At 36.4% G+C, this 58,716-nt stretch overlaps 3 protein-coding genes across 6 annotated transcripts in view; 2 read left to right on the plus strand and 1 right to left on the minus strand.

Moving 5' to 3' along the window:
* The window catches only part of gfpt2 (glutamine-fructose-6-phosphate transaminase 2), a 19,247-nt gene extending 16,844 nt beyond the window's left edge, over positions 1-2,403 (plus strand). Inside the window, exons 16-19 of the mRNA XM_051093688.1 lie at positions 1-34; positions 121-288; positions 712-873; positions 1,734-2,403. The exon at positions 1-34 is cut by the window's left edge and continues 94 nt beyond it. Coding sequence (XP_050949645.1) covers positions 1-34; positions 121-288; positions 712-873; positions 1,734-1,778 — 409 coding nt within the window. The 3' untranslated portion in view covers positions 1,779-2,403. The remainder of the gene's footprint in view (positions 35-120; positions 289-711; positions 874-1,733) is intronic.
* Positions 2,404-13,011: 10,608 nt separating this feature from the next.
* mapk9 (mitogen-activated protein kinase 9) lies at positions 13,012-37,019 on the plus strand. Its single transcript, XM_051092736.1, has 12 exons — positions 13,012-13,301; positions 21,858-22,009; positions 22,788-22,917; positions 25,094-25,152; positions 25,585-25,723; positions 29,633-29,798; positions 29,890-29,961; positions 30,081-30,263; positions 30,396-30,520; positions 30,654-30,717; positions 30,994-31,065; positions 34,084-37,019. The coding sequence occupies exons 2-12, from the start codon at positions 21,894-21,896 to the stop codon at positions 34,221-34,223; spliced, it is 1,266 nt and encodes a 421-aa protein (XP_050948693.1). The 5' UTR covers positions 13,012-13,301; positions 21,858-21,893; the 3' UTR covers positions 34,224-37,019.
* On the minus strand, positions 36,960-53,482 carry si:ch211-247j9.1 (rho GTPase-activating protein 24). 4 transcript variants are annotated; one of them, XM_051092735.1, is made up of 8 exons: positions 53,361-53,482; positions 49,273-49,389; positions 44,544-44,751; positions 43,457-43,589; positions 43,279-43,352; positions 41,172-41,293; positions 39,855-40,857; positions 36,960-38,133 (listed from the first exon to the last, which is right to left on the minus strand). In XM_051092735.1, the coding sequence occupies exons 1-8, from the start codon at positions 53,410-53,412 to the stop codon at positions 37,896-37,898; spliced, it is 1,947 nt and encodes a 648-aa protein (XP_050948692.1). In that variant the 5' UTR covers positions 53,413-53,482; the 3' UTR covers positions 36,960-37,895. The 4 variants fall into 4 exon arrangements, with proteins under 4 accessions (XP_050948692.1, XP_050948689.1, XP_050948690.1 ...); XM_051092732.1 differs by lacking the exons at positions 49,273-49,389; positions 53,361-53,482 and adding exons at positions 45,051-45,511; positions 45,583-46,238; XM_051092733.1 differs by lacking the exons at positions 49,273-49,389; positions 53,361-53,482 and adding an exon at positions 45,051-46,239 and having other exon boundaries at positions 43,457-43,586.
* Positions 53,483-58,716: the final 5,234 nt, after the last annotated feature.

The following is a 58,716-nucleotide window of genomic DNA, read 5'->3' on the forward strand; positions in this document are numbered from 1 at the left end:
CTACAACTACGCCACCTGCCTAGAGGGGGCGCTGGTGAGTATAATGCAATATATAGTATAACTGAGCATTTAATCAGGAGCATGGTGTAATCATACTTTGTTGGTCTTTGTGCCCTGTAGAAAATTAAAGAGATCACATACATGCACTCAGAGGGCATTCTGGCTGGAGAGTTGAAGCATGGCCCATTGGCGTTGATTGACAAGCATATGCCAGTCATCATGATCATCATGAGAGACGCCTGCTACACAAAGTGCCACAACGCCTTGCAACAGGTCACAGCTAGACAGGTAACAATCATCAGATTACTCTGTGTAATGAGATAAAGTCCACCAATAATAAATGCAACTGTTAAAAAGTTTGGGTCCTGAGATTTTTTTATATGTTTAATCGAATTTAATCGAAAATCAGTTAAATATTGTGACATATTATTACCACTTAAAATAGCTGTTCTCTATTTTAATATATTTCTAAAAAGGTATTTATTCCCGTCATGATAAAGCTGAATTTTCAACATCATTACTCAGTCTGTAGTGTCACATGATTGTTTACAAATCATCCTAATATGCTGATTTGAAGAGCTTAAGAAACATTCCATTTCAAGCATACATATATTGTATATATATATATATATATGTATATATATGTTCTGAAATATAGCAGTATATCATTGAACACTATATGATGACTAATATCTTGTCTATATTTTTTAGGGCCGCCCCATCATCCTGTGTTGCCAGGATGACCCAGAGATCAGTAAAATGGCTTATAAGACCATTGAACTGCCTCAGACAGTGGACTGTCTGCAGGGCATCCTCAGTGTCATTCCACTGCAGCTCATGTCCTTCCATCTGGCTGTTCTCAGAGGATATGATGTATGTTTACCTTTCTATTATTCATTTATTAAAAGGTTTATATTAAAAAGTTGCTTAAGGCAGTGTCCCACTAATTGGCAACTTGCAACTTGATTTTGGGAAGAATATGGGAAGTATGCAAAGTACAATCAGCATATTTCCTTAAAGTCCAGAAGCTGTCTAAAGTCGACCTGATGATGCATTTTATGTCATCCAATGGACTTTTGCTAAAAAAAAATACATAGAAATATCTTGTTGCAGAAGAACTACATATTGTGAAACCTTTTGAATTTGAATATCAGGATAAATGTAACTTATTTTGTCTTCTGGGAAACATGTAAGTATCTTCTGTAGCTTCTAAAGGGCAATACTAAATGGAAAAAAATATAATATTTAGGCAAAACAAGAAAAATGTACACATCTTCTTTCTGTTCAAAAGTTTTCACCCCCCACTTAATGCATTGTGTTTCCTTCTGGAGCATAGTGAGTGTTTAAACCTTCTGTAATAGTTGCATATGAGTGCCTCAGTTGTCCTCACCATTTTGTGTGATCCTTTTTATTTTGGTAAAAATAATTAACATTTTGCAGATTCTGCAAGTGTGTGTGTATATATATATATATATATATATATATATATATATATATATATATATATATATGGAATGGAAATTTGGAAAAATATGCTTTAAATTGGTGCATCTTCAGGCCATCCAGTATGTGGATGAGTTTGTTTCTTTAGCAGAACAGATTTGGAGTAACATTTAAAATAAACTACTGTAGGCAAAGTGATCATGGCAAAACAGCAGTGCTTTTTGCAGAATCTTTAATGTTCATTTTTGTGTATTTTTATTACATATCATCATTTGTTTGATTCCCATCAGGTGGACTGCCCAAGAAACCTGGCCAAATCTGTGACCGTGGAGTAACTTCCTTCCTGGAAATGTGAACTAATCGAACTGCAAAAGGAGAAAACTGGCCACCAAAGTGCAATTACCAGTGTGTGTGTTTACGTGTGTTTTCGTCTGTGAGAATGTGGGACTGTGGGTATTTATGAATTATGATCAAATCCCTAAAGGCCATAACACCTGAATGGAACCAGTGGTGGGGGGGGTATTTTAGTAAGATAAACGTTTGCTCCATAAGTGCCTTAATATCCAAGTGCAAATGAAGGGAACCCTAAACTGTGCCTTTCAACCTTTTCCCTAAGCTCTTAACTGAGCCTGAAGGACCACAACTAAGTCGAATGTTTACCTCTGACAAAACCAAAGTGCAATACATTAATCTGCACAATTAATCTGCGTGTCCAAGAAACGTGCCACCAATCACAGGGACCAAAGATCTTAGTTATGCTGAGTGGGTAAGGAAGTGATATGTGGATGTGGAAGTATGTACATGAATGTGCAAGTATGAACTGTTTTTAAAATGAAGTTCTATTATCTATTATTTTGCAATGCTTGGAAACACTATGTCATTATTGTTATTACATTGCACACATATGTCTGTACTACAGAAGATTATGTCAAAAATTCAGCTGGAGCAAACAAGTGTTAATCACATGAATTTATACCGCATTCAGTTATCTTAGCAAAACTATAATATAAACCACCGGGTTCCACTGGAAATTTTACTGTACTGTTAGAGTTTACTTTGACTGTGAAGCACTCATTATTGGAACAATCATTGTGTAGACATGCTTTTCTTTTTTTTTTTTTTAATGAATGATTTCAGTGATTTTTGCAATCTATATATTTTGTGCCGAAATGAGATTTTAAACCCTCATCATAACTTTTTTTTCTTACCATAGCAAAATTCTTTGTAATTGTTTCTAGTTGGTTCAAAACAATTTGCCTGATTTACAGGGTATACATTTACATGGTACATTTGTCATATACATCCGTTTTAAATCATTTTGATATTTTTAAAGTTATGGGTTGAGGGTTGTAGCATGAGCAGCTATGAATAAAAACTGGCTTTATATTTCTTGAAAGTTGCTAGTAAATAAAACAATAAAATAAAATGAAGTACAACCAGCAACAGTGTCAGTAACTTTAATCATTCCTTATGATTTTATTGTCATTTACCCATTCATTTCCCTACAGATGGTATTGTAATTTTACGCTTTTGGGCTTGAAAGATTTATTCCATAAATACTATGGGATAAAACTGACAAGAGCCAGTAAAAACAAGGATATTTTTTTCAGAGCTGTTTTATCCACCTTATTTTTCATTGCGAAAGTAAGCTGTTTTCTGGTAATGTGTTAGACGTCCGGTTCATAATCTGCCATAGGGAAATAATGAGAAAAATATTAAAGTGCAGTAAACGGTAAAACAGTTTGCACTACAAACCACTGTGTTCATAATTAAGATAATACATTAAAATAATATGGTAAGACACATCAGTTTGCACTATCAAGCAACAAAACGAGCATTTTGTGCAGCTAAAAATAGCTGGAAGTGGATGAGACCGGAAGCCAAACACAAAAAAAATGTACAAATGGCTGCACCCACTCATATGGGAAAAATAAGGTGGATAGACTGCATATAGTCACTTAAAATTACAGAAACATCATGGGTATGTTTTCCATTTTGAACAGACCACTGATTTTCACACCAGTGTTTTTGGCTTACATCAATACTAAGGCTGTCAGTCGATTACAATTTTGAATCTAATTAATACATGATGTTTCAATTAATTAATCGAATTAATCGCAAAAATTAATTTGACCATGAAAATACCCAAAACATCATTTAAAGCTATAACTGTGAAAGTATCAAGCAGACATGGAAAATTGTAGCTTTAGAAAGAAATATTTGATTTGATTCAAAACAAAATTTATCACACATAGGCTGCAATGGCCTAAAGTAAACTATGGAACATAAAAGATCATTTGAGAAACATCTCAGTATTTTTTGTTTATACAACGAAAGTCATTGGTAACCAAAAACAGCTTTGTTACCAACAGTCTTCAAAATAAATTCCTTCTTTTATGTCCCACAAAAGAAAGGTTTGAAAGGGTGAGGGTGATGACAGAGTGTATTTTTGGGTGAACTATCCTTTTAATGTTTTTATTTCTATTTTTATTTTTATTATTTTAATGAAATGATACTCTAAATAAGAAACTAAATCTGCCAGCAGGTGGCGGTAAATGTCGAGTCATTCATTCGATTCGTTCAAACGGCTGATTCATTTAGGAATGAAGTAAATGGCTCTCTTTATGAATGAACCTTTGAATCATTGGTTCAAAAGGAAGATTCATTCATAAACTCAACACGGTTGTGTAGCTCGGAGACGCGCAACAATTCTGCTGTGGCTTCAAAGGTAATATGTTCTCAGCAAAATTGAGCAAAAACACATATTGTGTTTAAAATATAACACAACATCAACATCTTATTTACTGAACTGTTGTATAAAATGACATTTTAAGCTTGTAATAGATCGGGACAAAATCAGCACTCCTGTCATCTTGCTCTTGCTTGCCGTGTGATGTCGTGTGCTATGTGATATATATAAATATATGAGACAAAACACATACAGGGGCAAATTTTTTGCACCAATATCTTGAATTTTAGGGCATAACTGCATTTATGGAGTTGTTGCCCTACATCATATAGGTCTGGGGGCGGGGCCAGCGTGTTAACTGCATTAAAATATGTTAATCACGTTATTTATTTATTTTTTCATAACTATTAAGTACGTTAACGCCTTAAACTGACAGCCCCAATTAATACATATAATAACTTTTCTGTGATCATGTTTTTCTACCCTTGCCTGTCTCTAGTCTAGTGAATTTTATTTTTTTTTTTAATTAATGTGTACAATTTACAATTCAAATACAAACTTTAGCGGCACATTTCAATAACTGAACACATTGTTAGTGTTGATACAACAAATTGAAAAAATACAGAAAGAAAAAAAAATACAATAAAACAGGAAAATAAAACAAAACAAAAAAGCAGAAGGGTGAGGGACTCATTCTAAAAACAAAAACGAGTTCAAATTATCTAAGAGTTTCTGGGCGTTTTTGTCCGTCATGTAATCAAGAGACTTCGCAATTATCTTCGGTTCATTCATGAAGTGGGGTTTAACCTTTAAATACTTACATCGATGAATAAAGTGTTTGCACAAAATAATTCAAATCAAATCAAAAAGTCTAGGTTCTTATCTTTCACCAATACTCCAACTTTAATTGAGACCACAGTCAAAGGGTATATTGGTATATGTTTGGAATGAAGCCAGTTCTAAAATTCAAGCCAGAAATGATGCACAGGTTCATAATGGAAAAACAAATGTTACCGTTTCAATGTCTTTCTCACAGAACCCACATAGATTGTTCTTCCAATTAAATCTTTCATGCAAAAAGTAATTGGATGGATAAATGTCATTTAAAATTTTAAGTGTCACTTCTCTGGCCTTAGGAAGAATCGTATATACTAAATACCTCTTCCTTATTGTTAGATCGCTGTCTCCATGCCTAGACAATTGGGATCCAGCCCCGGATGCCAGATCCCGTCAGAAAATATCAGTTTGTCCGGTAACAGAACAACTCGTCAGCAGAGTAGTCTAATACCCAAACCCTGTTAAGAGGAGGTCTTGTCTGGTACCCAAAAATACCCAGAACACTATTAACAGTCTTCGGTCAGAAGAAGTTGACTGAGGAAAAAGCCAATGAAAGTGAAGAGCAGAAGCAGGAGATGAAGTAATGATGATAAAAAGGAGCAGAGTTTATTGAATAGTCTTAGTTGCGAATGTCTCAATGCTCAGACACAAATACAACAAGTATTGTTATACCAAACTGATTCACAACAGCATCCCATAAACCTTGAGTTTCTATAAACATTCCCTTGTATCTCTTGTTCATGAAGACAAACAGCCCTTGAAGCCACACAGTCATAAGACTAAACAACAATGGAAAATATATATATAAAAAAACAACTATAATATAATATAATATAAATGACTAATCAATTAATGAATCAATAAAATGAATATATAAATGGCTATAATGATTATTATAAATGATTATATGATTAAATGGAATAATAAAATTATGAAATGATTAATGATTATAAATGAATGAAGAATAAATGAAGAATATATAAAAAGAAAGCAAAACACAACACAAATGTATGGTTGCTCTGAGGCAAAACACACAGTTTGCATTTGAGGATCGTCAGATCCTTCATTATTTTCTTTGCCTCTTCACTAAATTCTTGAAGAACATATTTTCGTTTCAGTTGACTGGGAAAGTATTGTTTAGTTAATAGCTTTCTAATAAACTTGTTTGTAAATTGTTTGCTCTTTAAATGTATGCCTTCAATACAAAGTGGTCTCATTTCTGGTACAGTATTAGAGTACAATACAAACTGCTGAATCATTGTTTGTAGGGATACTAGGATGGCCTTTATTACTTTGTTGTATTCTCTAGCTGAGCACTGAAGATTAAATTTATCACACAAATCATTATAATATAAAAAATTACCATAATTATCCATCAAATGTGATATCGCCCATATTCCTTTTTCCATCCAATACCCTTCAAACAAAGATTTTCGATTACTAAGAATACATCTATTGTTCCACAGGGGTGTATTATGTGGAGTAAAATTGTGTTTAAATATTAAGTTCCAGTATCGAAGAACCTGCTGGTGGAAATCTGACAATTTCACAGGCAGTCTTTGTAAATCATAATCACAACACAACAAAAAATCAATTCCACCCAGTTTTCCAAAAATTGCATTAGGTATGTTAAACCAGAAGGAGTCCTTATGACTAACAAATGAATTCAACCACTTCAACTTTAGTACATCATTCATCACAATAAAATCTATCACATTCATGCCACCTTCCTCAATACTCTTAATCATGTCAGCTTTCCTAATGTAATGGCATTTTTCCTTCCAAATAAAGTTGAAGTTCATTTTGTTCAATAAATTATGTACATATTAATCAATCTTTACTTAAGGTAATCTATTTTTTGTTTGATGAAGATGTTATTGTTGTTATTATTTTGCTGTGTTATTTAATTTATTCACAGTTCCAGAATACCACTTCAGTAGATGAACATTATCTGAAATGCCTAATGAATAAGCTGGGTATTTTGGACAGAAAAACCCTACCAAATATAGTTATATCCCTTTGTAGCCACAAGTTCAGCATCTTTTTACATTTATCAATATTTCTAAGAATATTTTATTTTTCTCTTATTTCTTTATTTCACACTTATTAATATTTAACATAACACCTGATGCTTTAGAAAACTGATTAATTGAATCTAGAGCTGTAACAATTTGGTTTTCACTTTTTAAGAACAAAGTTGTATTGTCTGCAGATTGTGTTATTATGATGTGTTTCCCCAAGATATTAAAGCCTTCCGCTCCACTGTTCTTTATCATAATGGAAAATAATTCAGCAACTATTATAAAAAGTAAAGGAGAGCTGTTACACCTTTGCCTAATGCCCCTCTTAACTAAAAGCCTTGAGCAAGTGCCATGTTCTAAAGACACATAACTATTAATATCCTTATAAACGTATACTAATTAGATTTGTGAACTTCTGACCAAAACCAAAATGTTTCAAAGCTTCTAAAATAAACAAATGTTCTACTGAGTCAAAGGCTTTATAGAAGTCTTGGAATACTATATAGCCCTTCTCTACAAATAAATCATTGTAATCAATCAAATCTAGAACCAATCATATGTTGTTATGAATGGATCTTCCACCCAGGAAGCCAGATTGAGTTTCACTTATTATAGGCCTTTTTTCATTCTAGCTACTATAATTCCTGATAATAATTTGTAGTCTGTGTTTAAAAGTGTAATGGGTCTCAAATTATCAAGTAATCTGTTTAGGAATTAGTATTATTAAGCGTTGCTTCATACTTGTTATTAATTCCATCTTTTCTATGCATTCTTGTATCACTTTGAATAACATATCTAATGTCTTTCCAGAAAAACCTATAAAATTCAGCCGTGAGCCCATCAGAGCCAGGAGATTTATTTAAAGACAGTTTCAAGCTCATCTCATCCAATTCTTCTATTCTTAAATCAGACTCACAAAATTCTTTAAATGCATCATCAGTTTTGGTTATGAAGTCCTTGATTGTATTCAAAAAGTTGGAAGAATCGGAGTGAGAATACATAGATGTGTATAAGTTTTTATAGAAAGTGAAAACCTCTTTTTCAATTATTTTAACATCCTTACACTCTACTATTTTTATTAGTAAACTTGATACAGCCTTATTTTCCTGTCTTCTTTTCTCTAAACTACTGAAAGTCTAGTGAAGTACACACTGGCTTATCAACTGCTGTCTGACTCAACGTCATACTGCCATCTGCTTGTTAAAATGAGCTCAGATGATTCTTTCTGGAGTTTTACTGGTTGGAAGACCGTTATTTGCCAATGTGTTTAATTTGGCAGTATGGAGGACCAAATCAGGCAAAATGACTTAATCAGTTAATTAACTGGAAATAATTTCATTTTGTATAAATGTAAACACTAGGCATGTGAGGTGTTGTCCCTGTGAACTGCTGTATCATTTGTGTGAAAGAATTATGAGTGACAAAGTCACACTGTGATAATCATTAGTCTAATGAGGTACAGTAATCTAGCCTAGCATGAGTTAATATATAACACTCAATCATTGATGATAATCAAATTCATACCCAATAACATTAAATGGCACAAGTAATAAACTTTTACACATTACTGTTAAATGACTTCGCTCAGCCCAGCTCTTGTGGTGGGATTTTTCACTTTCACTTTTTCACTAAAGGAGTAAAACTCCAGTCAGCTCTCAAGACCAACAAACTGTTGCAACCCTGTGAGACATACAGTACTGTATGTCATGTAAACAGTACATGTGTTCATTTACCAGTGTGATATATGGATAGCCTATACATAAGGCACATGCAATTACATGGATATTTCTCTTAGTTTTCCTGGTTTCAACTATGATTCAAGAGCACTTGGAAGAGCTCAGTCTATTTAAAAGGATTATAACCACCGGAGGGAAACTGCATCACTGGGGATGCGGTTAAGCTTCCCAGTCTCCCTTATCACTCCATACAGAGAGCCACTTACACATCCAATTCAACAGTGTGTTTATTATCGTCACTCGGAAGGTTAGTGAGCAATGAAAGGTCATTTGGCAGTCTAGCGGTGTTCCCTCTTTTTAAGCGGTTGAAGTAAATCTATGCTTCTCAGTCGAGGTCAGTGCTTGCTGAGGGCAACATCTGCATCATAAACAGTGATGTTATGGACCCAAAGCCAACACTTGGCGTCTCCATCTTTTGCACTCAGACACCATAAAATACACAAAATCAAAAGTTATTACGGACTTTATGTTTAATAATATTCTTAGTTATACAGTAAATAATAGTTTTAGTCTGAGCACCATTTTTTAAATATATTACATACAATTCAAATAAGGTTTAATTGTTTATGGACATTTATGCATATTGTTAAAGGAGAAGTCCACTTCCAGAACAAAAATGTACATGTAATGTACTCACCCCCTTGTCATCCAAGATGTTCACATCTTTCTTTCTAATGTCGTAAAGAAATTATGTTTTTTGAGGAAAACATTTCAGGATTTTTCTCCATATATATATATATATTATATATATATATATATATATATATATACACAGAGAAAATAAATATATATATATATATATATATATGGTGCCCCGAGGTTGAACTTCCAAAATGTTGTTTAAATGCGGCTTCAAACTATCCCAAATGCATTGTAAACAATCCCAGCTGAGGAAGAAGGGTCTTATCTAGCAAAACAATTGGCTATTTTCATAAAAAAAAAATACAATTTCTTTTTCTCAAATGCTCGTCTTGTCTTGGTCTGCCTGAACTCTGTGTATTCTGGTTCAAGACAGTTAGGGTATATCGAAAAACTCCATTCGTATTTTCTCCCTCAACTTCACAAATCATTTCAAAATCATCCTACATCGCTGCAGAAGTACCGACTCAGTCTTTGGAAAGTGAACATGCAAAGAAGATCAAACACCCTTAACAAAAATGGTAAAACAGCGCTGTAGGACGATTTTGAAGTTGAGGCAGAAGAAAAATGAGTTTTTTGACATACTCTAACTGTCATGAACCAGAAAAAACAGGCAGAGCAAAACAAGATGAACGTTTGACATTAAAAAGTATATAAATTGTATTATTCTTATGAAAATAACCAATCGGTTTGCTAGATTAGACCCTTAGACCCTCGGCTGGGATCATTTACAACCACATTTGGGATCGTTTGAAGCCGCATTTAAACTGCATTTTGGAAGTTCAAACTCGGGGCCCCATAGCAGTCCATTATATGGAGAAAAATCCTGAAATGTTTTCCTCAAAAAAACATAATTTCTTTATGACTGAAGAAAGAAAGACATGAACATCTTGGATGACAATGCGATGAGTACATTAACTGCAAACTTTTGTTCTGGAAGTGGACTTCTCCTTTAATGTAATAGTAATTAAAGAAGTATTTTTTTCTGTCTTTTTTTCCATAGAGGCCTCATCTCCTTTCTTCCCCTTCACATTCCGTCATATTTTGTTCATTTTCCATTGGGACTGAGTCAGAACTGTTCTTCTGATGAGACAATCAGGGTGTGGGATGAATGGATGGATCCCCACAAATTGCCTCATTCATGAAGCTGTACCACTTCAATGATGAAATATCAAAACCAGTGAGTTCACCTGACTCAATCTCAACCTCAGTGGGTGGCTTTGCTCTCTTAAAAATGATTCTTACTCATATGATCATGTAACTTTACATTAGACTGTGATATCCTGGTGTTTATCCTGTTTATCCTGCAATATCCTGTAGTTTTTACATTTTACATTTTTTGTTTTATTGTTGTGATCATTGTTTTTATGATTGTTCTACTTCCTTTTTTGTGATTATTGTTTTTATTATTGTTTTTATATAATATTGTTTTTTATGATTATTCTACTTCCTTTTATGTAAAGCACTTTGAATTACCTTTGTGTATGAAATGTGCTATATAAATAAACTTGCCTTGCCTTGCCTTGTTGCACAATGCCAATAGGAAGTAATCATTTTGTAAGTTTTGGAAAGGTTTATATGAAAATTCTTACAAAAAGTATTCTTGTAGATTCATAAACTTACGGTAGAACCACTGATGTCACATGGACTGTTTTAACAATGTCCTTACTACCTTTCTGGGTCTTTAACGTGTCAGTTGTGCTGTCTATGCAGGGTCAGAAAGCTCTCTGATTTTATCAAAAATATACTAACTTGTGTTTCGAAGATGAATAAAGGTCTTATTAGTTTGGAACAACTTGACTTTTTATTTTTGGGTGAACTGTCCATTTAAGTGTAATTTACTTTCAGTGTTTTACATTGTGCAATTTGGCAACTTCTGTTGAAGTTTAAGCTAGCGGTAATGCGAATAATCGATACGACTGGAGAAAGATTAAAATCTTAAAATCAGAATGTGATTAAATTACACAAATGTGACCCTGGGCAACAAAACCATAAGGGTAATTGTTTTTAAATCAATATTTATACATATGAAAGCTGAATAAATAAACTTTCCATTGATTTATGTTATGTTAGAATAGGAAAATATTTGGACGAAATACAACTATTTGAAAATCTGTAATCTGAGGGTGCAAAAAAATAAATAAATATTGAAAAAAAATCGCATTTAAAATTGTCCAAATGAAGTTCTTAGCAATGCATATTACTAATCAAAAATTAAGTTTTGATATATTTACGGTAGGAAGTTTCCCAAAACATCTTCATGGAACATGATCTTTACTTAATATTCTAATGATTTTTGGCATAAAAGAAAAATCTGTAATTTTGACCCATACTACGTAATATTGGCTATTGCTACAAATATACCCATGCTTACGACTGGTTTTGTGATCCAAGGTCACAAATATTCCATTAACAACATTATAATTTATTGTATTTTAATATGAGCCATCAAATAATTCAAATACATATTACACATACGTATCAGCTACCTAAGTTCAGTTGAGAAACTTTTTTTTTTTGCCTTATTATATAGAAAAAATAGATATATCAATTTGTAAATAAACATTATGAAGCACTTTCAACAAATAGGCTATAAAATAATGTCTGTCAGTGAAAGGACCTTCAGAAATTTATGACTGTCAACCTCAAAAGGTGAAATTTAGTTTTATATCATATAATATTGTATTTTACATAATATACATTTTATGTTTTCTGTTTATGGGTTTTACCATTTTTGAAACCCTGTATACGTATAAAATAATACAAAAATGTCAAAAAGCACAAACTAAACATGTTAACACTCTAAATAAGGATGGTCTTTTAAAGGTTCTTTACACACAGTAAAAGTTCTATTTAGAACCAGCATAACATCTTGAAGAATCCTTTTATGCTAGCTAAAAAAATAAAATAAATCAGTCTTGCTGTCATTTTTTTAAATGTAAAACCTATAAGACCAGACATATAAAGGGATGAAATTTATATATATATATATATATATATATATATATATATGTATATATTATTTTATATATTATTTTTAAGAAGTTTTTATTTTGAATGCTAGGTCAAACTGGGTCAAAATCAGGGCAGAATGTTACGAAATTGTTACGAAATTGTTAACAAACAAATCTAGTAAGTCTTTCAAAGTGTATGGTATTCATGGAATGCACCATGAAAGCTATTACACAATGCTTTCCAGCAAACTTTCATTCTCTTTTTCCAATGAAAAGACCTATACTTAAGATTTTAATGTTTTTACAGAGGTGTTTTACTCTGAACAAGGGATAGAGTGGGCTCATGCATACAAAACTCAGTGAAATAGACCCTGCTTAAAGCCAGATGACTGTCCATGAATAAAGAGAAGAAAGTCGTTAAAAATTAAAAGAAGGATAAAAAATACAATGCTCTGTTTGACATCAAATCTATCATACTACAGAGGCTGAGGCCTGAGTGTGCACTGAGCTACATGGCCTAGTTTGGAGGACATTTATGCACAGCGATTTAGCTAATTTGTCTTAGAGACACAACCTCAATTCCATTGGACATATTGCACTTTAATCCATCTGCACTTCCTGCAACTTTTCAGGCTGCATCAAAAGTTACAACTTGACCTGACGAGTGCGCCATTACGTCATCCCTGCCCAGCGCGCGAGAGCGAGCGTGAGCGAGAGAGAGGGAGAGAGAGACGTCGAAAAATTACTGTCCCACCAACCTCCGCCCCTGCAGTCATGCCACATTCTGGATTTCATTGTCAAGCCTCTTAAAAGAGAAGAAAATCTGGCTTGACCATCATCAAGGCCGGCGGTGTTTAATGTGGAAGCGATAAACGCCGACACTTCCGCGGTTCAGAGGATCTGTTTGCTGGCGTGCCTGCGTGTGTATGTATGTATGGGAGTGAACTGGAGAAAGCGAGGAGAAGAAGAAGAAGAAGAGGAGGTAAGCACGCAGCGAGCTAGCGAAAATTCATCCACCGCAGACAGTCCTTTATTTTTGTTAGCGACCATGAACACGTGCTTTCATGTCTTTAGGAACGAAAGACTCGAAAGCGCGTGTTTGTGCGCTCATGTTGTCGTACAGCGGCAGTTTGCCGGGAGTTTGACATGGAGACACATCTGCAGCAGAGTTCTGGCCTCTCTCTGGATCAGGCCGAAACAAGTGTGACTCACAGCCATGCTAAAGAGCATGGGACTAGCGTTTATAACAGAAAATATATTTGTTTATATCCTAGCTGGTGTCTCTTTCGCTTAGATGTAGCTAGCTGCTATTGGAGGACTAACTAGCTTTCTGTGATGGAGCGAGACCAACCTGGCAGCAACCTGACGACTTGAAAACGTGGTATTGCACATTAAAACTACACATGGCATTCACTGGATTTGATTTTAGTGTTCATAAAGTGCCATGCAATTCAGTATATATCAGTTAAGAAGAGGGCAGGTATCTGAAAGAGGTCAGTAGCAGTGTTGTGATGGAGGAAAGGATGTGTTGACATACTGCAGATCAAGAGTAGCACAATAATTTAACCTCACAAATTCATATGTGGTGTCCATTAAGTGGTCTTTTCACCTGCCAGGAAGTTTGACCTAATCACAATAAGTTTGTTGTTTTTATAGGGAAAATGTTTGTGAGTTCCACTAGTTAACATAGGCAGGTTTTCATTTTTTTGCTATTTAGAGCATATATAATGGCATATGTTAAATATTATGTTAAGGTCTACATTTAGCAAGTTAATGAAGCAAGTTGACATTTAGCAGATGCTTTTTTATTTATAGTGTTTTTCTTGCTTACTATAGTGACAAAATGAGTATTATTATTAAGTTGTGGTTAAATCTGGTTTTAACAGTTAAATGTATTGATTTAATAATATCACTATAAACTCTTTAGGGGCAACAATATGCAAAATTATTAAAGTCAGTATGAAGTAAGACTTTACACAATCTATTTTATAAGTGCATTTTATCTTGTTGTAACCGATTTGTCCATGTATGTTAATTTAAATTTTTTAATCTAAATGTCATACCCAATCTCCCAGTGAAAATGTCAGATGAACTTCTCCAATATAGTTTGTGATCTCACATTAATGACGTCTACATCTCAAAATCCAATCAACAACTGATGGATAGAACCAAGTCCCTGTGCTACATTTTATGTTCTTGTTTGATAGTCTGTTACACTTGGATGTCACAGTAAAGAAGAAAATATTTGTTGTAGCTTCTGTTACATTGCAACTTTAACATAACTGGCTGAATAGAATAAAACTGGCAAATTTGAAAAAGGTTTATTCATTTTTTGTACCTTTCTTTTATCTGTAGATTTGTTAATTGTTCAAGATGAGGGCAAGTCACACAACCTGTGCATGTTGTTATCCACCTAATTTGACTAGATTCAATCAACTGACAGATACATTTGTGCCAAAAGACTGTCGAGTTTAATGTAGAAAAGATATCCTCATCCATTTTAAACACTGATTATACTTTTAATAATGCACATATATAGAGCTTTTTTTATTTGTATTGTGTTGTTTGTGGCCTTTTCATAATAGACCCATGTGACCTATATTTTGAGTCAGTATACATAAGAATATGCATTTTTACTGTCATCTAATGCGACTGATGCATTTGATATATTGTAACCATACAATGAAGTTCATTCAGAGAACCTGGCAGCTTTGCTCTACTGTTCATGCATTTTAACTGCAACATATGTTAGAGAATTAGTTATATTAGTTACAATACACTGATCAACATTCAAACCATTTTGTCTAGATCATATCTCCACAGCTATCCTCCCATTTTTCATGAATGTCAGGATGTAGTTCAGTCGTAATGGTCAGGGATGTATTGAAAAATGCTCTTTTCTCCTGTATGAGAAAACATGGCCCTGAAACAGCTCTTGGGCAGAGATAAAATTCAGGCTAGTGGTCCTGTCGGCTGCAGCTTGCTAAAACAGGCCAGGCCGTTTTGACTGTGATTTAGCACAGCATGGCCTAGCAGCATGACTGTAATTCAGGCTGGGCACAAGCTGACTCATGTACCACTGAGAGCCGGACGGCCGTGGAGAGAGTGTGTTCTAGCATCATGTTGCTCAAGCTTTTTCATGTCATGTAGCATCACAAGAACTGCCGAATACATCAGCCGGAGCATAGATGTTTGTGGATGTGTGTAGAAGAGTTGTTACATTTTTTTAACTGGGTGTTAATTCTAGAGACTGGAGGCGTTTTGTTCTTGCTTTCATAAGGCTGTTTTTTTATATTTTATTTTTAAATAATTGTTATTGTTATTGTTATAACAACACTTCTCCAAACTGGGATTTGCATGCAGAAACATGAATTGTGGGCTCACTAAAAATATCAGGAACATCCAGTTTATCACCAAGTAAGCTACTATTTTCTCATTCACCAGCTTGTAACACTTTTGACACCTCATTTTGCAAGTTTTTCCAAATAACTTATATGTGCAGTGATACTATCAGTCAAATCTTTTTGATTTGTGCTGCCAAAACCAAGCAAGAAATGTATTAAAGGAGAAGTCCACTTCCAGAACAACAATTCACAAATAATTTACTCACCCCCTTGTCATCCAAGGTGTTCATGTCTTTCTGTCTTCAGTCGTGAAGAAATTATGGTTTTTAAGGAAAGCATTGCGGGATTTTTCTCCATATAATGGACTTCATTGGTGCTCCGGTTTTGAACTTCCAAAATGTAGTTTAAATGCAGCTTCAAAGGGCTCTAAATGATCCCAGCTGAGGAAGAAGGGTCTTATCTAGTGAAACGATCTATGTTTTTTTATTTCGGAAAATACATTTTTTTTTTTTTTTTTCTTTTTAAGCACAAAAGCTTTCACGATGCTACGTACTATTGAATCAAGTCGAAAGGTCATGCAGAACGTAGGCGGAACTACAGCCCCAGTGTTTACAAAGCGAACGCACGAAGACTAAGAAAGTGCAAATAAGTTTGTAAGTGCTGTTTACAAACAAAAAGGTACATTGATGTCCTCCTCTCAAGTTGTAGGAGAAAATAAGATGGAGTTTTTTGCCATACTCAGTACACAGACGATGAACTTACACGTGATTCATAGTAGTGATGGGAAGTTCGGATCATTTTACCGAATCGGACCTTTGAGTCTCGTTCAGCAAAATTAACGAATCTTTTTTCAAGTCATTTCGTTTATTTTAGCAAAATATGATTAAAATGATTTGTATTACTTCCCTAACACATCTAAGGCTTACACAAATGTTGATCACACTACGAACAAGACAAAGCTATAATGCTATAAGAAACAGAAAAGATTAATTCAATGTTTACCTGGGTCTTTAGTCTATGATTAGCTCACCTCATTTCTTATCTGACAAGTTTTCGGGTTTGAGTCGTTCGTTCATCACGCGACAGCCCCATAAGATGCACGAACGACTCGGAAAACCTGAAGACTCGAAACAGGTGAACTAATTCCAGTACAGAGCCTAATAGGATGTTGCGCATGCGCGACTGAACGAATCACTCCCCGAGACGACCCGTTCTTCCCGAGTCACATTGAAGATTCGTTCAAAATGAAAGAATTGTTCAAGAACGACCCATTACTAATTCGTAGGTCGCACATCCCAGAGCCTGTGCTACATGAGCTTTTGTGCTTAAAAAGTATACAAATATTTATTTTTTGAAAAAAAAAAAAAAAAAAAAAAAAAAAAAAATGACTGATCGTTTCGCTAGATAAGACTCTTCTTCCTTGGCTGGGATCATTTAGAGCCCTTTGAAGCTGCATTTAAACTGCATTTTGGAAGCAAAATCGGGGCATAAATGAAGTCCGTTATATGGAGAAAAATCCTGAAATGCTTTCCTCAAAAAACAATTTCTTTACCACTGAAGACAGAAAGACATGAGTGGATGAGTAAATTATTTGTAAGCTGTTGTTCTGGAAGTGGACTTCTCCTTTAAGGTGACATGATCAAGCAAACTCCAATTCCTCTTTAGATAGCTAATCACATAGTCGCAGTTTGCATTTCTGGTTACTTTGCTTCTTTTAACAAGGTTGAAACTATAAACGCGCTTAGTGCATTACAGTGCAAGTGTAAACAGTATATAAGCACATAAGACATTTGAGAAGCCCTGATCTAATTTCTCGGGTGATTCCATCAAGACTAACAGAGGTGCTTCATTACATGTCAGTTACAGTTGGTATTTTTCATCCATGACTTCTTACTGTACAGTAATTAATTACATGAAGAGTCCTCCTGAGCAGGCGATTGCTGTACTAGTATATTTCTAGTTCTTGTGAACCCGTTGAATCTGTAACCTTTGTGATGGCAGTCGAAAGGTTGAACCATTAGGTCTGCTGTGTTACAGCCTGGTGAAGAATAAAACAACGTGAGCATTAATAATTGGGATTCACAATATATTGGTGATCATTTTTAGTGGCTTTTGTTTGTTTATTTGTTTGTTTAACAGTATCTGTTGACGTTAGATAATTATGTGTGGGTGCTTGTTTCTGCCTGTTTTTAGTTTTTATATTAATTTTCCCATCATCTAACACTAAATAGGAGATATTTAACTTTTAAAAGGCACTATTTATTGAAGAACGCTTTACCATCTTAGCCTTTTTAACCTTCTCATTAACTATTTATCTCAAAATGAATACCTATGTGTGTGTTTGTGTTTCATACAGTACATGGTTGTCTTAATTTAAATTTGCTGTAGATAGAGAATTTGGAAAATACAAAAGTAAAAATACTTGTGCCTTGTGGATCCTTTTTTTTTTAATCAGTTTATCAGTTTTTGATTGTCATTAAGTGTAATTATTCATTTTGGATGCACTGGTGCGATTCACTGGCTAAAAAAGTAAATATGAATTTGACTGATAGCATTTTTTTTTTTTTTTTTTTTAAATCTGTAAATATCATACGATGATGTAATGATGTTATTAGAATACCTTTGGCCACAATAATATTGTAGAGAAAAATCTGATATAGTGACATCTCTAATAGTGGTGTAGTTTTACATGTTGTATCTCATAATGGGGAACATATTGTATAGGTTCCAACTGTGAACATGCATCAAATTGTGATGTTTCAGTGATTGATTCCTGTGTCAGGTACTGCAGGTTGAATTTTCATGCCAAACACTGTGATGCTGCATCTCTGCTCCATTACAATATTGGATTATTGGGCCCGCTTTAAAGAGATAATGTTTAGCCATGGTGAAATTGGATCTGATGGCTTTAAGGAATCATCTTAACAATTTTAAAGTCCCTGCTCGTTGAAGCTTTTCTTTACTATATCAGTGCCAGGTTGTCTATTATTGATGTGAAAGTGGTCTTTTCACAGCACCTTAGCTTGGTTTTGTTTATTAATGAGTCACCAAGGGATGTTGCTTTGCCTTCTTGAGCATTTCATAATCCAAGTTTTTTTTTTTTTTTTTATATATATATATATATATATATATATATATATATATATATTAAAAAATGGCACAAAAAGCAGGAGGATCTATCAGAAAGACTTAATCCCACAGGAGAACCTGTTTACAGGGTAACATGGTATTTCTGATATTCAAAGGCATCTCTAAAAAGACAAAGTTCAGTGCTTGCTGTGATGTAGTTTCTGCTTGTGCTTTCAAAAGAGAAAAAAAGAGGACATGAAAGGAAAGCAAAAGATTCAAAACCCCACCGTGAGTTTGTGAAATTATGTTGTTTGCATCAGTGCAAACAATTGAGGGAAACCTTGGTGAAATATTGAGAGGAAGTGAAGAGTAAGAGTAACTAGATCCATACAGTTTCTCAGAATATTATTGTGCTGTGTCTAGCCCAGCCACATTGATGCACCACAACAGCTTGAGCCAATCTTCACTGGATGCGTAAAAGGGAACTTTTCAAATCCATTTGTCCTGTTGTCAGAAATAGTGCAAGCATATCAGAAATAAAATGGGGCATTTATTTATTGTCAATGATTCGGCATTATGAAACGCAATACATTCATTGTAGATAGCATTTGAAATGATTAATTTTAGTTTTATTTTTTATTTTTATTTACGTTATTATAACTTTATTATCAACCATTTATTGGCCAAAATTTTAGTATATGTGTAACTTATCTGATCATTTTGAAAATTAATACTTTGTTAAAGTATTAGTGTAGTGTAGCGTCAGTGTAGTTTTTCCAGTGTGTTTCCGTCTGTGTCTTTTTGGCCGTTTGAGGTTGTTGAATAGGTTGGGAAGACTGTTTGTGAGTAAGAGATAACTCTGACTGGCTGTTTACCTTGGCAAACTAGTGCAAGAGAGGAAAAGTGACAGAAGCATGCAAATGTTGAAGAGGACAGATGGTAAGATGCTTTGTTTATGGTTTGTATATCCACAGTTTGGTTTCTCTTTTTGAAATCTGAATACAGACTACTCCCACCTGCTGGTATGGAGAGTAATTTCCTCTCACACAGGCACATTCCAGTTGGCCGCTGGCTGTTGTCTTTGCAGTGTTTTTTTTTTTTTTTCTTTTGTTGGAGCTAGTTTTTTGATGTCTGCTTGGTGTTTCATGACCTTAACCACACAAAATTTGCTGCATCATTCTTGTCTGTAGTGCAATCTGAGCAGGTCCCATTACAAGCTAGAAACATCTAATATACAGCGCTGTGTGCTGTTAAGGCCCTGAAACACCAAGCAGTTCCAAGTTGATCTGAATGTGAGATGTGCTATAAAGTGCCTTGCGAAAGTATTCATACCGCTTAATTTTTTTCACATTTTGTTACATTGCTGCCTTATATTAAACTGCTTTAAATTACTTTTTCCCACATCTACACTCCATACACCAGAATGACAAGGCAAAAACAGAATTATCACAACTTCATAAGTTTATTAAAAATAAAAAAAAACGGAAATAAGTATATTGCATAAGTAACTCAGTACTTAGCTGAAACCCCTTTACAGCAAGTCTTTTTGGTTATGATGCAACAAGCTTTGCACATCAGCATTTGGCAGTTATCTGCCATTCCTCTCCTCACCTCTCAAGCTCTGTCAGCTTGGATGGGGTCAGACGCACATTTTTAGGTTTCGCAGAAATGTTTGATTGGATTCAAGATCAGGCTCTTTCTGGGCCTCTCAAGGACATTCACAGAGTTGTCTATAAGCCACTCTTGCTGTGTGCTTAGGGTCATTGTGCTGTTGAAAAAAAAATGAACCTTCTTCCCAGTCTGAGGTTCTGAACGCTCTAGACTTTTTATTAAGGCTATCTGTATTTTGGTGCATTGAGCTTCTCTTCTTCTCTGACGAGTTCTTCAGTCCATTCAGTTGAATTTGCCACAGATTAACTCCATTCGAAGTGTGGAGTTCAACCTAAATTTCAACTGTCCCAGATAAGGGTTTGAATACTTATGCAAGCAAGTCTCCATTGTACTTCACAAACTTTAAAGGTATAGTTCACTCATAATGAAAATTCTGTCATTAATTACTCACCCTCATGTCATTTTAAACCCATAAGACCCGCAAGGCCCAGAAGGTAGTAGGGAGGTCGTTAAAATACTCCATGTGACGTCAGTGGTTCAACCAACAAAAATATTGTACTTTTCCGTAATACCTTTCTCTAGACTTTGAACGTATCAGTTGCGTTGCTGTCTATGCAGGGTCAGAAAGCTCTCAGATTTCATCAAAAATATCTTCATTTGTGCTCCAAGGATGAACAATGGTCTTACAGGTTTCGGAACAACATGAATAATTAATGTCAGAATTTTCATTTTTGGGTGAACTATCATTTTAATGAGGAACCAGTGCACACATGCATGTCAAACAGACTGAGGGCAATAGAATAGGAATGTAATACTTCTGTAATTAATGAAATAACATAATAATATTAGACTAAAATACACGTTTTACTAAAATATTTTAAATCCGAAAATGTAAGCACTTTTATTCTCTATCTACAAAAGCACCATAAACTGGATATGCAGTTTTAACAGACTTAAGTCAAATTATTTAAGTACTATTTAAAGGAACCACTGTTAAAAAAATGCAAAAAATGTTGTTTTCTCCCTGCTGTACCGAAAACATACAGCGAACTATAACTTTAAATTTGAGGTGTGTACCAAACTATCATTTTTGCGTACTGTTACACCCCTAGGGGTTTGTTCAAATCCCTTACTGTAATTAACTGTAGCTAATTAGAGAAGAGAGAGAAGGATATAAGCTTTGGTTTTTCACTTAGAGGAATTGTAAAACATAGACATTTGTTTGTAGGTTTTGTGTTTGTTTAAATGCATTAAGAATGGCCTGTCTGTGGACCATGGCTTTTATCTTTGTGCTTGATCACTGGCTTGACTCTCTAATGGCATCCTATAGGTATCCGGTGTCATTCAGTATGGCTATGCATTATATCTGATTCTCCTTGGATGAGTCATTGGCAATGTCATCCCCCACACACGGCACAGTAAACACGGGGGAGTGAGCTCAGTATGCAGTCATCACTGCTACATCTCACATCATCTCTTCATCACTCTCATTTACTGTGCCCTTTCTCTCTCAGGTTTGAATTGTCTAGAGGCACTCAGTGGGAGGAGCCATGACTGAGGGGGAGGGGCAGTTCTACAGCGTGCAGGTGGGTGACTCCACCTTTACGGTGCTCAGAAGGTACCAGCAGCTCCGCGCCATCGGATCCGGTGCCCAGGGTATCGTCTGGTGAGTGGGCGACTGGAATTAACAGAGTTTTATCTCCCTCTGTACTAATGATGTCATCATCCCATTAGGCATCGCCTGTCTCCATTTGTCATGAGTGCAGCAGATGTGTTTTTGTCATTGACCTGAATGTCTCATTAGAGATTTGGATCCCTGGTTTAGAGCTGCTGTAATAAGAGGGATTTTACAGCTAGCTGCATGTCTAAATTGTTTACCCAAGCGCAGGAGATGGACACTAAACACTGTTTGCTGTAATGTTATTCTGATACCGTAATGACATTAGTGCTGTCAAACGATTAATCGCGATTAATCGCATACAAAATAAAAGTTTGAGTTTGCCTAATATATGTGTGTTTACTTTGTGTAATTATTCTGTATATAAAAATATAAACACATTCATGTATATATTTACGAAATATTTACAAGTATATGTATTTATTATAATTTCTATATAATTTATATTATATATAAATACAAATATTTTGTACATAAATAACAAATATCTTTTAAATATATACATTAATTTCTGTGTATTTATATATACATAATAATTTCACACAGTACACACACGTATATTAGGCAAACTCAAACTTTTATTTTGTATGCGATTAATCGTTTGACAGCCCTAAATGACATACAAAAGGGCATTTAAATGGGATTTGAGGTGTAATAAGACATTATAAATGCATAAATATGGATGTGAATCATGCTTGAAGCAAAGATGGCAACTACAATGGTGATTGTGATCATGTCAGTGTGCCCATTTTTCTGCCCCATTAAGCTCCGCTCTGGACAACGTTCTTGGCATCCCAGTCGCTGTGAAGAAACTGAGCCGGCCCTTTCAGAACCAGACACATGCAAAGAGGGCGTACAGAGAGCTGGTTCTGCTCAAATGTGTTAATCACAAGAACGTACGTCCCTTTAACAATGCACTGTTCCATTCAGAAGTACACTTTAAGGCTGTGTCACACTAACTGACTCTGCTCAGTTTTGGTTATGGCTGTCACACCTACAGGCTGTTTTTGCTAGAATGTCAGAGCTCTGTCACATTTACCGGTTAAGAATGTCAAAGAGGTGATGGACTCAACAGCTACCTCTGACATTTCTCTCCAATTTCCTGCCACTGAATGCCTCATTTTGGCTGACAAAATAATATGAAGTTCAAAAATAAGAACATAAGTACCACATAAACAAGATGTTAGTATGAGCTAAATTCAGATGTAATTCTTGGAACACTATTACCCTTGAATTTAAATAATGAAATATTATATTTTGAATCCAAAATAGGTTGTTTGTATATTTCAAGCCACTTTTTAAAAATTTTAAATTGTATACTACTTTAAAAATTGTCATTTAAAACAGTAAGCTTTGTAAATTTGAATATTGATATTTTTCTTTACATCAATTTTCAGTCCACTCTATTTTAATACAGTTAAAATAGGTTTAGAGTGAATTTAAATTTAATTACCTGGCAATTAATGTTAATAATAGCTTATATGTGACCTAGGACCACAAAACCAGGGTAGGTTCAATTTTTTTAAAATTGAGATTTACACATCATAAATAAATAAGCTTTGTATTGATGTATGGTTTGTTGAGACAACTTTTAAAGTTATCCAAATGAAGTTCTTAGCAATGCATGTTACTAATCAAAATTACGTTTTGATATATTTACGGTAAGAAATGTACGAAATATCTTCATGGCACATGAAGTCCACTTCTAAAACAAAGATTCACATATAATGTACTCACCCTCTTGTCATCCAGGATGTTCATGTCTTTCTTTCTTAAGTCTTAAAAAAAATTGTTTTTTGAGGAAAACATTTTAGCATTTTTCTCCATGTAATGGATTGCTATGGTGCTCCGATTTTGAACTTCCAAAATGCAGTTTAAATGCGACTTTAAACGATCCCAAATGTGGTTGTAAATGATCTCAGCCAAGAAAGAAGGGTCTTATCTAGTGTAACGATCGGTTATTTTCATAAAAATAATACAATTTATATACTTTTTAATGTCAAATGCTCATCTTGTCTTACTCTGCCTGGACTGTTTTTTTCCGGTTCATGACAGTTAGGGAATGTCGAAAAACTCCCATCTCATGTTATCCCTCAACTTCAAAATTGTCCTATATCACTGTTTTACCTTTTTTGTTAAGGGTGTTTGATCTTCTTTGCATGTTGACTTTGCAAAGACTGGGTTGGTACTTCTGCAGCAATGTAGGATGATTTTGAAATTATTTCTGAAGTTGAGGGAGAAAATACAATTGGAGTTTTTCAACATATTCTAACTGTCTAGAGCCAGAATATACAGAGTTCAGGGAGAGCAAGGCAAGACGAGTGTTTGAGATTAAGAAATATTTATTTATTATATGTATTTATTAATTATTATTATATGTATTTTTTAAATGAAAATAACTGATCTTTTCGCTAGAAAATACCCTTCTTCCTCGGCTGGGATTGTTTACAACCGCATTTGGGATCGTTTGAAGACGCATTTAAACTGCATTTTGGAAGTTCAAAATCGGGGCACCATATCAGTCCATTATATGGAGAAAATACTGAAATGTTTTCCTCGAAAAACATAATTTCTTTACGACTGAAGAAAAAAAGACATGAACATCTTGGATGACAAGCGGGTAAGTACATTATATGTGAATTTTTTTTTGGAAGTGGACATCTCCTATAATATCCTAATGATTTTTAAAAAGGCATAAAAGAAAAATCAATTATTTTGACCCATGCAGTGTACTGTTGGCTATTGCAACACATATGTGTACCATGCAAGTTATGACTTTTGTGATTTTTGTGGTCCAGGGTCACAAATAGAAAATACAAAAATTATATAATGACTTGTAATTGAACAGTAGTGTAAATGTAATACATGACCTTTTTACCTTTAGCACTCTTTGATTAATCAGCAAGCAGTAAGCTTATTTGATTAAATTATTCATTTGATAGCTGCTAATTGTTCAGTGAAGGTCGCTTATGACGAAAACCAGGTAGTGAGACATTGGCCTTTGTTTTCAAGCTGGTTGTTATATATAGATTAGCTATGTATAGATTTATTTTCTCATTCTTTCCCTTCCAGATCATCCGTTTGCTTAATGTCTTCACACCCCAGAAGTCACTGGAAGAGTTTCAGGATTTGTAAGTTCAGAGTTTATAAATTCATGCGTTTATGCTGACCTTGTCATTTAGTGTAAGCTAAGTTTGTATGGCCGTAGGGTGTATTGGTCCTTTGGAACCTCTGTGTTGTTATTAACATTCATAGTTTTGCTGAGACCACAATGCACTCTCAAGAGGAACTGATGAATTAGGCTGTCCTACTGCTGCATGTTATAATTATAGCTTTAGGATAGAAAATTATATGTTATTAAATCAAGATTAATTACAACTCCTGACAACAGCAATTCTGTTGCTGTGTTTTATAGGAGTGTTGCTGACTCAAAGTATTAAGCTTGGGATGTGGGGTTGTTATATCCTAGCTAGTACTATGTATGTATAGATACGTAAGAGATAAATCAAGTTGTACATGAGCACAGGAAACTCTGAAGAATCTGATTCCTTGGTTTCTCTCAGGTACTTGGTGATGGAATTGATGGACGCTAGTCTTTGTCAGGTGATTCACATGGACCTGGACCATGAGAGGATGTCTTACCTGCTCTACCAGATCCTGTGTGGCATCAGACATCTACACTCAGCTGGCATCATTCACAGGGTGAGATGTTCTCTGTTCTCTTATTACCAGCTTGTATGTCAGTTTAAAGGATTAGTTCACTTTCATAACAAAAATGTACAGATAATGTACTCACCCCGTTGTCATCCAAGATGTTCTTGTCTTTCTTTTTTCAGTCGTAAAGAAATTATGTTTTTTGAGGAAAACATTTTAGGAATTATTTCCATATAATGGATCTCCATGGTGCCCCCGAGTTTGAACTTCCAAAATGCAGTTTAAATGCACGTTCAAAGGGCTCTAAACAAAACGATTGGTTATTTTCTACAAAAATGTACAATTCATATACTTTTTAACCTCAAATGCTCGTCTTGTCTAGGTCTGCCTGAACTGCTTTTTCTGGTTCATGACAGTTAGGGTATGTCTAAAAACTCCCATCTCATTTTCTCCTTCAACTTCAAAATCGTCCTACATCGCAATTTTACCTATTTTAAAGGGTCTTCTTTGCATGTTCCCTTTTGTAAACAATGGGTCGGTATTTCTGCAGTGATGTAGAACGTTACAGCATGTGATTTTGAAGTTGGAGGAGAAAATGAGTTGGGAATTTTTCGACGTACCCTAACTGTCATGAACCGGAAAAAACAGGCAGACCTAGACGAGATGAGCGTTTGAGATTAAAAAGTATATAAATTGTACATTTTTGTAGAAAATAACCAATAGTTTGGCTAGATAAGACCCTTCTTCCACCTGAAGCTGCATTTAAACTGCATTTTGGAAGTTCAAGCTTGGGGGCTCCATTGAAGTCCACTATATGGAGAAAAATCCTGAAACGTTTTCCTCAAAAAATATATTTTTTTTACGACTGAAGAAAGAAAGACATGAACATCTTTAATGACAAGGGGGTGAGTACATTATCTGTAAATTTTTGTTTGTCTGTAAAACAAATCTAAAATAATTAGGAAATCTAAATATTTGAAAATAAAAACAAATGTTAACTAACCATTACTTTTTGTTTTAGTTTTTGGTGCTCTGTAAATTACAAACGTTTGGAATAAAATAAAATTAAAAAGGAAATTATCCCACGTATTAACGTGGCTACCTAAATGTAGTTGGAATATGGATTTGAGTGGGATTATTTTATTTTGTAAGCCAATATAATTTAGTAGTCATTATGCTAAAATATGTTACCACAGAATGCTGTCATTGGCCAATCAGATTCAATCATTTAAGAGAGCCATGTCATGAACACAGTAATAGTTCACCCAAAATGAAAATTCTGTCATTAATTACTCTCTCTCCAAACCCATAAGACCTTTGTTCATCTTCAGAACACAAATTAAGCTATTTTTGATGACATCCGGGAGCTTTCTGACCCTTCACCCTAGACAGCAAAGCAACTACCACATTCAAGGCCCACAAAGGTAGTAAGTATATGTTAAAATAGTCCATGTGACATCAGTGGTTTACCCGTAATTTTATGAAGCTATGAGAATAGTTTTTGTGTGCTCTTGTGGAGCTGCTGACGCAGGAGCCGGCGTTCTGACATAAAACCCGGATGAATAAAGGCACACAGTGTACATAAAACAGTCTTCGTAAACATGTTTGAAGATTTCGACAGAGAGGATGACTTGCAATTTTTTGTCCACCCTTACTTATTTGAACCAGAATATACAATACAGACAGTGAACTAAGACATGGATGCTGTATGTCAGAACACCGGCTCCACGGAAGAGAAGAAATTATTGAATAAAGTAGTTATTCAGTTATTTTTGTTTTCTTTGTGCACAAAAAGTATTTTCATAGCTTCTCATAAAATTAAGGCTGAACCATTGATGTCACACAGACTATTTTAACAATGTCTTTACTACCTTTCTGAGCCTTGAACGTGTCAGTTGCTTTGGTCTGAAAAATATCTTAACCCTTCAACTGTCACTCCCATTTTTTTAAAACAGACATAAAAATGCACTATCCAGACAAAAAATTGTATAATTCATGAATGAAAACATTTTTTAATATGATTTTGATGTACATTTTCCATGGTAATGCGATGTCTGATTTTAAAATGCCTTTCAAAGGATGAATTTTGAGATTAAGTTTTGAACTGATATATAATTTCTCATGATTTCTAAAACGTGATAGGGAAAAAGGCAACAAAGTCTTTTGTGACAGGTGAGAACTCATGATGTAGGTTGTTTTTTTTTTTTGTTTTGTTTTTTTTGCACTCTTGACATATTAATCTATTACTTTTCCTACATAATTTCTATCACAAAAATATGGTAAAATATCTGTTTAGGAGTCTTAGACCTTTCCAACGATGTATAGTTTACAGTATAGTAACTGATGGTGACAGTTAAAGGGTTAATTTGTGTTCCGAAGATGAACGAAGGTCTTGCGGGTTAGGAACGACGTGAAGGTGAGTAATTAAAGACCGAATTAAAATTTTTGGGTGAATTATCCCTAAAACTAGACTAAAAAACTAAAATAAAACAAACTTTTTTTTTTTTTTTTCAAACTCAGAAACTAATGTGAAAACTAATGAATGCTAAATTAAACTGAACATAGAAGAAAAAAAAATCTAATTAAACTAAATTCAAAACTATAATAACCTTACTCTGTGGGGCTATACTAACTGTTGTAATATGAGGCTTTGGGTTACTGGCAAAAACATGTGTTATACTGCTTGATTAATGCTTCTAAATGTATAAAAGTTTAAGTGATATAAGGTTAATTCTATGGAAATGCCCATTTTTCTGTCCCTAGCCTTAGAAATATTATACTTGGAAAAACACTTGAGCAATTTCTTTATATTTTAAAATGGAACAATATGTTATTTGAACAGTTACACCTTGAGCCATCAATGTGGCAATATTTGTTTTTAATTAATTATATAGAATTCCAAGCACCACAAAACTGCTCGTCCCCATAGCCATGTACACAGGGATAGTGCTTTATTTTAAGGTGTTCTACAATTTAAAATACAACAGTGTATTCAGAACTATCAAATATATGATGTAAATAGCATAAAAATTACAAAATGCTGAATAAATATTATAGAATATATAATGAAAATAGTGGTGCCCTGTCACTGGTGTTACAGTTTAACAATAATCATTTATTTTGAAATAAAAATCATGCTGATGACATCACTTGACTTACATCTTCCTATTTCCTGAAGATCTATGAAGAAATGCCTATGATTAAGTCCACTGGCTCTTTTCAGTTATCAGAAACTTTCTCATTTATCTCATGATTTCATATGTTGAACTCACTTGTTTGACCTGCTTTATTCTTAGGGAATTGCAAAAAACTAGAGTACAAATGGATTAAACTACTTAATTTAGTGAGTATACCATGATTGACAACACGTGGTTTGATATTTTGCAGCAGCCATTTTGTAAAATGCATTTTTCATGAAATTGTCACTGGTGGTACTGTCATTGGTGTCACCTTCCTCATGGGTAAATAAATGCACAAACAGATTAAAAAAAAAAAATCATTAAGCTGTCATTTATGTGCATTTAAGTCAAAAGGTAATCTAATAATGTGGTCTAAGTTTAAATGTTAGAAAAAAATACATTTTAAGACCTCTTAAAATGTGGACATTTCTGTAGAATGACCCATATGTGAAACATTTTGTATATAATGTGTCTGCATATATTATTGTGCTCTTTTTGTTTATACAATGCTGTTCATATGTACTGCAAATTAAGGGGTGGACCAACCAATTAACATTTCAAGAAAACCGTTTGTTTAGTGTGTGCATTGGAAAATAGCCAGCTACTATTTTCATTTGTATCCCAAGGTGTGTACCAAATGTTTTCTTTAACTAAGTGAAGACAAAATCCAACATGACACATCACCAGCTGTTCTCTCTAAATCATTTTAGCATCAATATATCAACGTGTGAGATGGTTTTTAGCATGACAATATGAAACTATCATCTCTGCCCCTCAGGATCTGAAGCCCAGTAACATAGTAGTGAAATCTGACTGCACGTTAAAGATCTTAGACTTTGGGCTGGCCAGAACCGCCTGCACTAACTTCATGATGACACCCTACGTAGTAACCAGGTACTACAGAGCACCAGAGGTCATCCTGGGCATGAAATATAAGGAGAATGGTAAAACTTTTCTTTGTCCATAATTCTCTTGAAAGTCAGTGGAGGGATCCAAATAAAATTTTGGTATTAATATTTGGTTGTTTTTTGCCAGTGGATATCTGGTCGGTGGGCTGCATCATGGGTGAGATGGTCAAAGGAAGTGTCATATTCCAGGGCACTGATCGTATCCTCTTTACTCTTGTACTCTTGTGTGTCTGTCCTAGCCATTGAAAGAAAGCTGTTTTTAGTTTTATGTGAATTTATCCCCTTTGGCCTTGATCTCCTTAACTGAGTTAATCTCAGATATTGACCAGTGGAATAAAGTGATAGAGATTCTGGGAACCCCGTCTCTGGAGTTTATGAACCGTTTGATGGAGACTGTAAGAAACTATGTGATGAACAAACCCCAGTTTCCTGGAGTCAGTTTTAATGAGCTTTTTCCTGATTGGGCCTTCCCTTCAGAGACTGAGCATGACAAGATCAAAAGTAAGGCATTTCCACATCTGTTCCCCCTTTTTTTTTGCTGTCTCACTTTGCTTTCTCTTTGCTGTACTCTCTTAATGTTATACTTTAAACAATTTCTTTGACACGTGACGTTTTACATCATTCCTAATGTAGCAAGTCAAGCACGAGACCTGCTGTCCAAGATGTTGGTAATTGACCCTGAAAGCCGCATCTCTGTGCAGGAGGCACTCAATCACCCTTACATCCATGTGTGGTACGACCCAGCCGAGGCCGATGCGGTCAGTGCACCCCTATCCTTTTATGTTACTTTGTACTGTCCAGTCCAGATGAAAGTGTTTTACAGGGCATTTACGATGCCAAGGAGGTTTTCTCCTGAGACTAGAATGTATAATGACTGTTTTATGTGTTCAGCCTCCTCCGCAGATATCAGACAAGCAGTTGGAGGAGCGGGAACATAGCATTGAACAGTGGAAAGGTACAAACGCCCTCTGCTGTCACTATCTCCTGCTGAGCTATAAGCGTCTTGTAGAAAATAAATGCCTACAGCAGAAATGATTACTGTGGTGAATTTATTCAAGATCATTTGCATTCTCATTTATTCTAAAGTAATGGAGTTTTGGAGTCTTGACCCTAGAACTTTGTGTTCTAAATGTCTGCTGAAGGGATGAAGAGTATTTTCTAGTGATTTATAAAATGATGGATAGACATAAAACTCTGTTTATGATTTCTTGGGTTTTGTCCCTCACTACAGAGTTGATTTATAAAGAAGTAATGGACTGGGAGGAGAGGAACAAGAACGGAGTGCTGAAAGAGGAGTGTTTAGGTGAGTCACTTGTGTAAATGTAAAAACAGTGTATAGATGTGTCTGTCTCTGTCTAGCCAATGAGTACTGGGAAAACTGACAGAAACTGTGTCGTATTTTGACTTTGTAATATAAATATATATAAAAAAATCCAGATTAATTGGTTGAAATTTACCAATACCAAGCAAACAAATACCTTCACTTTCATTAAAAGTCCTATTCTAAGTCTGATTTATTTATTTAAAAATTAGTGGTTAAAGGTGCATTTAGCAATTTGGTGCTAATTTAAAATGTTTACAGACATTTTTGTCATTTATGAGACACTTCCCCGCCATTGACAGTTTTCTAGCTTTGTGTTTTCACTGGTTTGGAGGGAGGCGCTATTACACATCTTTTCAAAGAGTATTGAATGTCTGGATCAAAACATGGCGAAGAAGCAGCAGTAACCAGCAGATGCATATGTAAAATAATGCAATCATTAAGTGTTAAACAGCATATAAATCAAAACTGCCAGTAGTTACTGAATGAAATGTCGATCAAGGACGTGGTATAGGATTGTGCAACTTTTGGATGTGTTATACAGTGCCTTGCAAAAGTATTCATACCCCTTTTTTTCACGTTTTATGTTGTAGCCTTATGTTAAACTGCTTTAAATTCCTTTTTTCCTCACATCAATCTTTACTCTATACACCATCATTTCAAAGCAAAAACAGGTTTTCAACATCTTTGCAGATTTATTAAAAATAAACTTAAATGTTTACATTGCAGAATTATTCATACCCTTATCTGGGACTGGAAAAAAATAGCTCAGGAGCATTCATATTGCTTGTAGATGTTACTACACTTTGAGTGAAGTTAACCTGTGGCAAAATAAATTGATTGGGTATGATTTGAAAAGGCACATGTCTTAATAAAAGGTCTAACAGGTGAAAATGCATATCAGAGCAAAAACCAAGCTGAGGTAAAAAAAAAAACAACAAAAAAAAAAACACTGCCTGTAGAGCTCAAAAACAGGATTGCATCAAGCCACACATCTGGGGAAGAGTTTAGAATAAGATTCTGCTGCATTGAAGGTTCACAGATGCATGTAGTCTCTGTTACCCTTAATGGAAGAAGTTTGAAGAAACCAGAACTCTTCCTAGAGCTGGCCTCCTGGCCAAACTGAGCAATGATGGAGAAGTGCTTTGGTTAGAGTGGTGACCAAGAAGCTGATAGTCACTCTACAGTATTTGAGCTCCATGATCATATGTGCAGATAGGAGAAACCTACACAAGGACAAACATCACTGCAACACTCCACCAATCTGGGCTTTATGGCGGAATGGTAAGACTCAATCCTCTTCTCAGTGAAGACACATGAAAACACACTTGGAATTTGTAACAAAGCACCTAAAGGATCCTCAGACTATGAGGAAAAAGATTCTCTGATGAACCTCTATTCCAAGAATCATGTTTGAAAGAAACAAGGCACTGCTCATCACCTGTAGATTATTATCCCAAAAGTAAAGTATGGAGGTAGCAGTTTCATGCTTTGGGGCTGTTTTCCAGCAGCAGGGACTGAAGGACTTGTGAGAGTAGAAGAAAAGCTTAATTCACCAAAATATTTAGACTTAATGAAAACACAGTCCAGAGCATTCAGTACTTCAGACTGGACGGAACGTTTACCGTCCAACTGGACAATGACCCTAAGCACACAGCAAGAGTGGCTTATGGACAACTCTGTGAATGTCCTTGAATGGCCCAGCAAGCAAGCCTGGGCTTGAACACAATCAAACATTTCTGAAGAAACCTGAAAATGTACATCTGCCCCCATCCAACCTGACAAAGCTTAAGTGGTGAAGAGAAGAATGGCAGATAATTGCCAGATGCTGAGGTGCAAAGCTTGTCGCATCATAACCAAAAAGATGCACCTAAAGGTGCTTTAGTGAAGTACTGAGTTAAGGGTATGAATGTACTTATTTCAGGGTTTTTATTTTTAATAAATTTACAAAGTTGTGACAGTTCTGTTTTTGCTTTGTTATTATGGTGCATGAAGTGTAGATTGATGCAGGAAAAGTAATTTAAAGCAGTTTAACATAAGGCAGCACTGTAACAAAAATGTGAAAAAAATAAAGGGGTATGAATACTTTCGCAAAGCACTGTAAAAAAAGATTGCATGAAGCTAGAATAAAATGGGTTTTTGTTTTAAAAGCAGAGGCTCTGTTCTTTGTTTTGGCATAAACAAAGCATTAAACTTGTAAAAATGATCAAATATCCTGGTGTCAGGCAACACCCCCATCACCCTTCCCCCCCCCCCCCGGAACAACGCGCCCCCCCCCCCAGTACAGTCAAATTGCACATTTTAGAATGGCCTTTTATTGTGGCCAGCCTAAGGCACACCTGTACAATAATTGTGCTGTCTAATCAGCATCTTGATGTGTCACACCTGTGAGGTGGATGGACGGTGGATGGTGGATGGATCTCGATAAAGGAGAAGTGCTCACTAACACAGATTTAGACAGATTTGTGAACAATATTTGAGAGAAATAGGCCTTTTGTGTACATAGAGAAAGTCTTAGATCTTTGAGTTCAGCTCATGAAAAATGGGGGCAAAAACAAAAGTGTTGCGTTTATAATTTTTGTCAGTGTATGTGTGGGAAAATGTACATTTAAATACAGAAATACATTGCCATTTTACATATTGCATTGTCATTTTGCATATTACATTTCAGATTGAATATTGCTACCCATATGCTTCCATACTTAATAGGTATTGGACCATTGTGTAAAATTCTCTAGTATTTTACATAAAACTGAAAATGCTGATCCATGTCAGTAGATGGCAGTGCATCTCCTAACACCATTGTGGTATTGATACTTAAAGGACACAAAGAACAGTAATGCTAACGCTAGCTAAAGAATGCATCTTTAAAAAGGTTACCATCATTTACAGAGAAACACATATTCTTCAGAAATCATTTGTAACTTACAAACAATTAAATGCATAAGTTTTAGCACATTTGGTGGCCCTAATTTTAATGCATTGCTTTGTGTGCAATAGACGGTACGGTGAACAGCAGCACCACTGCCTCCCAGTCATCCTCTATTAATGACATCTCATCCATGTCGACGGAGCAGACATTGGCCTCAGACACCGACAGCTCCTGCATCGACACCCTCACAGGACCGTTAGAAGAGTGACTCGAGTGGCTTCCACCTCCCCGTCTTCTCGCTTATGTCACATCCCTCTCCCTCACCTGTGTGGGCCATGCTGTGGTCTTGACTGAAGAGAACTGTGGGTGCACGTTCAAACGGCTTCAAGTTTACACTCGTAATCCTTCACTCTTACTTTTAAGGGGCTGTTTTCCCTGTCCCATCTTGCATATACAGACATTCGTGTAATATTAGCCTTTAGACACGTCTGTTGTGACTAAAGCTCAGATTACACACCAACTGTCGCGTTTCATCAAAAATCTTTATTATTCACTTCTTGTTTAATTGCATCTTCAGTTTTAATTTTAGATTTTTAAAACAACTCAGTTTATAAATGGGTAAATAATAAGTAAAAGGTTTATGCTTTAATGCATTCACATTTCACTTCATGTGAACTAATATTAATTCATCTAACGGCATTATTGCAGCCGCATGTGTAATATCTGGATTTATCCCTGTCATTACTGTCCTCTCTCTCTCTGTGCGATGTAGCTTTTACTACCATTCATTTCATCACCTAAAAGAAGCACAGATATAAATTCTTGGACAACTTTATTGCTAGTCAGCCCCTTTGGAATGAGTTCCTGTTACAAGTATTGCTGCATGATGTTAACAAAGAACACTTACTAGACAGACAATGTAACTACAGATTACTGAAATACGCCTAAACACACGTAGAAACAGAACAATAGTGCCTGCCTCTGTACATAGTCACCATACACCCATTTTAAAAGAGAACCTAATGATGCTTTTCAGTTGGTTAGGGTGTAGTCGTGTATATATACGTACATAGATTTCGTGTAAATGTTCAGTTTTACTTTCTTTGTGCTGTGGAAAGAATTTTACAGCTTTTGAATATGCTTTAGCATATGTACTGTAAAACTACATAGATTGAACTTGAAATCGATTTAAAAAAGAAAATTGCACATAGTGAGCATATTCTGTTTAAAATGAACAAAAACCTGCATCTAGATATTGAATGAAAAAATGTGGATGCAACATCCTAATCAAAGCCCCTGTTCCTCATTCCAAGAGTAATTAATCACCGCTGACAAGTTCATGATCGTAAGATCATATCTCGTAAGATTGTACATTTAATTGCATGAGCTAATGCAAACCATTGCCTTTTCTAATCTCTTTAAACTTGAAAAGCCCATAAGAATGTTGTACAAAGCAAATTTATGGTTTCTTTCCTTTTTTTTATTTTTTTATTTTTTAAACAGACTTGTCAGCGGATTTTTCATCGGTTTCCTCTTATAGATGTCTTTCAGTGAAACGCTTGTTTATATGGATTATTAAGGCCATATAATTGAATTTCCTTTATATAAGTCTCTTCAGCCTTAGGTTACTGTTCGCAGGCTTGCAAATCAGTTATAAACTGTGGGTAGCCATGCGCTTAGAGATTTCTTTTGAACTCTGTGATTCTTTAGCAGTGGTATTCAGGATGGAAACCCAACCATTCATCAGTTTCATCCAGTTTCATCAACCTCAGCATCAATCAATCCTGGTTTCTTTTCCTTCCAGTGTTGTAGATATGTATGGTGATGTGTCCTGTACCCTACATTCATTCTTATGCATGATAACAAAAGCCCTTTTCATCCCATACATTGCTGAAACCTGTCTTCTGGTTGTAGAAGATGATTGGAGAGCCTCTGGAGGATAATATGAGTGAATTGTTCAGTTTGTGTGCCTCCAAGCTCTCCAAGACGGACTGAAACGGGATGTTTGTAGATTGATTAGCGAATGAACTTAGCATCACCATAACTTTCATGCCTTAAGCTTTTCACTATCAACATCTCTAAGGCTTGGCCTGGAGATCACAAAATGATTGATGGTAATGTACCTACAATCAATTTCTGGATTGTTTGCTACCATGCCACTTTTCCTGGTTCTTGAGCTTGTGAGATTTCTTTTGGTGCTTCACTTTACTGTTAGCACAGTGATAATGTATTACAACAACGCAATAGTGCATTGTGTTCCATTTTTATTTCGGAGCCTTCATGCACATTAGTTTCACTGTTGTGGACTTGTTGATTCCTGTTATGAATACTAGTGATGGACATCTGTGGAACTGAAACCTTTAAGATGATGAACAAAGCTGGCTCACACTTTCTCAAGGGCTTACTTTCTCTTCTTTTAGGTATCTGTTTCCCTTTGGGGGAGATGGGGTGTGTGTTTGTGAACAACAGTGTGTTTTTGTCACTGACAATCTCTCACTAGAGGTGGAATCAGTAATGACTTGAAGAATTATTCACTTTTTAGATATTCATTTACTTCTTTCTGAAGGACAGTTCACACTGTACTGACATGCCGACAGCCAACTGATTACAGTATGTAATCTGTACTTCTCGGACAGTCCACAACCCAAAAAACAGATTTCAAATTTTCAGTTGGCAGAAACAGACACTGACAGGGGTAACATGGTCACCCGACAAAACTAATGTGTCTGGTTGTCTTGTCTGTTGGTCCAGTGTGAGTTGGCCTTAAGAAAACAGTTCTCATGGTCATCAGTCAAATCCTGTAAAAGGAATAGATATCTAACTGCTCTGTGCTAGTAATGTCTGTTTAGCTTTCATGTGTTTTGTATTGTTGTGCTACATATGGGTGCCCCATCAGTGGGCTATGATGGGAGTTACCCAAATCACAAACCTGTCTGAAACATATGCAAAACCTTAAATGATCCTCTATCTACAATAATAGAGTGATACTTCTTTTCTCTGTGAAAAAGAAAAAAAAAAAAAAAAAACATCTGTTACGACTGGCCAAATAAAAAGCTCAAAGTAATGTTTGTTTTATGTTTTATTTCATATGGTACAAATGCATTCAGTGTATGAACAGTATGTTTGTGTACAAGGTACGACTGTGTCTTATGTTACCTACACCGGACACAATTAAATAAAATGTACAGTGACCCCCATCCAGGGCAGAGACTTTATAAGTCTGAGCTTATTTATCTTAAGAGGATCCATAGGGTCTAGTTTTTATTAGAATAGCTTTTCTCAAATTTGGCATCCATGCTTACTTTTGGGTCATTCCATTGTCTTTGATCACTTAAATGGCAAAAATTTGGCTTTAATATTATTTTGAACATGCTGGTCTGCACAGTCGTTCAGGCAACAGAAACTGTACTTGAAAGTGGGGCACTGGTTTCCCTCAGGAACGCATCCTCATTTCTACAGCCCTGAAACAGACTCCTGTTTTTCCTGTAGTTATTACTTTTAATATTGGTTTTTCCCTTGGTCTTGGAGTACCTTCTGACACTGAACATGTTTCATGTCTCCCTATTTTAACTCATCAGTTAATTGGTAGAAACTTCCAGACTTGGAATGGAGGTATCGGATAATAAAGACATCCAAAAATTATGCTATTGAGCAGGCTTGGGCGAACTCGGCCCTGGAGGGCTGGTGTCCCTGCAGAGTTTAGCTCCAACCCTCATAAATCCTACCTGTTTTTAGCCCTATAGTTATTGCTTAGCTTCTTCAGGTATGTTCAGTCAAGGTTGGAGCTAAACTCTGCAGGGACACCGGCCTTCTAGGACCAAGTTTGCCCGTTCCTGCTATTGAGGGTAACTCAATGATGAGAGTTGGAAAACACTGCTTTAAAACAATGAAAGCTTAATATGCTGCTAAGGTTGAATTTGTATCACAGCACATGAATGTTTTAAAAACTCTGAACAATGCGACTGGTTTTCCTCGCTTCTGCATTAAGCTCGCCAAAAGTTTCAAAGAACTGCTCCATTTCCTGCTGGAGAGTGGCATTCCGTCTGTCAGCGTCTGCACGGGCTCGCTCCACATTTCTCATCTTGATCTCAGCCACGCTAACCCAACGCCGCTGCTGCTCCAGAGTTGAGCGGAGCCCTGCAACTTCCCCCTGAAGTACCTTGTTCCTCTGCTCCAGCCTGGAGATAGAAAATGGGGTAAATATTATGTGTTCAGGTACACTTATTTTCTTAATCCAGTGTTCCTCAACCTTGTACATTGTACCGACTGAACATTTTCTAACTCTTCCCAATCACACCCGATTCAACTCATTGCGTTATTAGAGACTTGTACCTGAAACGTAAGATTGCAGAATGTGTACTGTTGGTGTGCCTTCAGGAACAGGGTTGGGTTGGTTCATGTCTTTCTTTCTTCAGTCATAAATAAATTAAGGTTTTTGAGGGGAACCATCCAGGATTTTTCTTCATATAGTGGACTTCAAAGGGAGCCAGTGGGTTGAAGGTCCAAATTGCAGTTTCAGGGTTCTACATGATCCCAGCACAAGGAATAAGGGACTTATCTAGTGAAACGATCGGCTATCAAAAAAAGAAAAAAATGTATACTTTTTAACCACAAATGCTCATCTTGCTTTAGCTCTGCGATGTGCGTCCGTGACTTTAGGTATTACGTAATCATGTTGGAAAGGTCACACACGGATATTGATCTGTGTGCATCTGTGTCCGGTTTGAAACGGTAGGGTAGGGGGAAAAACACCATCTCATTTTCTCTTCCAACTTTCCAACTTCCAACATTGCTGTTTTACCTTGTTTTGTAAAGGGCATTTGACATTCTTTGTACGTTCGCTTTGTAAACAGTGGGTCGGTACTTCTGCCTATGTCACGTGTGACCTTTTGCAACATGATTTTGTAATGTGTGAAGTCTAGAGCAATACATTAGTATATAAATTTTTTATTTTTTTTTTAAGAAAATGACGATCGTTTTGCTATTCATGGGCTGGGATCACGTAGAGCCCTTTGAAGCTGCATTGAAATGGCAAAAGGAAAGGACATGACGTGTGGCTAAGTATGGTGACCCATACTTGGAATTTGTGTGCTGGATTTAACCCATCTAAGTGCACACACACACGGAGCAGTGGGCAGCCATTTTTTGCTGCGCCTTGCTCAAGGGTCTCACATCAGTACTGGTATTGTGGGTGGAAAAGAGCACTGGTCTTTCACTCCCCCCACCTACAATCCCTGCTGTACCCCGAGACTCAAACCCGTGACTTTCGGCCCATTAGGCCACGACTACCCCCAAAAGTCAGTTTGACACAGGTTTCGCTGAACACAGTCATGCTGTGAGACAAAAGTAATAAAATTCGACATTTACCATTGGCTCCCACTGAAGTCTATTATACAGGTGAAAAATCCTGGAATATTTTCCTTAAAAACCTTGAAAGACATGAACATCTTGGATGACACAGGGGTGAGTAAATGATCAGGAAATTTTTATTTTGGAAGTAAACTAATCCTTTAATGTAGGGGTAGCCAACCCTGCTACTGGAGAGCTACTTTTTTAAGTCACATTATCTAATTTCACTTGCTTCCCCTTTTACCAAATTTAGTATGAAGGCTGAACCTGTTTTTCAGCCTGTTTAAACATTTTACTTTTAATGTTATTCTTGATTTTTACAAATCTGTTTTGTCTGGAGTTTATTTTGCTTGAACTCCACTGCATTAAATCTGTTGTAATCATAGCCATGTAATGGACACTTGATTAGCTGGGTGACTAGTCAAATTGTCCTCTTACAATCCACTCAATTGCTAATGAATTGTTAACAAAATCTCACATAGCTGTTTCTCTCAAGTGTATGCTTCTGATTTGGTATCAGGTACCAAGACTGCTGATGAAGTGGTCTTACCTGTTGATTTTTGCCTCATACTCTGCCTTTTGCCTGGTCATCTGTTGACGAAGCCCTGCGACCAGGCACTGCATTGCATGGGAAGCTGGAAAACCTAGGGGCTCTTGGGGAGCATTTGGCAAGAAGACTTCGCTGCTGCCAGTGCTTAAAGGTGCATCTGTGGGCGCAGAGGATGAGGCAGGGGAGTTAAGGCGAAGTTCTTCCTCTCTAGAGTCCATTCTGAATGAGGGGAATTGTCTTGGGGAGACATTGCAAGGGCTTGCAGCTCCACCGCTCCCACTGCCCCCATCCAAAGGCACAATCTCACAGGAGGACCAAGAGCTGCTGCTCTCAGCCACACTGGCAGTACCTTTGGCCTCCCTGTCTTCTATATATTGCTCCCCATGCTCCTCAGTAACTATGTTGTCATAGACAGATAAGGTACTATCCTGGGCTTCACTGCTGCCTCCACTTCCTCCTAGCGCTTTCTCTGGTCCCCAGCTGGGTTCTTCCATGTCAGGCCAACTCCTTGACTGCATACATATTTGAACTCCAGCCTCCAGTGCTTTGCTCAAAGAAGAGCAGGCAGGTGGTGGGGTGGAGGGTGTAGGTATGTGTCTTGTATGGAGAGATTCTTGTGCTGAGCTGTGCTGACTGTAGTTGTCATAAATCAGGGTAGAGCTGGTTGGTGAAGAGTTCTCTTGAAGTTGCTCTGTCTCTGATAAATGGTTAATGTTTTTGTCACAAGGGCTTTGAAAGGACCCTCTCCTCTCTGTGTTTTGTGGTAGAGAGTGTTTATGTGGACAGGCTACAGTCTGATCTGGATAGACCATATGATTTTTGCTCAACAGAGGCTCCCTCAGATGGGCAGGTGGTTCGTGCACCCATTCCACAAGGTTACTGTGTCTTTGTATGGGGTGGGTGGCTTGTGAAGATGTTTCAGGAGGGTTGCAGTTCTCTCGAGAAAAGAGCAAATTGTGCTCACGGATGAGTTCAGACATTAGATGTTGCACAACTGCTGCCCCTAATAAAGGAGAGAGGAATGTGTAAGTGCACGGTCCACAGATTTGAGGCAAACAGCATCATATGACCTCACAAGCATGTGAGTTCATACACTAAACTTATCTAAATCTCAGTTGACTTTACCTGGATTCGCCACATACCCTATTTATGGGTTCCTAAATATTTCTCACCTCCAATGATAGTTTCTGGGTCCTCAGCTTTAGGTCTAAGGATATTTCGGCCAAAAACAGTTGCCAAGTTCTGAATACTCATCTTGTTGGCATTGGAGTATGACTCAACATTATTTAAGATTATAGAAACCTAAATATGTCTCACCTCCAATGATGCTTTCTGGGTCCTCAGCTTTAGGCCTTAGGATATTTGGCCCAAAAACAGTTGCCAAGTTCTGGATACTCATCTTGTTGACATTGGAGTATGATTGGACATCATTCAGAAATCTGAAACAGATATGTGTCATAGCTGTGTTATCTGATGTGAGCCATGTTAAAGGAGAACTCCACTTCCAGAACAACAGTTGACAGATAATTTACTCACCCCCTTGTCATCCAAGATGTTCATGTCTTTCTGTCTTCAGTCGTGAAGAAATTATGGTTTTTGAGGAAAGCATTTCAGGATTTTTCTCCGTATAATGGACTTCATTGGTGCCCCGATTTTGAACTTCCAAAATGTAGTTTAAATGCAGCTTCACAGGACTCTAAACGATCTCAGCCTAGGAATAAGGGTCTGTATACTTTTTAAGCACAAAAGCTTGTGTAGCACAGGCTCTAGGATGCATGTTCACGACGCTATGTACTATTGAATCATGTTGAAAGGTCATGCAGAACGTAGGCGAAACTACAGACCCAGTGTTTACAAAGCGAACGAACACACAGACTAAGAAAGTGCAAGTCAAACACTGTTTACAAACAAAAAGGTATGTTGGACAATTCTGAAGTTGTAGGAGAAAATAAGATGGAGTTTTTCGTCATACTCTACACAGATGAACTTGCATGTGATTCATAGTAGTGATGGGAAGTGTGCATCATTTTACCGACCTTTGAGTCTCGTTCAGCAAAATGAACGAGTCTTTTTTCGAGTCATTATGTTCATTTTAGCAACTCATCTACTGCTTACACAAACGTTGATCACACTACAAACAAGACAAAACTATAATGCTTTAAGAAACAGAAAAGATTAATTCATTGTTACCTGGGTCTTTAGTCTATGATTAGCTTACCTCACCTCTTATCTGACAAGTTTTCGGGTTTGAGTCATTCATTCATCACGTGACACCCCCATAAGATGAACGAATGACTTGAAACAGGTGAATTCCAGTGCAGAACCTAATAGGATATTGTGCATGTGTGACTGAACGAATCACTCCCTGAGATGACTAGATGAACGATGAAATGAACGAATCGTTCAAGAACGACCCATCACTAATTCGTAGCATCGTGGACGTGCATCCCAGAGCCTGTGCCACACAAGCTTTTGTGCTTTAAAAGTATACAAATTTTAGAGCCTAGAAATTAGACCCTTCTTCCTTGGCTGTGATCATTTAGAGCGCTTTGAAGCTGCATTTAAACTGCATTTTGGAAGTTCAAAATCAGGGCACCAATGAAGTCCGTTATATGGAAAAAATTGAAGAAGGAGGAAAGACATGAACATCTTGGATGACAAGGGAGTGAGTAAATTACCTGTACATTTTCGTTCTGGAAGTGAACTTCTCCTTTAAACTTAGCATAGCATAGACACATCTTCTATTCCAGGGTGCCCAACGTTGGTCGTGGAGAGCCACAGTCCTGCAGAGTTCGTCTCCAGCCCTAATCAAACAGATCTGAACAAGCTAATCAAGGTCCAAGGGTTTCTAGGAAGCTACAGGCAGGTGAGTTTTTATCAAGGTTGGCGCAAAATTCTGGCTCTTCGGGACCAATATTGGCCACCCCAGTTCTATGCAATCTATGCCAGTACCTAGATATAAGGGGCTTTTACACAATGTTGTTCTAAGAACTTAGTTATAGGAACTAGCCAGCCAGATGTTACATATCATCAAGGCTAAGAAAAGAACACAACACTGCAGAAAACAGGTAAATGCCATTATCACTGTTTTCCATGTTTGTGGAGTAATTTTTTTTTACATGGCTTTTTAAAAATGCCAAGTAGCTGGTGTTTTGTTTGCATTTGGCCAATCAGAATACACTTACATCACTGATAGTTCCTATAGAGCTGTTTTAGACCCAACTCTGAAGTAGAAGCTGATTTAGTTTCCCCAAACTGAGTTTTAAAAACTAAATAAGTTACTAGTTCCTGTGGTGCAAACACGCCAAAAAACGGGTTAGTCCGCCAATAGTTCTAAGTATGAAAAGGTTCCTCCGGTGCAAAAGCCCCTATATAAAACCAAATCCCTAGATCTTTGGATGAAAACAATTGACTTAAGTCTTACTGGCAGATGTATTTCAGAAGGTTGAAGTTTGCTACAGGTAGCTCATAAAGAAGACTCTTCAAGTCTTGCAAACCCTGAAGTGCAGGATAAGATCATAAGACGAATTCTTGTTAGTTCCTAAATTAAATTTCTTGTTTAAATCATGTGCTCTTTTAAAGTAAGTGATGGTTAAATATACCTTTTCTCTGTCTGTGGGAATTCTTTTGCCACATACAAGAAACTCTTCATAGCGGGAAAATGGCACCAGAGGTTCAGGCAGCTCCCTGAGGTATAGCTTTAGCAAAGATGCCACTGTGTGAACATCTGTGCTGCTGGGAGAGCAGGAGTAAATTCACTTACACAGTATTTGCAGTTGCATTTCATTAAAGTGTAATTTACTTGTACAGTATTTATTTCCATGTCCTCTAAATAAAATTAGCCAGAGCTTTAAATTAGCCTTCCTCTGTCCAATACTATTTATAGTATATAGCAGTGGTTCTCAACTCCGGTCGGGGCCAACAGCTCTGCACATTTTGTATGTTTCTGAATCTGATACGCTCTGTTCAGTTCATGAATCTTTCTCCTAACGAGCTGATGATCTGAATCAGGTGTGTTAAATGAGGGAGACATACAAAATGTGCAGAGCAGTGGGCCTCGAGGACTGGAGTTGAGAACCACTGGTATATGGCACTGTTGGGCAAAATTTAGACTTGAGGAATCAGCTCCCTTTCAATTTTTGAGTTGAATTAAATCGCCCAAATCCAATAAGAAGTTGAAATTTAAGGAAGTGTAATTTACTGAATTACAATTCAAGGAAAATCTACAGATAATATTTTGGGAAATTAAGTATTCTTCCACTCTGGCAGCATAATACATACATTTACAAAGTTCAATAGATGACATTTTAAACAGATATCTGTCTGTAAGGTTTCAAACTTCAAGATTTTAAACTTTCAGTAACTCATTCAAAATTTTTGACGAACCATCATTTCCTAGTAGATTTTAGTTTCCTAGTTACACTTTTTCTAGTTACATAAATTTCTTATACTTCCTTAAACTCAAAACATTTTTAGTTAAATTCTGTATGATGAATTCTGAATAGCAATCCTGGTAGATAGCATGTTTATCAGATTTCAGATCAGTAGTCCACCTTATGTTATGTAATTAACATAAGTGAACATAAAAACCCAGTGAACATAAAATCTTGTCCTCTCACGCAAATATGTACATTATGCCGATTTAAACTGCTCTGTCGTACCTCATTTCCATTTACGTCAATCTCTTACTTGTCAAAAGATGGTTTCTCCCCAGCATCAAAAGCTTCCTGTAGCTCTTTAACCAATGTGGCCTGGCCGGGCTGCCTGAAGAGTCCCACCTCGGTGAGTCCATGCTCTCGGATAAAATCAACACACTGCTCCACCACCAAAGGAGCCATGTGATCCCCATACCTCCTTTCATACAGGACTGTCTCCTCCAACCTTTGACCAAATACACCTGTGATGGTAAAATACAGTTAAAGAGCTGTCAATGTCAGACCTTGTTTAGCTCCTTAGCTACCTTTTTTGTTAACTGAGATGTGGTGAAATATCAAGAGCTCTTGCTATAAATGCAGTTAATCTCAAAAGCATAAATTGAAGATCCAGTCTGCAGAAATAGAACAGAATGCATTAAGCAATAATAATGTTCTGCTAAAAATCGGCTTTAAGATTAATGCACGCTGCAGCTGCACTGCACCAAAATCTACCTCTGTGTGTGATGGTGTGCGCTCTCCCTGACTAATATTTAATACTCACGTCTTCTGAAGCTCAGCACCCTTTTTATCTTCCTGTAAGCAGAGTGAGACAGATAGCTTCCAGTCCGCTGGATTGTCTGCTTGTTTTCAGGCATCTTTTCTTGTCTGTCTCTTCAATTATGTCTTCTTTTTTTGGGACACACTCTCATTGGCTATCCTGACCTCACCCTGGGATGTTTTCAGTCTTCGTAACGATCCTGAAACTGGCACCGAACCAATGTCCTCACTGAACCTAAATCCCTTTTGCTCATGTTTTGCGAACTTGTTTGTTCTAGAACTGGATGTTCCTCTCCTTTTGCTCTCCTCCTCTCTCTCTCCCGCTCTCCTGTCTGCAGGTAAGGTGATGAGGCTTCGAAGAGAAGCTCCCTCTCTTTCCTGCTGATGTGCAACACTGACCCTCCAGCTCAGATATGCGTGCTTATCAGATGTATCCGCATTCCAAATCAGATGACAGTCCTCATTCTGAAAGAGGAGGCATTGTTCAAGAGCACACCTCTTATTTTGAGCACATTTCAAAAAAAAAAAAATGTTACCTCTGTTTCAGTTCGAAGAGTCCAAAGAGTAGCAAAGTTGACGTCTTCTCGAAAAAACGAAGTGTAAAAAGAGACAGCAGATTAAATTTGTCGCAGTTCAATATATGTCCCGATGGACAGTTACGGAAACACTTCCTCCATGCTGTTGTCCATCCTGTGCTTGACCTCTTATACCGTTCCAGGGTTCTTCCTGAGGGAGCTCATTGATAAAGAGCTTTTCAATTAAATGGGAATGTTCCCTGTGACACCGCCTCTTCAAGTGGACTTCTCAGTCATATGCCATTGTTGATGGTGACGTCAACAGAGACATGTCTGCGTTCGCCTCTGAAGGGAGGTTATGTTTGTTTGGACTTAATTGTCCATGTCTCCAGTGACATGAGTCAGCACTTCCTCGGTTTACTGTCAAATTAAGTCCAGCTCCCTACTTTCTCTGTCTCATTCACGGCTTATTATTGTAAATAGTATTTCTCCTTTCTTTGTCTGTTTTCTGTCTGCTTTTTTCCGACCCCTTGCCTGTGTCAAGCTACTCCACTACTGGGTTACTGGAGCGTGGCCAAGGTGGTGCCAACACCTTCTGTTTCCCCTATTTCTGTCCCCTCACTATGAATCATTAACGCCACAAAACACAGATTGACTAAAAATAAATAAGCTAGAACTTTCTGCTGGTTACTTTCTGCTATATCTCCCTTTCTTTCTCTCTGTCCCTGTGTACCTCACATGGCTTGCGTCCAAGAATTTTCCATTGGACACAGCTGAACACACCCCTCAAACCCTTTTTATACATTTGTGCCCAGTAACTTGGCCCCTGATGAGAATCCCAGTCTAAAACAGATCACTAGACATTGGCCCAGTGAGTGTGCAGTGCATGTGAATGTGGCTGTGTTATCTGTAGGGGCATCTCTTACCTTTTTGGAGCCCCAGAGCTGTGTGGAGTTATGTTGGAAAGGTAATGTAGGGAATTCATTGGGAATGTTAATCTCTCCTGGGAAATGAGTGACAACATGGACTCTGCAGCTCATTTTTCACCTTCAGCTCAGATTTGCATGAACAAGGATAGACTGAGAAGTTTCATAATGGGGCTTGAGACTTTACAGATTGTCTTTGTAAAATAACATCTACTGGGTGTTTGGGTTATGTTAGATAAACACATTGTCATTTAATGCATCATGTTGATTAATTCTAGAATGAATTGATGAATACTTAAACTGATTTACTCTGATCAGTTTTGATTCATTTGGCCATATTTCAGTTATAATATCAATTTTCTTGCAGAATTTTCTTGTGAGAAATTCTCTATATACACTGCCATTCAAATGTTTGGGATTTTAATTTTAATTTTTTTTAAATGGAGTCTCTTCATCAAGGCTGTATTTATTTGATCAAAAATACAGACTTTTTAATATACTTTAATATACTGTACCTATTTTAATATATTTAAAAATATAATTTATTTCTGTGACGCAGTGCTGAATTTTCATTAGCCATTCAGTGTCACATGATCCTTCAAAAATCATTATAATATGCTGATTTATTATTAGTGTTGAACTGATATATAGCCTGTGATGCTTTATACTTTTTTCTTTGAAATAGAAATCTTTTCTAACAATGTAAGTATTAACTATCATGTTTTATCTATTTAACACATCCTTGCTGAGTAGAAGAATTAATTTCTTTAAAACAAAACAAAAAATTACAAATCTACTGAGCTCAAACTTTTAAACAGTAGTACATATTCTAACACATTTTTTTTTTAGATTTTGAATATCACTTTTTATCTATTTAACACATCCTTGCTGAATAGAAGTATTCATTTAAAACAAAACAAAAAAATACCAAAATACAAACTTTTAAATAGTAGTACATATTCTAACACTAAATTTTTAGATTTTGAATATAAAACCTACTAGTAGTGTATATTCTAACAAAAAAAAAAAATCTATTTTGAATAAACACTGTTCTTTTTAACGTTTTATTTCTCAAAGAATCCTGAAAAAAGTATCATAGGTCCGAAAAATATTAAGCAGCACAACTATTTCCAACACTGATTATAAATCAGCATATTAGAATGATTGAAAGGATCATGTGATTTCTAAAGAAACTGATATTTTATTGCAATAATATTTAACAAAATTACAGTTTTTCCTATATTTTTTTATTAAATAAATGCAGCCTTGATGAGCATTAGAAACTTATTTAAAAAACATTACAAATCTTACTGATCCCAGACTTTTGAACGGCATTATATCTTAATGCTATAAATTACGCAATGAACCTTCAAACTTGGTAGATAAAAATTATGAATTTTAAAAACTAACAATACAACCCAAACTATGCAATTTAATTTCTATTTAACAGATATAATCATTTATCATAATCCTACAGCATGTTTTTTCTAAAATCAAGGATTAAGTCTGTTAAATATAATTTCTTACAGAACCAAAACTCCTCTGTGGATACCAATATCAATTTTACACTAAAAAGAGTCATTTTGAATGATTAAAAAAAGTCCAGCTCATACCAGCCATTTGTTCATAAGTGGGATTACACTGTTTGTGCTGTGTGCTGTTATGATTCACTAAAAGAAACCAGTTAATAAGAGTCATTTGTTTGTGAATTGGAAAGTTTATATTATCACATTGACTCAAACTCAAACTTAAAATATGACTTCCTTTACCACGGGGCTGTAGATTTAGAAGCAGGAGTGTCCTGCTACTGGAATAGACCCTGTTTCCAGTTATTAACATCGTAAATCTAGCCATTTTTTAGAAACATTGTCATGGATTTTTTTCTTTTGCTATTAGGGTGAATGGGAACACAAAAGTTGTATTCGTTGTAGTTTCCGTTCAGCGATATAAAAGTATAAACTATAAAACTATGATGACTTTCACTGAAAACCTTGGAAATGTGAAAATGGTCCACAGAGAAAAAAAGTTTACTTACTACTTTATGAAAATAGATATTTTTTTCTGTAGTGTCATGGTCTTACAAAGCTACTTCATTGTATGGGATTGTATGGATGTGATGGGGGTTGACGGCTCTCATGAGAAAAGCAAGGTGTACTGTAACATCATTATTCCCAGGCACACTGCCAAGACAGACACACAGCTGCCGCCCACAACCCCTCACGCTCTCACTCCAACATGTGCTGCGACTAACAGAGGAGGAAAAGACTAAACCACTGAGAAAAATTCATAAGATGGTAGTTGAACTCTAAATGACACTGGCTTAAAAACACTTGCCAACTTTGTTTGCAATGTTTTTAGCAGAATATCATGAGGAAAATTCTCGACATTTGCTGTTTTTGAATGACATCAGCTTGAGCGGCATGTGTTTTTCGGCATTGCGTGAGATTTGTGACAGGGTAGACAAAATGCGGTCTGTGAGGAGAGTAGTCATTAGAGTGTGTAATGCATAGCCCATGATTTGGAAATGACTGGAATGTGTGTGTATTGTGTGAATGGGTTGTTATGTCTACGGCTGGAGCCCTAAAAGACTGATTGGATCTGCTGTTTCATTATATTCAGACAGTCAAGTCACATTAAATGTTAAACTATAAAGTATTTTAACATGAGAATGACTTGCACAGGCCTGGATTTTCCAGAGACCACAGAGTGTAGACACAATATTAGATTTTCTGGTCCTAGACTACTGTGTGTGTGTGTGTGTGTGTGTGTGTGTGTGTGTGTGTACCTGTAAAAGGTATCCAGATGCCCTTATTGAGGCTCTTCAGCCATTCCTCCCCCTGACCACAGCTGTTTGACAGGAAGAAATATGAGCCAGGACTAACCAGTACATCTCTGTTTCCTCCTAATGGAAAGACAGGGGAGAATACATGGAAAAAGTTAATTTGTTTATCCAATCCAAATACCCAAAAGTCAGTTAATTAGATCCCAAACAAATTTTGCAGCACAATTTACCTATATCATAATCTTGACATATAATCTGATACATACATGCATGTATAATATATAATTCCTAAAATATGTTAGAACAAACAAATTATTGACTATTATAGATCAAATGTAAGCAAACCAAATACATTGGTCACAAAGACTTTTTTATATATTTGTTTTCATTCCTTTTTGAATATTGGTAACCAAACCCAACATGACAAATCCACACACTCATAAACAGCCACTGTTTTTTTTCTCCCATTCTGTCACAGTCTGACATATCAGTATGGCTGCTCTGTGGGTGCTGGGAAATCAGGGGGTTGAATTTACAAGGTATGTTTTAAGAGCTGGCTTTATGCTAAATCATTTTTTATGATAAACTTTGTCTTCAGAGTGCAGTAAGGCTAATGCTAAGTAGTTTGTATTGCTCTGTATTGAGTGTGAAAAATCTCTGTAGGTCCTTAATGTTAACTGTGTCCTTCAAGTCCATCAGTGCGCTAACTGGAAGACAGCCCAAGATGAATCAGATGACTATTTCTTATCTTTAAGCACCGCAAGAGTTCAGCGAGGGAAAAGGAGGGCATTGATTTTCATAATTAAATTAAAAAACTCTTGCCATTTTTTCTCCTTCATGCATTTCTCAGAGACAATATTAATCACAAGATGGGTCTCGGTCACAATTAAAGTATGCCCCAGATTCCACTCACATTTGCCAGCAGAGTGCAGTAATTAATTCCAAAGAGGACACTTTCTGTAACAAGACGAGAGCTGTAAAAATCCAGCTAAGTGGTTTATCAATACCGAGCACTTGCTGAGGCTGGCCTGAGCAATAATGATATTAAAAGGAGAGCATTGCAATGCCATGAAAGGGCATTTCAGAGATTCAGAGCAGTGACCACCACAGTCGGGACCAGATCCTCAGACAGTCATTGATAAGTACGACTTGCCAAAACTATAGGTGGGAATATGGACTTAAAAGTTTAGATAGACATGCTAGAGATCCAGGGCAGGCAGCAAAACAGACTAGACAAGGAAAACCAGACAAAACACAGGAAGTAGGAAAAGGCTCCGTAATAAATACTAACACTTGGTAAGTGCTAAGTGCAATACTCGGTGATCGAGAAAGTCCAAGGCTTATATAGTGTGTCTGATTGGATGCAGCTCTGTTCGTGTAATCAGCGCAATGGATGATGGGGAACCGGGGTGTGGTGCAACAGTCTGTGTAATGTGAATGTCACTGGAATGAGAGGGCGACCGGCCAGATTCGTGACACATAAACAGTAAAACAATAACATTACCAGTGATGTCCGAATTTTAAATGACAACATGATTGACAACAGTTGATCTAATAACATGTTTGAAATGTTCAAATAAAGCTTTGAAAAGGTTTCCTAAAATGGTAAACCTCACATTTCAGCATTTAAATAAAGAAAAGGGATAAGTCAAAATTAATAAATGATTATATGTACTTTATCTGCTCCATAAATAATTTTAGATACCTTTTCCAAATTGTTTAAATGTGTAGAATGCACATAAGCTCGATTTCATCAACTGGTCAAACGTATAGCAGGGCATGCAAATTCTGTCCGTTTTTGCAAAACAAAATGTAAATGTAAATGTAAGTCTATGTAAATCCATTTTCTGACACTAGGTGGCGCTTAGGGAACAGCAAAACTCACTGGACAAAACAGCATTGCGATTAAAGTCCACTTCCAAAACAAAGATTCACATATAATGTACTCACCCCCTAGTCGTAAAGAAATCATGTTTTTTGAGAAAAAAAATTCAGCATTTTTCTCCATATAATGGACTGCTAATGGTGCCCCGATTTTGAACTTCCAAAATGCAGTTTAAATGCGGCTTTAAATGATCCCAATGCGGTTGTAAACGATCCCAGCAGAGATAGAAGGGTCTTATCTAGTGTAACGATCAGTTATTTTCATAAAAATAATACAATTTACATAGGTTTTAATGTCAAATGCTTGTCTTGTATTACTCTGCCTGGACTGTTTTTTTCTGGTTCATAACAGTTTGGGTATGTAGAAAAACTCCCATCTCATGTTCTCCCTCAACTTCAAAATCGTCCTATATCACTGTTTTACTTTTTTTGTTAAGGTTGTTTGATCTTCTTTGCATGTTCACTTAGCAAAGGCTGGGTCGGTACTTCTGCAGCAATGTAGGATGATTTTGAAATGATTTTTGAAGTTGAGGGAGAAAATATGATTGGGGTTTTTCAACATACCCTAACTATCTTGAGCCAGAATACACAGAGTTCAGGGAGAGCAAGGCAAGATGAGCATTTGAGATTAAAAAGTATTTAAATTGTATTTTTTAATGAAAATAACCGATTGTTTCTTCCTTTGCTGGGATCGATAACCACTGCATTTGGGATCGTTTGAAGCCGCATTTAAACTGCATTTTGGAACTTCAAAATTTGGGGCACCATATCAGTCCATTATACAGAGAAAAATGCTGAAATGTTTTCCTCAAAAAACATAATTTCTTTACGACTGAAGAAAGAAAGACATGAACATCTTGGATGACAACCTTCAGAGGTACATACAATTAGTTCATTCATATATTCATTTGTATAATTCCCTCAGCACCCTTTTAAAACCTCCCAGCTTTCCGCCATGCTTTCACACAAAATGAAACTACGTGCTGTGCGCACAATAGACTGTTATTTAAACTTTGCTTTATGCTGGATAGTATTTATTTATTCTCAGTTGTTCAAATCGTGGTAATCGAATACAGTTTTAATGATAATTAAAATGTGAAACGGTAATACTAACCGTGGGGAATTTTATCATGATTTATCGTCAAACCGGTTAGTGTTCCATCCCTACTTCACACAAAGGAACCATATGTCTTTAGAAGACATGGATAATCCAAAGTTGTATTTTGTATTCTTTTTTGACAAGTCTTTAAGTTGAGCGAAATTGCTGCATAAACATTTTGCTTAAAAAAGGAAGTTATACAGGTTGGGAATGACATGACAGTAAATGAGAATATTGACCATTTTCTTTTTGTTTCTACTTCACCAGGCTTAAGGCAAGTACTTGAAGATAACTGTGAGAACCAGTATAAGAGGTTCATTGACAATCTATGTAACAGACAGGAATTTTGCATGTAAAAAGGAGTAGCATGGAGATTAAGCTATTGGTAAATGCTTCCTTGTAGTGGTTATGTGGTGTAAAAACAAAAGCATAGTCTTCCTCCTCACGTTTGGATGAATTAGAAGGCTTTTTTTTTTATTCATGGTACAATGTAAAATGTTATCTTTTATGATTCATCTAATAGTTCCCTTTTGGAGGTGTTATTTGTAGCAATAACATTATTTTTATGCAACAGGCAAAAAAATATAGCAGCAGAGCTGTTCCTTATCCAGACTTCAAGTTTTCAATCCATGTTATCTATCCTCATTTTCAGATCTCTTTGTAAATTACATTGATTTAGGGTCTCTGTTTGCTTGTCATCCGAGTCTTTTCAGACTCATTATTTTGAATGCCTCTCCTGAACATAAAGCCAAACCAGCAATATACCTGTCGCTTCTCAACTTTAATGTATTCGTAAGTGAAATCTCGGTCAACGCGGCATGGGGTCTGAAGGATCATGTTCTGCTTCCCTTCAAGCACTTGAAATAATTGCTTGACCCAGAAACTCCTGCAAACCATATCTTTGAGGTTAAGCTACTGGTTATGAGCATTGCACAGTATGTATAGTTTATTTTAATTCTGATGATTGAACTCTGTATACTATCTATCTACTTACATAACATTTAATATAATTAAATGTATGGATATATTTATTACTATTTATAAAAATAGTTTTCACGCTGTCAGAATAACTAATACACCGGTTGAAAGTAGCAAAGTACTCTCTCACCTTTCTGTGTAGCACTGTTGTACTTCCAGGACTTGAAGCAGGTGAGTCCCATCCTGCAGGTGGATGTCTCTTGAGATGCCTCAGCCGAGCTCAGATCGTCTATGGGTGTGCATCATCATTGGCGCTGGGGCTCCTGGGGCTCCTGCGGCTGCTAATCAGTGGAGGCTGGCCAGGCTGGCGGCATCCCTGAGCACAGGCTCCCCAGCACTGCCATGGCCTGGACAGAAGCCCCATCTGTCTCTCTATCCCTATCTCCCTCCTCATCCATCTCATCAATAAAGCCCCAGCCCTATCCCGTTGGCAGCCGCTTTGCTGGGGGGAGATGGAAGGGCGGGGCATGGACCCTCTGCGGCAGACTATTCCGGACACGCATGCATACACTCACACACACTGGCCTCAGCATCCCTCCAGCAACTGTAATTACTTCAGTACAGTATACCGTCTCAGGCAGCCAGGACCAATTTCCCTAATGCATCCACCATACGCCCCCCCCATGCAGACCGGCCCGGCATTTGGTTTAATGGCCATCGATGTGATCGGCCCTCACACGCACACAATGACTCAAAGAGGTTATAAAGACGTGAGCGGGTGGCCGGCACGTTAAACTTTTGAACCGTCCTCCATTAGGCTAAGAGGAGCCGTCGTCTCTCTCATCCTCCCTTTCCCATCTGCCCTCTCTCTCCTTCTCGCTCGCTTTCCTTCTCACTGCAAGTCAGATTTATGATTCCCAGCCTGGCAGGATCTCAGGCATATATTGATCCTGATGAAAGAGGCTCACTTCATTTGGCAAGAGGAATGGGCCTTTTCAGTAGACTTTACACATCCCATCAAGTGTAGGAGTCGTAGTTGTACTGATGTGGCCACTGGTTTGTCATGAATTCTCAGGCACACAGAATACACAAGGCAGACTCTAGTGATGTACCTTTGGACATTTTCACAAACTGATACCTTCAGAATGATACTATTTGGAAAGTTTACAAAATATACATGCTTTGCAGATGCTATTCAGTGTGCACTGATTGAAACATGGACCACTGGTAATGACAGGGCTCTTGGTGTTGTCACAATCTTTGGTCCACTACACAGTGTTGCAGTGATTACAGTTAAGGTCAAAAGTCTACATACACCTTGTAGAATCTGCAGAATGTTAATTATTTTATCAAAATAAGAGGGATCATGCAAATTGTGTGTTATTTTTGCATGATATGCCCACAAATTCTTTGGTTTTTCAGCATTTTTGTGTATTTGAACCCTTTCCAAGAATGACTGTATGATTTTGAGATCCATCTTTTCACACTGAGGACACCTGAGGGGCTCATATGCAACTATTACAGAAGGTTCAAACACTCACTGATGCTCCAGAAGGAAGCGCAATGCATTAGAGCCAGGGGTTGAAAACTTTTGAACAGAAGGAAGATGTACATTTTACTTATTTTGCCTAAATATCTTTTTTTTTTTCATTAAGTACTGCCCTGCAGAAGCTACTTACATACATACTACAGATACTTACATGTTTCCCAGAAAACAAAACAAGTTACATTTACCCTGATCTTCAAATTCAAAAAAGTTTATTGCAGAAATTTTTTTTTTTTTTAATTAAGATGATATTCAAAAATAAAGACACACAATTTAAAGCCTAAATATAATCAACATCACCATAATTAAGCTTCCGACAACTCTTTCAATATTTATTTAAAAATCTACAAGTTGGAAAATTTAAGTTAGAATATTTAATGACAATGTCCCTGACAACCTCAAATCATTTACCCACTTGTTAGCAACCACCTTTTTCAAGTCACGTAAAAGCTTTGTAACTTATTCCTGCAGCACTCTACTCCAGGGCTTCTCAACTCAGGCCTTCGATGTCCACTTTCCTACAGAGTTTAGCTCCAACACCTAATTAGGGTCAAACAAGCTGATCAAGGTCTTCAGGATTACTAGAAAATTACAGACAGGAGAGTTTGACCAAGGCTGGAGCTAAGACCTCGAGGGCCAGAGTTGTAAACCCCCTAGAGGGTTTGCACTTACATCACGATTTAGTCAGTTACCCAGATACATGGCCATATTGGAGATACTTGGATGTAAACAACAGCATAGATTGCACGGTTAATGTACTACTGAATATGTTGTTTGTTTTGTAGATTCTTACTTTGGAAATCCTGGTTCATTTTGGGCAATCACAGTTTTTTGCACTCTTCTCCTTGATTTTTTTATAACTTTTGTCAGTTGTTTTTTTCTGGTCCGCCCAAGTTTTGTTTGGTTCAGTGGCATTGTTTACATTCCGATTGATGATGCTTCGAAAACCATCTAGTTCCTGTTCCTGGAGATCTACCATTCTGCAAATATCAGCTCCAACCATGATCAAGCACAGATGAACCAGCTAATTAAGATCTTCAGGAGCACTTGATAATTACAGACAGCTGTGTTGAATGAGGGTTTGATCTGAACTTGGCAGGTAGGTAGATCTCCAGGAACAGGACTGAGCACCCCTGAGCCAGCTAATGATGGACCGGCAGCAACCAGTTTAAGTCAAATCTGCAGTGTCAGATTTCTCTTTTGCAGATCACATCTTGTTGGAAATGACTTTCTGACTGTTGCAAACCTACTGGAATGTGTGAAAGAATTTGGCACACATCTTTTGAATTCTGCCCTCTGGTTTCTCCACTCTGATCCCTGCTGCATGGTGGCTGGCCAGTTCCAATTATCACTAAGAGCTTTCCGCTCCTCTTGTGTCAGTATGCACATTACCCGTTTTTGTGCTGAGCAAAGGCTCTTCTGAAAATGAAACTTGTCAGACACACAAGTTACACACTAGCACTCCTTCGCATGCACGCACACAATTCATCTCATGACAGGTTCATCTTTTTACTGGAATTGAAATGGAGGGCTGTAGGAAACTTAAATTGTGAGAGTGCCACAGCCCTCGTTTTTAATCTACATAGAAGCTTTTGCTTTGTATCACTGATCTTTGATAAGATACAAACATAAATCTGTCAATCACTGCAGCGGATACTGCCAACAAGAGAAAAAAACGCAACCAGAAAATGTGCTAAATCTGTTCACACCATGTTATTATTAGAATTAATCTTTTTTATGTTTTGCATGCAATGTATAATAAAATGAACATACAGTTGCTTCAGAAGGAAACATGATGCATTAAGAGCTGGGGTGTGAAAACTTTTTGAATGTGAAGATCAGGGTAAATGTAACCTATTTTTTCTTCTGGGAAACATGTAAGTACCTTCTGTAGCTTTGAAGGGCAGTACTAAATGAAAAAAAATTATATTTAGGCAAAATAAGAAAAATCGTTCTGTTCAAAAGTTTACACCCCTTGGCTTTTAATGCATTGTGTTTCCTTCTGAAGCAACAGTGAGCATTTGAATCTTCTGTAAAAGTTGCAAAGGGCAATTTTGGAAAGAGTTCCAAAATATACACAAAAATACTGAAAAACCAAAGAATTTGTGGGACCTGAAGAATTTTTCTGAAGAACAGCAGGCAGTTCAACTGTTCAGGACAACAAGGGACTCATGAACAACTATCACTAAAAAAAAAAGCCCACAGCTGTAGATCATTCAGGTAACAGCACAGTATTAAGAATCAAGTGTATGTAAACTTTTGAACAGGGTCAATTCAGCTATTACTTTCTCTTGTGGACTATATGTAAACGTCTTCTATGTGAAATATCTTATTCAGGTCAAAATTAAATAAAAAATAACATGCGTTTTGTATGATAATTTATATTTTGCAGATTCTGCAAGGTGTATGTAAACTTTTGACTTCAACTGTAGAACTTGTTCCAGTTTATTGTATTTCCTTTCACAACTGCCCTCTACAGTCTGAAGAATGAAATGACACCTGACGGGTTAATAAACAACTGTCTAACACAACTTCATTAATGTTTTCAGTAGATAGGGTAAGGAAGGGAAGGCCTCCTTGAGAACAGTGTGCATGTACCTTTAAATTGTAACATATTTAGATATATGTTTAACTGTTTAGATATAAGTTTATATGTAAAAATGTGTCTACACTCACACACATTTTTAAAGTATCATTAATGTAAAATACGAAATCAACTACTGTATGTAATTTTCTTTGACAATTCACTATGACAATTTAGTTGAGTAGTTGACCAAACAATATATTTTTTCTTCACAAATCTAGAATCTGTAATATGTCCACAAATCCCTCATTAACAGACAGAATAAAAAACTATTTGGACTGACTAAATCTTACAAATTTTGATATTCAGGTGAAATTAATTAAATGTTTTTTGTTTTGTTTTGTTTTGTTTTTTAATTTTGTGCTATCTATGATCAAGAAAAAAAAAATACATATCTTGCCTCATCTTACCCTTCAATACAATTATTAAAGGGACAATCCGCCTGGAGCAGCTTAGGGTTATAAATCAGGTGGCTAAGGTTAAAACGGCATAATGCAGTGAAATACTGCAGTAAAATGTGAACTAAGATATTTGAGGAAGAGAAGTGTTTATGATAGTGGAAAGTATCCTTTTTATAGTTGTTTTTCATTGTTCAGTCAAGGTGAGTGTGAACAGAGAAGGTGAAAGTTAATGATTAAATTATTCTTCAAGGACATGGCAAGGTGATGTCATGTGACACTCTGACACTACAAAAGAGGGCCCTTTTACCGAAAGAAATCGAAGGATTTTAATTTTAGATAGGTCTTCAGTAGTTAATGTCCTAATGAAATGATCACCATGTTAAAACACTGACTTTTACATTAAAAAGAGTTTTATTGAGAGGTTTTATTACCATCCCTTACAGATTTAGTTTTCCATAGGGACTAATCAGAGAAAGAGTTGTTTTGACAAGTGGCTGGGCGAACACTTAAGTTCATAAATCAGGCACACAGCAAATGATCTATAGATGGTGACAAAACAGAAAGACATGCTGTAAGTATTCTCAGCAGAATCAGTGATGTAAAGTCCCAGGGACACACTACAAATGTTTTCAAAAAGAATTTCTCAGTAACACTTCATAATAACTTTGATTTAAAATAAATATGTTAAATAATATTATATATTGAAAACCTGATCCTATAATTAGGAAAATTCTACTATATTCTTATATTTTCTTATTTGACCCCCTGCAGTTTCTTCATGGAACCCTAGAGGTCTACAAACCCTTGTTTGAAAGCCTGACTTTAATCATAAGATGTATTTTATGATATTGTATTCATTAGTGTTTTTTAAAACTGTAAAGTGAAGAATACCAATATAATTGTGAAAACAGCAACCTTTCATTGGTGAATACAGAATAATTATTACGATGTAGTCTATCAATAATAACTGTACTTAGAATTAAAAGCTGTATTTGCAGTCTTTTTGTATATACAT

This window comes from Labeo rohita, chromosome 21 (assembly GCF_022985175.1).
Source record: "Labeo rohita strain BAU-BD-2019 chromosome 21, IGBB_LRoh.1.0, whole genome shotgun sequence".
NCBI lineage: Eukaryota > Metazoa > Chordata > Actinopteri > Cypriniformes > Cyprinidae > Labeo > Labeo rohita.

Bases quoted from the DNA above. Each gene is read 5' to 3' on its own strand.
- mapk9 (XM_051092736.1), top strand. From the start codon at position 21,894: ATGACTGAGGGGGAGGGGCAGTTCTACAGCGTGCAGGTGGGTGACTCC. The intron at 29,962-30,080 runs GTATCCTCTTTA...AGTTAATCTCAG, and splicing joins CATATTCCAGGGCACTGATC to ATATTGACCAGTGGAATAAA. The intron at 30,264-30,395 runs GTAAGGCATTTC...TTCCTAATGTAG, and splicing joins TGAGCATGACAAGATCAAAA to CAAGTCAAGCACGAGACCTG.
- si:ch211-247j9.1 (XM_051092735.1), bottom strand. From the start codon at position 53,412: ATGGGACTCACCTGCTTCAAGTCCTGGAAGTACAACAGTGCTACACAG. The intron at 43,590-44,543 runs GTAAGAGATTGA...CTGCTCTCCCAG, and splicing joins GAGAAACCATCTTTTGACAA to CAGCACAGATGTTCACACAG. The intron at 43,353-43,456 runs GTATATTTAACC...CCTGCACTTCAG, and splicing joins TTCCCACAGACAGAGAAAAG to GGTTTGCAAGACTTGAAGAG.